This window comes from Lissotriton vulgaris, chromosome 6, assembly GCF_964263255.1.
Source record: "Lissotriton vulgaris chromosome 6, aLisVul1.2, whole genome shotgun sequence".
In the NCBI taxonomy this organism is placed as follows: Eukaryota; Metazoa; Chordata; class Amphibia; order Caudata; family Salamandridae; genus Lissotriton; species Lissotriton vulgaris.
This window is the reverse complement of record NC_141694.1, coordinates 154,497,729-154,569,817: the sequence shown is the minus strand read 5'-3', so window position 1 is coordinate 154,569,817 and position 72,089 is coordinate 154,497,729.

Here is a 72,089-nt window from a genome sequence, read left to right as displayed (position 1 = left end):
TGTGCGCCTCGTATTACTATTGTAATGGTGCTATGCACAAGCGTGTGTAATGCACTGTACCCCTGCATTCATGGCATGTGTGCGCCTCATATCACTAGTGTTGTGGTGCTATACGCGAGCGTGTGTAACGTACCGTACCCCGGCATTCATGGCGTGTGTGAGCCTCGTATCACGATTGTAATGGTGCAATACGCGAGCATGTGAAATGCACCGTACCCCTGCATTCATGGCATGTGTGCGCCTTGTATCACTATTGTAATGGTGCTATACACGAGCATGTGTAACACACCGAACCCATGCATTCATGGCGTGTGTGCGCCTCGTATCATATTGTAATGGTACTATACGCGAGCGTGTGAAACGAACCGTACCCCTGCATTCATGGCATGTGTGAGCCTCGTATCACTATTGTAATGGTGCTATACGCGAGCGTGTGTAACGCACCGAACCCCGGCATTCATGGCGTGTGTGCGCCTCATATCATATTGTAATGGTGCTATACGCAAGCGTGTGAAACGCACCGTACACGTGTGTGGATCTCAAAATTACATAGGGGACACATAGGGGATGAGTAGTAAGCCCTGAATGCATCCTGGGTGTCATGGATACGGAGTTTTGAGTTGCTATGTGCCCAACAGGTGTCCTGCAAAAGTCAGTTGGCCAAAAAAATACAATGTTGCAAAGTGATTGTTGACATGATGCTCAAAATTTAAACGATGCAAATGCGTGTCAGAGGCGTATGTTTAAAGGGATTGGAGGAAACGTATGATGCGAACGTATCTGGCCTATCACTCTGTACTCCTCGAACTGAATGCCACTCAGCAGCACTGATTTAAGGCAGTATGAACCCCTGAGAGGGCACTTGCCTGCACAACATTGGAGTGGACCACTGTGCTGCTGTCTCTGCATCCTCTGGCTACCGTGGCACATACTGTGGAGAGGGCCCATCCATTCATGGAGGAGGAGAACCAGGCCCTTCTGGACAGCCTCCTCCCACAGTACCCAAAGCTGTATGGGAGACTAGGGGAGCAGGTGAGTGCTGACTCCACTACCTTTGACTATGCACCTGTTGTGTGACTGTCACTACTGGCATTGTGTCCAGGTGGGACAGACATGCAATGTGGTTTGGAGTGAGTCCCAGGGGGTGTACATGCTTATGTCTCTCATGCAGACCATGATGTAGTTCCTGTGTGTTCACACCTCACTTGCATTGTGCTTACTGTGACATTCACTGCATGGTGAATGACACATTCAGCCTGGCCATGTGCAGAGTGAGGGTTGTATCCGCTGTTGTCAGTGACAGGCGAGTGATCTGTGCCAGGGTGTTTCTGTCTAGTCTGCTGAGGGTTCGTCAGTTCAGTGGGACATGTGAGTACTTGGCACGTGCTGTCCGACAGCCTGCTGTTGCATGTGCTGCCCAGTGTGTGCCATAATCAGTGAGTTTGTTGCACCCCTTACGCCATCTTTTGGCTTTCAATGCCATGTAGTGCATTGGGGCTTGCACACAGGCCAAAATCACATGAACAATGATGCTATTCCTGTCAGAATCCTATGCCCTGTTCACATTATCAAAGATGTTCAAGTGTGTGTCTCTGGGACATGGAGCATGGGAGGTGATGTTGTCTCACTGTGTCATCCTGACAGGTAACACCATACGAGAAGAGGGAAATCTGGTGGGACATCGTCAGGGCCAATAGGTTGGTGGGGGGCCGTCATCGGAGCCTGCGGAACATACAGAAGAGGTGGCAAGACATACGGTGCTGGACCCGGCGTATCGCCCGGGTACAGCTAAAGTTGTAACCTCCGTGCCAGCATGGTGGACGCCGTCACCTGACCCCCCCACATGCTCTGTGTTCTGGCGGTGGTATTTCCAGACCTCGATGGGCTGTTGCAGGAGATACAGCAAAAAGGAGGGGGTAGGTACATGGCTGTTTGTTGTGTTGTGTGTCACCTGCTTTTTGAAGGGCTCTGAAGCCTGGCTACACTCCCACAGTTGGGGTGTTTGCTCGGACAGGTTATATGTGCAGTGCCTTTTCAGTTCTCCAATGTCACCTGGTGCTCATTTTCATCCCTTCCCCTCGTTGACATGTGTCCCCTGGTCTGTGTGTAATCACATTTGCACAAGGTCATCTAGGGTGCAAGAAAATCAAACTGCACATTGATTTCCGCATCATGTGGGAGGGTGGTCTGTGACATATGTTGGGGCCTTGCCTGCGCCATGACCGGTGCACTGTGTTTTGAGTCCATATTTGTTGGCACTGATGATGAGTCTCAACATAGGAGTGTGAGGTTTCAACTGAACACCCTTGCAGCATGCATGACCAATGTTGTGGCCTCAGACATGATGTGCATAAGTGGGAGATATGCATAGTGCCATGACGGTTTCTCATGGTACAGTCAGCTCATTCCAACACCACGGAGCAGTGTGCCCACTACAGTCCCCTGAGACACCCTGGCCTCCTAATCATGTGTATCATCCAACACTGTGCCCATTCTATGTGGGTTCAGCATAGGTCTGCCTCTGTGGCATTGTTCCCTGGCATAGTTTGTATTTTTCCTGTATCCACTATCTGCTACACGTGTCCACTGGACAGGGATACAACATTTGACTTGTGCGTACTCACACTGGGCAGTGTCTGTGTGCCTATTCACAACAATCTGTTGATGGTTGATTGTCACAAATATGTGTTGCCAGCCCCACGAGGTGATGTAGGGTCACTTTTGGAATTGTTGCAGCACACTTTTTGTAACCCCGATTCAGAGTTGTCACTTCCTGAGCCGTATCAATCACATTGACTCAGATATGGGGGGGGGGGGGGTGTGCGGGAGAGGTCTAAATGGGCACCCCTGATTTTGCCTTGCCAGGTCTGACCTGTGGGTGGAGAATTGGCTAAACAATGATTCACCATGCACTGCCCCAGTGATGGTGGCCAGTGCTTACTGTTTGGGCTTGCAGCCTGTGTCATTTTGTTCCATACATGATTCATGCTCATACAGTTTTGTGTGTAGTTCAGATGCAACGTAGTTTTGACTTTGTGTGTAGACATCTGTGTCGACATTCTGCCTGGGGATAAGGGTGTGTCCACAATGCAGCAATGGTTTTGTCCATCACAATTGCAGGCCCATTAGCTTATGCATTGTCCTGAGTTGGGACATGTGTGCCACTCCACATGACAGGCAGTAGGTTTTATGTGCAGACAACTGTGCCCATGTGACGACTGACATAATTCAAGTTGTGACACTCAACTGATTGTACCTTGGCACTCACAACACTGGTTAAAAGTTCTTCATGTTTTGAATGTGGTAATTTGACGATTTGTGGAAAGAACACATATGTGCCTGCATGAAAGATGTCTCACAAGGAAGTGCATACAAAACTACATTTCCACTTTCATGGAAGAAGCTGGCACCTTTTCAAAGAAGCCAGTGTTAGAGATAAATGGTGTGGCAGAATATCCATATACATGTTCCCACAGTGGTCTTGATGTCTTGAAACTCCTTTGTTGTTGATGATACAAATTAAGGAGTGTCAAGACATCAAGACTTCCGTGGGCCCATGTATATGGGCATTCTGCAACACCATTTATTTCTAACAGTGGCTTCTTTCAAAAGGTGCCAGATTCTTCAATGAAAGTGGAAATGTAGTTTTGTGTGCACTTCCTTGTGAGACATCTTTCATGCAGGCACATACGTGTTCTTTTCACAAAATGGCGAATTACCACTTTCAATACATGAAGATTGTGTAAAGTATTGTGAGTCCCAAGGTACCAACATTTATTTTTCTTTCTTTGGGCCAAAAGTACTTACAGGGCTCTGAGTGTGGTGACACCTTGGGTAGTGACGTGGGTTAGTTTACCTTGAGGGGCACCACTACTGTTTCGTTCTTGGTGAACAAGAGGTGGCATCACTTCATTGTATTGATGTGCTCTCCTGTTCACAAACACTAGCTTCTCTGTGTATTTCTCGATCAGGTTGTGGCCTGGTGTGTCCTTTGGATCGTTGTGTCCAAGTAGCATTGTGTGTCAAACAACTGGGCAGTATAGGGCTCACACATGTGCAGAGTATCTTGCTGTTCCTCATGACGCATGGCATGAGGTGCCCTATTGATTTTGAGCTCATGTGTCTGATGTTTACAGGCGACTGAAGCATTTTTGTTTCTTCTCCCTGTCCACAGCATCATCATCCGAAACTGGAGGTGACAGCTGCACCGACCAGGAGGAGGGACCCAGCAACAGTGTCACCAGCGCTGAGGAGTCAGAAGGAGCCAGTGGCATGGAGGGTGAGGGGAGCCAGTCTGTGGACCTTTCAGGAGGCGACATGTCATCATACGCCGATGGGTCCGATTCTAACTTCCGTTAGGAGGCGGGTGTTCCAACACCAACTTGCAGCACCACTGAGTCTGTTCCCGCCTCCTCCAGCACCATCTCCACCCTCCCAGTTGCTCCCGTCCCTTCTCTCCGTGTGGCACCCCATGTCTCCTTCAGCCCAGGCACCGCACCCCCTGCCCCTGTCACCCCTGCTGCCCTCAGTGCCGAGTCTGTGGAATTCCTGCTACACTGGGCTATCTGACCCCATTCATCTCACCCAAACGAAAGTGACGTGTTTGACATTCATTAAAGAAAAGAATAATTTCAAATATCACTGTTTTTAAACTGGATTGAAGAACATACATTTACTAAGCGCTAAGAAGAGCTCACTCTATTTGCCCTGAAGAAGTCCGTGGAGGACGAAACGCGTTGGCTACTTGTGTGAAGCATCAAATAAAGATTGAACCTCTTAAAAACATCCAGAGATTATGCTACTGAATGATTTTTCATCTTTTGATTCATAAACTGTGATTATTATTGTACGGATTTTCAATATATTGATTTGTGTGCTGGATCAATTTTGCTAAAATTGCATGTCAGCAATGATGTCTGACCAACGTCCAATTATGCAGTACATGAACTCATCACTGATGGCAGCAGTTTCCCTCCTGCAGCAGTCCGTCCTCCCACCTCCTTCAGCCCCATCCACACTCCCCTCTCCCATACCTGTCACATGCACACACAGTAAGACACGGTCACACACCCCACCAGACACAGGCAGCACAACCCACATAAGGTGAAGCGCACACCTCCTGGCACGCACACTCGTATTTGAATCTAGATAGACCGGTCCCAACCCTCTCACTAAGTTGTTCCCATGTTAGCAGTGTACCAAATAAGATCAGGTCCCCCCAGACTGCCAGGCCCGCTTCCCTTAACGGGGCTGCCAAACTATCCCTCAGACATTCTGGACCCTTGGGTGAATACCACAACGGGGCCATACTAGAAAAGTAATCCAGAGAGACCGCCCTCCTTAAGTCTGCCCATGTTTTTGCAAAGCCCTGTAACATCTTAAGCCTAACTTTCTTGAAGAACTTAACATTCCCAAATTTAAACAAAAAGTCCCCCACCGGTAAATGTGCGCCCTGAAGCATTGCTAAAAAATCCCTCCTATCCCAGTATTAACCGGCATTTTTAAAAGCATACGGGTGTAAGAGAGTTGGAAGGCCCAAGCATAAAGTTGAATGTCAGGCAGATCCAGGCCCCCCTTCTCTCTACGGCGTCTCAGCTTTTTCCAGGCTAATCTTGCATATTTGTACCCCCAAGGTTTCCCTTTTTCGGTCTCACCTACGCAACGAGCATGCGTTGCATAGGAGGGGACCTCATGTAATCGACTTGCTTTTTGGGCCAAAAGCGTGCATGCGTTGCATTGCCATCAATGGCAACGCGTTCATGTAAGGCGATCTACTTGCGGGAGTGTGCGCCGACAAATGGCAGCAATTATCGCTCCCGCAAGTGCAGGCTCCCCCCTGCTGCCGCGCCTCCTCCTGCTGCCGCGTGAGCTTGTTAATCAATGCCAGTTGCAGTAACTTGACAGCGTGAGGAGAGAGACTGGGAGGGGTGCCTGGAGGCAGGCAATCAGTGGAAGAGTTGGCATCCTCGGTGCCAGCGTTGATGGCAGCTTGAAACTTCTAGGCCACTGATATTTTTTTCGTGGAGGTGCAATTTCTCCTGCTGTTTGCTTGCTTGCAGCAGCCGTTCTGTTTTTTCTGATTTAATGAAATCTTGCCTTTGTGTTGCTTGAAAACGGGGGTCTTAAAGCTGCAGCAAGCCTGTAAACAGCAGCACCTGGCCTTCAATCGCTCCATGACCTTAACAATTATTTTTGTTGCCTACATTTTCCCTCCTTCTTTCAGTCCCCATTTGTTTCTTCTTGATTACCTTCCTGCGTCACACGCACGTAGATGCCAGGTGCCCTAATGTAAACCTGCACTGGGGCCTATTCAGCAGTTTGTGTTGCCCAGCCAGGTTTGCTTAGGCACAGCAGTAGCCCAGGCTGCCTTCCCCTCCCAAATGCCCACCATCCAAGCCGAGCCAAGCCTCGTTACCTGCTTAACACCAGGCTGACCAGGGTCCCTGCCGGCCCCCTCTGTGCTCGGCCTCGGCTGGCCAGACACGGAGGTGTCTCTGGCTCCACGAGCCTATTCTCTTCTCTCAGTGCCGCTTGCAATCAGGCTGGCGCTGGCGGGTCCCCGGCGAGCTTTCTCTTCACTTCTCTGCACCGATTTGCTTTCTCCGGACATCGAGTCTCCACCCCTCTTCCCTCTCCAACCGCCATCTCATACTGTTTTGCTCAATCCACTGCCTTTACTCTCTGGTGATTTAAATATCCCTTTTCTTTCTCTGCTTCCTCCTTTCTCTCTCTTATCCCTATCCTCCCTCTATTTTATTTCCCTCTTTTACAATGTTTGCCCTGTTTCTCAAGCGCCTTCTTTTTATATCCCTTTGCCTTCCCTATTTTCATCGCACTTCCTTTCTTTGTCATCCATCCTTCTCCTCCATTAATTCCTTCATTTTCTCTCCTTCATCGTCATCCCCTGCCTCGCCCCTTATCCTGGTCTCTTTGCTCCCTCCAACCCCTTCCTGTTCCCTCCTCCCTTCTCCCTGCTTTTGTTATTCAGGCTTCTCAGTCACTCCTTCCTCCTTTGGTTAGGCCCCCTTGCAGATATTTGGTTAAACTGCTATGTTATTGTGCTGTTCTTGTTTTTAACAGGAAGAGACCTTCCCCATTAAAAATTCCTCTCTAGGTTCTCTATCCTATTTTAATTCACCACTTTTTGTTTTTCTGCACTGCACTAGATCCCATCAGATCAATATCACATGGTCCAACAGTGATTGCGGGTCGCAACCCTTATTCACCATAGGGTATGATCTTTTGTCTCAATGATCCAGAGACACACGACCCTAAGGATGACCATTTGATAACATTGATCATCACAAGTCTTTGATGGGAATCCTATAAAAGGTTCTGTTGATCTACAATCACTGGTGGCCCACGTGTATTAGGTTTTTTCTTGTCCTGTGAGAACTATTTAGTCTTAACTCCAACCAGATGTACTATGCTAGACGTCGGGTTAAATTAATAGGATTTTCTATGATACTTTCCTACAGAGACCCCTAGGTTTTCTTGTTGTTCATTTAACTTTACAAAGGGATACTACCTAGGCTGGTCTATAAATATCCCTTAGGCCCTCCACTCACGTTTTGTTATTTGTAGCCTCTCTCTGTGTCAAGGCTCAGTGGTAGTCCAGTTTTTAGGTGCAGGAGCACAGAAGCACCCAGTCGTAGCAGGGCATCCATGAGACATACATCATGGATGCACCAAGCATATGAAAGAGCAGTCCTTGAAGTGTGTGGGCCAGGTAGGATTCATCAACCTGCTGAGCTGTGGCTTAACACACATTGTTATGATTGTTGGCAAACCATGGTTGTTCATGGTTCTTCCATCGTGACCAATGGAGCCCCATTGTTTTAGCAGGTTTTCAGCAAATTCTCTGTATCCAGCAAGTAACACACTGGTCATCTATTTATGATATGTACTGAAGTCACTGATTTTGTAACCTTTAGCCAACTTTTTAATGATTTTGTAATAAAAATTAAGTTGTTATATTTTCTTACTCAGTTGATACTTTGAGGCATTCCCTTTATCAATACTTATATTAAGATCTGTTATTACTGTTTTTGACCTATATGTTGCCTAGTGATTTAGTTTTGCTATTTGCATTTTCCCTGTCATAGGAACATGTATTAGTTACAGGGGGTCCTTACTTTTGCATTATATATCTTTAGATCTACAGATGATGTGTCACCTCAAACTTGATTGTTCATCAAATCGTAAAAAAGTTCAAACAATTATATAAAGATAGCAGAACTTCATGTCGATCAAGTGCCCTTAGTTTAGCAGAATCTGATTCTAATCGCCATCTGCAGTAATCTAAATTCTACAGGGGTACACTTGCGTTTTCATGCAAGGCTTCCAAATGTTGGCTAGTTAGGATCTATAAATGATAAAAATTATATAATAATGTTTGTTTGTATGTTGTCACGTGTAGAATTATAATAGAAATGTGTAAACCAATATAACTTTAGCACCAATGCATACTACATTTCATTATTTATATAACTTTTCTAAAGTACTGGTTCACCAAAGTCCTAATCAGATATGTACAAAGTATTAAACGTTAAAATATAGAAACTTACTTTTTGAACTAATAAACCTTCCCTCCACAAAGAATGTTCTCTAGAAAATTGTTTTTGAAAGACTTTAACCATACTTGGTTGTTTAAATGTAAATATATGTAACATTTTCAACATTACTCGTTGATCAACTGGCTTTGGGGTGATGGATATTAACTTTTTGTTTTTTTAACTGGAAAACTACCCTGCTCAAAGTTTGGTTTACTTTCTATAATATGAAAATCTTTTTTTTTTCAAATTTAGCTTTCTACTATCTGTAGTCAATTACATCCTATAAAGATTTCATTCAATTATCTGGCCCCGATACAGAGAATAGGGGCTAGGTGTACGACCCGTTTTTGCACGCACAAACGGGTTTGCGAACCCATTTGCGCATGCAAAAACATCATGGGCCATATTCAAACCCTATTTAGCAAGTCGCAATGTATTTGTGACTCGCTAAATAGGTTTTGTGACTCGCTATTTGGGAGGGACATTCCCTTCCAAATAGCGAGTCTCAAAACCATGTACTAATGTTTTGCAACCGCAATTGCGGCCGCAAAACACTTGCAATTACCACCTACTTCAAGTAGGTGGTAATGCATTCGCAAATGGTAAGGGGACCCCAGGGGCCCCTTTCACCTTTATATTGCATGCAAAAATATTTTTTAAGGGCAGACAGTGGTCACAGGGACCACTACCTGCCCTTAAAAAATTAAACAAAAAAGTTTCATTTTCTTTTTTTTAAATGCATTCCATTTTCCTTTAAGGAAATCGGGCTGCATTTCAAAAAAGAAACTGCTTTATTTAAAAGCAATCCCAGACATGGTGGTCTGCTGAGTCCAGCAGGCCACCATCCCTGGGAGGGCCTGTCATTCCCAATGGTCTCGCAAATTGCGAGAGGGTTATTATTATTAATGAGCCTCGCAATTTCCGACCGCATTGGGAATCGCAAACAGTTTTAAACCCACTGTTGTACATTTTATTTTGTGGCTCGTAATGTGCGGCTTGTAATTAATCACAAATTGCAAGGCGCAAAATAAAATATAGAAACTTACTATTTGAACTAATAAACCTTCCCTCCACAAAGATTGTTCTCTAGAAAATTGTTTTTGAAAGACTTTAACCATACTTGGTTGTTTAAATGTAAATATATGTAACATTTTCTACATTACTCGTTGATCAACTGGCTTTATGGTGATGGATATTAACTTTTTGTTTTTTTAACTGGAAAACTACCCTGCTCAAAGTTTGGTTTACTTTCTATAAGATGAAATTATTTTTTTTTCTTCAACTTTAGCTTTCTACTATCTGTAGTCAATTACATCCTATAAAGATTTCATTCAATTCCTGTGTACATGGCTTTGAACGAAAAATTCAAAAAAGAAACAGACATGCACTAAAGGTAGAGAAAATATTTTATATTTTGCATGTATATATTTTTTCTCAGCATGTTTATGCGTTTTTATTTTATGTGAGTTGCCTGTATGCATGATATTGAGTTTCAATATGTGAACACTAACCAATATTTTATTCTATGGAATAAGTAGGCACATGATTCATTTGGACCAACTTGAATGCCATTTTATCTCACATGCACTGGCTCAGTGGACCATTGAAACATATTTATGCAACATCATCAAAATGTATTGTGATTATTAGCCCCTACCCATCCTAATATCCTCGATACAAACATACATACAACCCCCAAAACATCTTGCCTGTTGTGCACTTCACTAAAGAAGGCGGTCAGGCTTGTCTAACAAGCAAAGCCTATGTTCTTTTTATGTTAGAAAATTGGGCTGAAAAATGCAGCCTTTTATTCCTATTTTATTTAGTAAGATCTACACTGGAAATGGCAACTAACTTCCCAAATAAATGCCAGCCCAAACTGTCTCCTCCTGGTTTCAAGCCCAGCCGCACCAATCGCAAACCTCACCACCAGCCACTGGAACACATAAATCTATTAGCTGCTGTGTAACCATTTTTAGACAAAGGAAGGGCTCTGAGGTATTTCTGAAGGCTCAGGATAAGTAACAGTCCAAGGAGGGCCTCCCCTGATATTGAAGAGGTGTTTTAAGTGCTCAATGCAGGGTGGGGCTATTAGACGCACATTTTCTGGTGTTGAGCTAAAATACAGCAACTCTAGCCAGAGATTCTGCAATATTGCCTGCACACATTAGAGATTAGCACGCATCCATATCTCCGGATATCCACTTCTGCTTCTATATGAGGTAGATCATCCCCCTAGACCCTTTGTAACTTTTACCACATATCTGGATATTTCCAACGTGTACCTGCAAATAAGTTTCCGGCAAGGATATGACAGACTGAATTCACAGATTGATTTTCGTGGCTCCTGAGGAAGGCGTTTTTCGCTGAAACGTGCGTCGAGTACTTTACTGTCATTTTAGTCTTGGACACCTTTTCTGTATTACATGGTGTTTCCTTCTTTTTTATATGAAGTGTTGTATTTTGTGTTATTGTATGTAATAATTGTATATAATTGTATTTTGAATCGTCATATAGTCTGATTAGTTTCACTATTTATATGATTTTTACTATGTATATTAAAAACATGTTTATTTTATATAAATAATTTTCTTCTTTGTATGTTCCTTCTGTATTTGGGGTCCAGTTACTTGTTTTATCTACTGTTTAGACTGCCTAGGAATTTTTTACATACACATTAGAGATTGAACACCCAGTCAATGCTGAGCAGGGATTCTGGGTTAGTCAACCGACGACAATAGAGTATGGCTGTAGAAGAAATGTCTATTTGTAATCAACCTAATAGCAAGGTTGATAATGCTTCTAAATTGACAATCGGAAGTGATCCTTACCTTCCAACAATGGCAATTTAAAATGTTAAACATTAAGAGACTGAAATATAGCTATGCGCTTTGGTCTGGAAATTATGGAAATTATTTGGTGCGCTGGGGCAGGGTGACGAGAGGTTTTCTCTCTGTGAATTTCTTGGGGTAAAAAGTGCAATATCAGAATTAATTAATGTGATCACCAGGACAATGTGCAAAACTAGGTTTACTATTGGCTGTAATCTATCACACTTCTACTGAAAGTGGAATATGTATAGTGCGTATTGCTTTGATCTAAAGTTTAAGGTAATCTGAACTGATAGTTTGTATGAACTCTTTCAATAACAAATATTTACAAAAAAAGAAATTCACCAGTTATAGTTAGCAGACCTAAGTATAACTTGCACCCCAGGCATGCCCTGCTTATCACCTCACTTATTACATTACTCATGGCATATTCTATGACATCACTTATGACATAATTGATGGAACCATCCAAGATTCTTTTGTACACATTGCTCTAAGCACATAAGGAACGTGTTGCTACTTACGTTTTGATACTATTAACTTGAATAGTAATATCAATAACAGCCCTGATGAAGTCAGTTGGAAAATAACTCTCCAGAAACAAAACACGTGTTGGATAGCTTATGGCAAAGTATTACATCAAGGATAGGGTGATTGTGGTTTATGAGTCAAGTACACAAGAAGTCCTTTCTTACAAGATTGGGACTTTTTGTGAGACGAAGTGCTCGGGAATCAACTTTCTGTGTTTGGCCCCTGTCCTTTTTGAAGACTAAAAAGTGTTTCTTTTGCCGGAGGAGATTGGCATTTTAAACTGCAGATAGGCTTCAATGTTAAACCTGAGACATGTTCTTAAAAGGCTACTCAAGTGGGTGGCACAAAACATTCTACAGTTCCACTAGTAACATTTAAGTTACAGGCCCTGAGTATGTGTTGTAACACTTTGCTAGGGAATTATTTGTTAATTCATTGTGCTGAATGGGTGTAAGCCAATTGTACTATGCTTACAGTTGTGCGCATAAGCACTTTAGCACTTGTTAGCAGTAGTACAGTGCACAGAGTGTCACAGGCATCATTAGATCTAGTCACCATTTGTCGTATTACATTCACGGTAGGCATCATGCAAAACAATGAACACTGCCATTCATAACATGTACACCACTATGTTTTAACTGGCACGTATTGCATCTCATGCTAAGCATTAACATTTTACATGCATATGTGGCGTAATCATTACCATTGTATATGCGGCATAGTATGTAGTGCATTGTTGATTATGGCTAAACCCTGGTGATAGTGGTAGGTGTTAAATAAATTTTTAATGATTAAAGAAACATGTGGAATTCCCTGGTGGCAGTGGTAGGTACTGATCACTGCCATTGTCTAATAAATGCATGTGAACACGTACAAACTGCCTGCACATTCATACAACCTCAGGAAAAACACCTGGCAAACGTGCAGCACGTGTACCCTCTGGTACAGTGTTTGGTAAATGTGCACCAACCGCTGAGAAAGTGCATGTGTGGTCAGGGCCATTTTAAGGATTTTGGGGGCCCTGGGCCAAAAGCGTTTTGTGGGCCCCTGGTAAGGACAATTTGTAATTTATGATCTAATTTCAGCTTTTTCATGTCCTCCTTGTCCTGGTGACTCAGTGCTCAGGGACACTCCTCCAAATTCTAAATGTGTTTACATCCGACATACAGGGATAGTGATGTGTGTTTTCAATATTGTAACACAGCCACAGCTCCTTCATATTACTGGAAAGTATCTCTGTAATGCCCTCCCATTTCACATTTGTGAGGTCCTGCTTAGATCTAAAAGAATCTTTTTTATGTATAGTGCATGAAACAAACACATTTCTCTGCAAAATGTTTGTAATAGACTGCCCACATTAAAGGTAAATTAGAGAAAACAGCAGTTAAAACAACTTGTTTAAGAATTATTCAAGGCCATCAGGGAAAGCCTCTCTGCAAAACAGAGCTTGCTCTATCTGGGGCCCCCTGAATGGCTGGGGCCCTGGGCCAGAGCCCACTTTGCCCATGCCTTAGAATGTCCCTTAGTGTGGTTGACACCTCCAGTAGCAGGAATTTAAACTGCAGACTCTCAAGACTCGGAGCTTAGCCTCAGTTGGTACGTGATCCAACTTCCCAGACTCCAGGTCCGAGGCGGTTCTCCTCTGGATCGCTCCTCTCCTTGGGACGTCCTCCTTCGGCAGCTGCACTGGGATTCATGATGCTGCACTTCTCCTTCATGGAAACAAACCGCAGTACCTGTGGAAAGAGGGCAGGAAGTGGTATCTTCATTTCTGGTAGAGCGCAAATCTCACTTTCTGCACTGGACTCCTTGAAGCACCATAGCAAGGTAAAATGAACCTTTTTTAAAACAAACAAAACAAGCATTGGCATAGGCATTAGGTGTCGGCATTGGGACCTTATAAGTGTTTAGCGATGCAACGGTTGATATTGTTGCACCAAGGATATTGTGCTTCATAACAGTGAGACCTATTGGCTATGCCAATGCTTGTAAGTAAGTGGCCCTGGCAAGCGCTGGCCAATTAGAAGGCAGACAATAAGACTGACAATTAAACCAATGATGGTGCAAAATGGGTGGGTTCCAAGCCCCTTACAGTAAACAATACCCCTTACAGCAACAGTCCATCGGGCAGGTGAGACCTAAAAAATCTTCTATTGTAGATGGGCAGCCAATGAAGATCTCTAATCTGACAGGCAATGGATTGATATGTGACTTTGAGATTTACTCTGCCACGCCTTTCTGCCCAATCTGCAATGGTTGAACTGAATATATGGGAGTCCCAAGTATAGGGAGTCCATTTCCACATTAAGGTTATGTTCTATTGGCGGTCTCCTCTGAGTTTTGCCTCCCTCCAAAGAGCACTCCAATTGTTTGCTTTTCCTGTTTGTTGATTGAGATATGATAGGATTCACCAGATAAGGTTTGTGTGCTATCTGATCTGGGTGGGGGAATCAGTTCTTGTTTTATTCTGAGCTATTGTTTTTGCTATCATTTCTCACAGGGTATTGATTATGCAACTCGCTGTGTATCTTGCACTGTCCACACAATTGCATTTCTTTTGCTTAGATAACAGCACCATCCCTGGGATCTGATTTGCTAACATTCAGATGTATGACTTAGAAGGTAAGAGGGCTGACTAAACCCCGGAAGAGGCAGCAGGTGCTGCCCTACCTGTCGAGACATTTTATCCAGGTGGCTTTTTACAAGCTTTTTACAAGCAACCCACTGGGCTCCAAACTCCTCCAATAGGTGTGCATCACACTGGGGGGATACTCCTTTATTTGTGAATTTCAGCACATTTTTCAGGGGGGTATGCATCCTAGTTCACAGTGCGGTCTATTTCAGTGTGTATGAAACCATTGCTGACCCCAAGGGCCGCTACTTGCTAGTCACTGGAAATCTTGACACCACATCTCTCTTGCTGGTCAATGTCTATGCTCCTAATGTAGGCTTGCCTGAATTCTTTTGTAGCATTTCCACACATATCACCTGGTTGCATACAGACCTTATGCTAATTGGGGTGATTTTACCTTGCACTCTGCCCAACATTGGACTAGACTGGCATTGGACCAAACTGCGCTCCGTGCAAGCACTCTCGTCCCTCTTGCAGACCTTCCTCCTTGCTGATGCCTGGCGCTCTCGCCACTCTTCCACTAAAGGCTACACTTTCTACTCTGCTCCTCATGGGTCTTGCTCACGCTATGACCACTGGTATCTTACCCCTGGGCTGTTACTCTCAGCTGCCCTAATTGAGCATCTCCTCCAAACCTTATGAGACCAGTCTCCAGTGCTCCTGACCCTTCAATGTCCCAATATTGCGCCATTGCGCACGTCATGGCACTTCCCTGCAAATGCATTGCTAGACGAGGTTTTTGGAGTGGAAGTTAGGGACAACATAGTCGAATACTTTCAACTTAACTCTAGAACTGTATTGCATCAATCTATACTCTGGGAAGCTTTTAAAGCTTCCATTGAGAATGCACTAAGGGACCTTAACCCTCAAGCCCTGATGGATAACACCCCCCCCCCATTCGCTGCACCTTCATGCAACGCTGCTCTAGGACTTTCAAGACCTCGTGGCTCACGAGGTGAATTATCTGGCCAAATCACATGTGAGCAAGGTTACGTCGAGGTCAAGAGACCTGGCTGAATGCTGGCTCGACTGCTTCACCCCCATATCAAGCTTTCTTTATCACACATCTCCAGCTGGATGATGGGTCCACGGTAATACACAATGAGGATGTTTCTGCTGCTTTCCTTGCCTACTATACATGCTTGTACTCATCCGCACTACGGCCGACAATGCACTTGCTGATTATCTGGTGTAGGTGGTCATAGTCTGGCTGGAAGAGGGACAGCAGCAGTTTGTTACCTCGCCTATTTGCAGTGATGAAGTCTCGCAGGCCATCGATAACATGAGGGCATCCCCACCTTCGGCCTAGATGGTTTTACCTGCATTTTTTATAAAACTTATAAACCCTTATTGATCCCCGTGAGAGACTGGATTAGTATATGGTGCTCACTTATGTAAGTGTAGCACCCTGCACTAAAACAGACAACCCTTATGGTAATGTTTGTGATCTTAGATAACCTTAGAAAGCTCTCTAAGTGATAGCTGTGGAGAGCAGCCTTCAGGCTTAGTCCAGAAGGAGTGTAAAATAGATTGTTTTACTAGTATTTAACCTTATGGTATGGGTTAAATGAAATAATCACATAGTTTGGTTATAAAAATAAACACAATGTATTATCCCCTAGAGAGATTATAAACACAATATACACAATACTTAGGATATGGAGCACATAAGTAACACAAATACACAGTGGTCGACAGGGTGAGATTAAACCATATACTAAAATAGTGGAATGAGAACCTCAACTCAAAACAAGAGTGGACCCAGAAGACATAGAAGAGATGGGGACCCCAGGACCCATCCAAGATGAATACCCCGCGGAGGTCATGTGCAGAGTGGGAACACAACCATATGCTCAATGTTAGTCAATAGATAAGTGGTGGTGCAGTTTTTAAGAAGGAACCTTCTCAGTGGACCCTGAAGAGACCCCATGGAAGATGGAATTTATGAGAGTCACCCAACCCATGGATACCCCAGGAACCAGGATACCTACTCCAGGGAAGCCGGATGCATAGGTGTCAAGTGACGTCAGAAGCCGCTATAGACCACAATGGAGGACTTCAGGAAATATGACACTGGAGAAGAAGACAAAGGAGTCCGGTGGAACCCAAAGGTGGTTTAAAGGTGAGAAGAACATGCAAGCAGAGGGGACGGAGTGTATGACAGTCAGGAGTGACCAGGAGGCATGGAAGACGAATGCCCACCGATGTCAAGGATGCAGTAGAGTTTGACGGTGCCCTAGAAGTGGCAGCTCTGTGGACCAGGTGATGCAGTGGAAGACCAGGAGCCAGTTACGAGCTGCCTATATTGGATGTTGAAAGCCAGGACGGTCAGTGTCCATCAGGGGTACCAACAAGCCTTGGCAGCAACAAACGTAGTCGATGGAAAAAGTGCACTGTCGGGATGAGCAAGGTCCAAGTAACTCATCACAATCAGGTAAGCCAGTGCATGCCCCTAGCAAGCAGGGAAGTCTACTGGAGCCAAAGAAGACCCTTGAAAGGACCCACGGACCGGCAGCACAGAAGTCACAAGAGGACCTTGAACAGCTCGTCAAAAGATAAAGGCGCAACGTCAAGGAATGTGATACAGGCGAAGATCTTGGCTGCGAGAGATGCTTGAGGTAGGTGCTGCTTGGGACCTTAAGATCTCTGGAAGAGAGAGTCAACAAGACACAGGAATGGGGTTCTGTTCCAGTGGTTCTGACAAGGGATACTGGTCTCAAACTCGGTGAGAAGATCGAGCAGGCCTCAAGGAAGTTGCAAACCACTACCTGTGTTGCTGAGCCTTTCGGAGTTCGTGGGAGCCCAGGATCAGCAGACCTGTCTGCTGCATTGCGTTGCCTGCAGATGTAGGGGAGTGACTCCTTCACTCCAAGAGAGATTCCTCCACGTGTCTTTGAACATCCACAGGCCTGGTGAAGAACCTGTATGGGGCATGGACCCAGATGTTGCAGAAGACCCACAGCACGATAAGAGCAGGAGCAGAAGGAAACTTTCCCGGTGCAGTCTTGGTTCCCAAAGTGAAGTCCAGAGGGTCCAGTCAGACGAAGTTGAAGTGGTATGTGATCTGAATCTTGTATCACAACAAATCTTGGAACCCACCCACAGGTAAGCCCTCAAGCACCCTTAGGAAATGGTAGAGACGATTCCAGAGGAGGGGCTGGACAGTGGGGAGGATACTCCCATGTCCTATGTCCAGTTTCCTGCCAGAGAGAGAGCCAACGGCTCCCTGAACTGGTGTGAACTGGATTATGCAATGAGGGCAACAAATATGCCCTTTAAGCAGTCTCTGTGGTGCTAGCAAGCACCCCTACCCTGCTCCAATACACTAAACCCTGTGTTGCAGGTGGTCACACCTCCCTGTGTCAGGATATCTATTGTTCTGCTTTCCCTTGCTCGAGCTTGGCTCAGCAGCAGAAGGGCAGAAACATGTCCCTGGTCTGCAGCAGCCCAACGTTGCTGTCCGGTTCTTGAGGACTGGTACCGGGGAGCACTGAGGGCCTCCCGGAGGAGCCTTACAGTGCATCGAATCATACCTCCCACCTATCTCTCACACAGGTTACATGACAGGGGTTGTTACAGCCAGTTTAGAGATGGTCATCACGTAATGATGCATGGCCACTCTATATGTGGGGAGAGGAGCTGGCCTAATGGCTAGGGCATCGACCTCAAATCTGGGGAACTGGTTTCAAGTCTCCGCAATGACGCTGAACATCCTGTGATTCTAGGCAAATCACGTAATCTTCCCGTGCCAAACAAAAATGAATATGTCCTCATGTAATGCAACTGATGCTATGTAAAGCACTCCGATACCCAATTCGGGTCAAGTTTGCGCTATATAAATCTGTTAAATATATATATTTTAAATATGTCATAATGTCTGATGCACTTACAACCTGAAAGAATGAATTCCAAAGGTTGTAGTGGTGCCCTGCTCATGCAGGGTCACCCTCCCACTTGGAAGCCAGCATCCTGCCTTCAGGATTGAAAGGCCTGCCTTAGGGGTGATGTAAAGGATTTAAGTGGAGTGACATCAGACATATGGAAACCTATATCTTTCATAAGTGATGCTACCAACAGCTTATACAGGCTGCAATGGGAGACCTGGAGTCACAATTTGAGTGGTCTCTCATAGGTGGCATAATACCTGATTCAGCCTATGGGAGACCTCTGGTGTACCTCTGCCCTGGTTACCTCAGTGCCATATACTAGGGACTTACGAGGGTACACCACTAGCCAATCTGAAGTGTACCTAACTACTCACCATGTTCAATTTATGGAAGAAGCACAGAGACTGAGGTCCTGGATCCCAATCAGACTAGTCAGAAAAATATACTGAAACCAGCAAAAAGTAGGGGGTGATCATGAAAGCATAGCCTACTTTCCTATACAACTTCCCCCAAATGCAGGGAGATGAGACTAACCTTGCCCAGTTGAGTCTTCATTATCTATATATATATGGAAATATCTGGAGAGTCCATTAGCGTTGGCATGGTTACTCCCAGGCTTATGTTCCACTGAATAGTACATCCCCTTTTTTTGGCATTCTCTTGGAGGTGAGATCATTAAAGGGAGTCACAATGGACCCATATCTCTTAACAAACCTCCTGTAGTACTCAGTCAGGCCAAAGAAAGCTCAGAACTGAGTCTGGGTAGTGGAAGCAACCCAGTCATGATGGATTGGACTTTGCTCTCCAATGGCTGAACTGGGCCTCCACCTACCATGTGACCCAAGTATACAATTTTGCTCTTCCCTATCTGGTACTTAGTGGTTTTGATAGTGAGGCCTGTCTTTTGCAAGACCTCCAGAACATTAGTGATGTGAACCAGGTGATCATCCCTGGTGGAGCTAAAGAAAGTAATATCATCTAGATATGCTGCACTATGGGATTCCAGAACTGTGAGAACTTTGTTCACCATCCTCTGAAATATGTCAGGCGCATTTTTCAGACCAAAGGGCATCACAATAACTTGATCATTCTCACTGGGGGTTGAAAAGGCTGTTTTTAGCTTGGCATCCTCAGCTAAGTCAGGTAAAATGTACTCAGAAACGTGGGTGAGGCCAAACTATATATTACTTACTCTGCTATTCGAATATGATGGGCATCAGTCCTAGTGACTGCATTGGGGCCTCTGTAGTCCAAACAAAACCTCATCTCTCTTCTCCCACCCTTGGTGTGAGGTTTTGGTACCAGGAATACTGGACTAGCCCTGGGGCTATCTGAAGGCTCAATGACCCCTGATTTCAGCATATTATGGACTTCTGTCCTGATGCAGTCTCTGGCATGCTCTTACTGGCAGACTGTCACCTGTGTCCACTTCATCGGTACACCAGGTGGTTTGACTGGGTGTCAGAGAAAACATATGCGTGTACTGATTGAAAACCTGCCTGCAATCAGCTTGCTGCTGGTCAGTGAGGCTCCCTGCCAAGCCTACTCCATCCACTGACCCATCGACAGGGTTCTGAGAGAGGGGATCACGGGGATGGCCACTCTCTTCCTCCTGTCCCTCATCAGTTGCCATGAGCAATCTCATGCCACCCCTGCCCACAAGAGGTTGTAGGCGTTCAGATTAAGTACCCTGTTCGGACTTCTGGGAGTGCCTAGGTCCAGCAAGTTGGTGAGAGCAGCTGGAGCCACAGGCTTCAACACCCACACTTGGAGGCCTGGCTGGTAAACATTCAGGACAGCCGTTTGGTCATGCCAGGCTTTTTAAAAGCTGTTGACCCGCCTCAAGGTTTTTACTTGCCTTTTTCAAGTACTCATCCATAGGTGAACACAGGTCAAGGACATAGGCTGCAATATCCTGTTTACAAGGTTTGAGACGTGCAACCCATCTCTCCTTAACTAGACACAATGGACCCATAACTGGATGCCCAAAAAGAAGTTAAAATGGGCTGTAGCCAATCCCCTTTTGAGGAACCTCTCTGTAGGCAAAGAAAAGCCAGGGTAGTAAGACATCTCATTTTCCCCTGAGTTTTTCTGGGAGTCTCATGATAATACCCTTTAGTCTTGTTTAAGCTTTCAACATGCCCATTGCACTGTAGATTGTAGAGTGTGGTACATTTTACTTTACTCCACACTCCTTCTGTTAAGCGTTCACTCACGAGGTTCCTGTTGTTTCCTTCTTGGCAATGCAAACTCTCAACTCCCTCATGAACCAATCAGATAGCAAGAAAGGTACACTTGACTATGCTGATTCATCCACAAGGGAAAGGGGAAGTGGACAGAAAAACAAACAAAACACTGGTTCTTGGAGTTCCAAATGCTGTTTCTCTGGATGAAGTGTTCTGGGCCTCTTTGTATGGATTCGCCAGCCGACAAACTCTTTCTTTTAACAACAACAGTTATATCTGGTAAATTACTATGAATATAGTCGTAGCGAATTTTTCTTAAACCTTCTCAAATCACATCAGACTGCACATACCAAGTAACTTTTGGCCCATGCCCACACTTCTACATTTGTCAAGGGGACTCCTGTAAATGAACTTCCTTTCTTGAGCGCCTTAAGAAACATTAAGACAAAAACATGTTAACCAGAATCTGCAAACAGTTGCCCAGTTGAGTAGTAAGTTAGTTGGTTAGTAATTAGTTTTGATTACTTGATTTGTTCTGCAAAGAAGTCCTACCTGACAGTTGTATAGATGATAGCCAAACTTAGGGGTTCTGGAAGAGATATATAAAAGAAAGAAAAAACAACCGCAAAAAAACCTCTACTAATGTCAAGAGGAGGGTAACACCTTATTACAACTGGTGAGTACCTTCCGATCCTCTGTCTTTAACTCAAGAGTTTTCCGCCTTTACAATGACAGTCTCTTAGCTTTCACAATTGCATTTGACAATGCTTTTTGTTGATCTGCAAACAATTACCAAGTACTGAATGAACATAAACATAAATTAAACTCAAGGTATTGCCAAGTGTTCTTTATTGTCTTTAACAATGCTTGATTGTCTTTTTTGGCAATGCTTGATTAGGTTTTTCTCAACAATTGTCTTTGCCAAGGTTTACTTTTTTCTTCTGTCGGCTTAACAAATGTTTGTAGCGATGTCTCTAGCACTCGATTCTTAAATGATCATTATCCTCAGCTTTACAATGATTTATAAATAATTTTAAAACGTTCTTACTTTGTTTTCTCGGAAGCGGAAGCGGAAATCCAAGGTGACCTGAGAAGCGGAAATTCAAGCTGACCTGAGTCGGAGAACACGAAGGAGGAATTGTCCAAGGGCCTCAGGAGATCACGATGAAGGAAAGTGGAGATGTGGAGGAAGGAAGGAGGGGAAGAGAGGGAGCGAAGCTTCTCTGATGTTCAGGATGTAGGGCAGCGCTGATAAAAGCTCACAGAACCGGATCAGGGCTGAGGTACACTCGCGGTGACGCTCTGCAACGAAGCGAAGCGTCGCCGTGTGTCAGGACTGAGCTTTTATAGCTTTGGGTGCGCAAGGAAATAGGACGTATGCTTCTCTCACGGGAGAGCCAGAAACCGTTTGTGCAGCATGTACATGTGAGAAAGGCTGAAGGAATACAGCACAAGCGCTGGGCACAAGAATCAACATGCACAGCTAGCTGCAAGTAGTATAAGCATTACAGCAATACATCATAGTTTCAATCAACAAGCACAGCTAGCTGCAAGGTATCAGCAATACAATTACATTGTCCTAATAACAATAAGGATGTTTATTACAGGTTATTGATACTATTAGAGCGTATTACCACTAATACATAAGTCAAAAGACAGCAGCATGTGACCCCTTGACACCTTCCACATTGCAGTTATATAACTACACATGAAGTTGATACCTCTGTCTGTTAAGACCTCCTTGGGGAAGCCCACCCTGGAAAACATTCCCAGGAGGGCCCTGGCCCACAGGAGCTGTAGTGGGTCTAAGGGGACTTGCTTCTGCATACCTAGTGGCATGGTTCACCACCAACAGGATAAAACTGTGTCCAGATGCAGTCAGAGGGTTCAAGGGGCCAACAATGTCAATCCCTACCCTTTCAAAAGGAACCCCAACCATGGAAGTGGAATTAAGGGGGTCTTTGTATTTTCATCTGACTTATCACTGGCTAGGAGAGTGACACAGAAGCACCAAAACTCCTTGGTGTCTTCTGACATATTGGGCCAGTGATAATGAGGGACAGTCCTGTCCCAAGTCTGCCTTTGCCCCAGGTGTCCTGCAAGGGGAATGCCATGTGCCAGTGAGAGAACAAAACCCCTGAACTTCTCTTTTTTTAAATGGTATTTATTAATGTATTCCATAAACATACCCACCATCCCACCCACCCATCCCTTCACCTCCATGGCTGGTGACATACCTAAATAAATACAAAACAAAATCCCAAGATAGCATTTCATCTATACTACTATTATAAAGAGAGAACTGTGTCCTTTGAGCCAGGTAAACTCGAAAAGTACACCACCAATCCAAAGACCAAAGACATATATGAAAACCTCAGGGCAAGCAGAAGGACATAGGCTATTAAAAATAAAAAAAATATGTTGTTTAAAAAATTTAGAAATAAAAATAAAGTAGTCCCATGCAAGTAGCGCCGGCAGCGACGTCTGCGTGATGACATCATTTGCGCTCCCTGGCAACACTTCATGAAATGGCGGCGAATCGTGCTGCCCAGGGTGTCCGAGGCTGTGCAGCTCTGCGGATCGTGCCCATGTGCGTGCTGACATCATTTGCGCTCCCTGGCAGCACTTCCTGAAATGGCGGTGAATCGTGCTGCCCGGGGTGTCCAAGGCTGTGCAGCTCTGCGGATCGTGCCCATTGACAGAAGATCGCGACCTGCTGGGTGGACTGCCGCAGCCCTGCTTGCTGCTGGGGGCGAAGTGGCGGCCTGTGCGGGCGGGGTGCCTGGAGCGGGACTGGACAATCCCTTAGAGCGCGGACGGGGGTGAGTCCTGGAGTGACTGGCGCTGCTTCATGCGCGGGGAGGGGGAGGTAGCAAACAGTGAATTACAGGAGGAAAAGCAGGTGGAGCGGGACCGGCGGCTGAGGTAAGGCTCAGGCTCTCTGGGACACAGGCGGGAGGGGGCTGGGGCGGGAGAGGGAGAAGGGCGGGAGGTTGGCCCTGAACAATGGCGGCTGAGGTAAGGCTCAAGCTCTGGGACACAGACAATGTCGTGGCGGGCGGGGGCCAGGGCGGGAGTGCACGCAAGCCTGAAATGCTGCCCGCAGCCACCTTCTGCCCCGGGCAACGCTGGGGCGGGCTGCTAGTGTACATATAAATAGACATCTCAAGAATAATTAATCAAATAATTCATTCATTTATGTTTCTGTGATAGGTCCCTAATAAATCAAGCTGTCCACCCCCTAACAGTGGTTAACACATCCCCCACCACCTAAAGTGTCAAGTTCAAGCTTACATTCTAAGACACTACAACCACTAAAACCGTACAGCCTTCATGTCTACCATGGTCTACTGTGATTATATACTCACTCGGCTATGGGAGCCCATATTCTTATTCCTTTCTGTTGTGTACGTCTCCCTTTTCCCATGTATATTGCTTTTTCTAGATTGTAGACTGCTAACAGTCTAGTCAGCCATTGTTACAATCCCAGAGGTCTGGGATCTAGCCAGGTGGAAGCAACACAAAGCCTTAAAGTTGCCATTGTAACAAAAACCAAATCCGCTTCTTTTCCCAACTGATTCGACTCAGGTATCCCTAGTAAGATTACATCTGGGGATAAAATGACCCCTGTTTTTAATACCTCTGAAAGAAATTTAGATATATCTTCTTTTATAATTCTTAATTCATCATAAACTACAAAGACATGTGCTTCAATTAAAGCACTCTAAGAACAAAAGGGGATAGGTCCATAAACACGTGGTGGGGGCTAGACCCTTTATAGAATATATAACACAAATTGCCTGAACCACAAAATCTCTACAAGCTTATTAGGAGGGAAAAGATCAATTTATTGTGATCCCCCTTGACATCCTACTTAGTGTCAATGTTTGTTATCTTTTTCAAGTTATGACAAGCTATATGACAGAAAACAACAATACATTAAATATTTACACACCTATATAAACTTTGTACATACATGAAAAACAGATTATTTACACAGTACAAAAAGAACATTTCTTGCATTAAACATTAGAAAAAACTAAGAATACATCACAGACAACATTAGAACTAACATTACAATCAAAAAATGAGAAAAATAGGAAAAAAACAATCAAGGGGCAATTATAAGCAAATGAATGGCTCTTAAACAAATCAATACTGGACCAGCCGGTCCTAGTATCGTAGAGATGACATTTTTTATTCTTTGTATCTGTAAGATGCAAAGAAAATATTTACTTTACGCCTTAATGCCCTGCTCTACTTACAACCAAGTTTGGTATGTAGCAATTTCCTTTCTCAGCCCATTGCCTTAAAAAAAGTTCGGTTTTGAGAGTGATGAGTAAAATATTTTCTTTGCATCTTACAGATACAAAGAATAAAACAGCCCTGATGAGAGATCAGCGACACTGTGCCTGATCTCGAAAAGCGTCGGCACTTTCATAGGATGGTCGATCGTAGCTGGCGGGTGGGTGTGTAGAAAGTGAGGCGGCTGTTGAGGTACTTTGGGCCCATGTCATGGAGAGCCTTGTGTGCGTGGGTGAGGAGTCTGAACGTGATCCTCTTGTTGACAGGGAGCCGGTGCAGGTCTCTCAGGTGGGTCGAGATGTGGCTGTGGCGAGGGATGTCCAGGATGAGTCGTGCAGAGGCGTTCTGTATGTGCTGGAGTCTTTTCTGTAGTTTGGCAGTGGTTCCCGCGTAGAGGGTGTTCCCGTAGTCCAGTCGGCTGGTGACGAGGGCTTGGGTGACTGTCTTCCTGGTTTCAGTGGAGATCCATCGGAAGATCTTGCGGAGCATGCGCAGGGTGTTGAAGCACCATGATGATACGGCGGTGACTTGTCTGGTCATCGAGAGGGAGGAGTCCAAGATGAAGCCCAGGTTTCATGCGTGGTCCGTTGGCTTGGGGGTGGTGCCCAGGGCAGGGGGCCACCAGGAGTCGTCCCAGCCGGTGGGGGATGATCCCAGGATGAGGACTTCTGTCTTGTCTGAGTTCAGTTTCAGGCGGCTGTTCTTCATCCACTCGGCGATGTCTTTCATCCCTTCATGAAGGCTGGCTCTGGCGGTGGAGGGGTGGTTGGTGAGGGAGAGGATCAGCTGGGGGTCGTCGGTGTAGGAGATGATGTTGAGGTTGTGTTGGCGTGCGATGGCTGCGAGGGGGCTCTTGTAGACGTTGAAGAGGGTGGGGCTGAGTGAGGATCCTTGTGGTACGCCGCAGATGACTTCGGTGGCCTCGGATCTGAACGGGGGGAGGCGGACTCTCTGGGTTCTTCCGGCGAGGAACAAGATGATCCACTCCAGAGCCTTCCCTTGGATTCTGAAGTTGCTGAGGGGCTGAACTAGGGTGCGGTGGCAGACAGTGTCGAACTCTGCAGATAGGTCCAGGAGGATGAGGGCCGCTGTTTCCCCGTTGTCGAGCAGGGATCTGATGTCATCGGTGGCTGCGATGAGGGCAGTCTCTGTGCTGTGGTTGGCTCCGAAGCCGAACTGCGAAGGGTCGAGGGATCCGTTTGTCTCGAGGAAGGTGGCAAGCTGTCTGTTGACGATCTTCTTGAGGACTTTGGCAGGAAAAGGGAGGAGCGAGATGGGGCGGAAGTTCTTGAGGTCGGTGGGGTCCGCTGTTGGTTTCTTCAGGAGGGTGCTGAGCTCGGCGTGCTTCCAGCTCTACGGGGCGGTGGCGGTGTTGAAGGAGATGTTGATGATGTCCCGGAGTTGGGGTGCGATGATGGAGTCGGCTTTATTGAAGACATGGTGGGGGCAGGGGTGGTTTGGTGATCCGGAGTGGATGGTGTTCATCGTGCGAGTGGTGGCTTCGGTGCTGACTGGGGTCCAGTTGCAGTCGGTGGTGGTGGGGGGCGTTGGTTCGGTGGTTGGGTGCATGGTCTGTGCGCCGAAGCTGTTGTGTATGTTGGCGATCTTGCGGTGGAAGAAGGTGGGGAGTGAGTCGCAGAGGTCTTGCGAGGTTGTGATGTCGTTGTTTCCGGCGTTGGGGTTCGAGAACTCTTTGACGATGCTGAAGAGTTCCTTGCTGTTGTGGGTGTTGTTGTCCAGTCGTTCTTTGAATGTTGTCCTTTTGGTGGTGTGGATCAGCTGGTGGTGTTTGCGGGTGGCGTTCTTGAGGGCAGTCATGTTTTCTGTGGTCTGGTCGTGGCGCCAGGCTTTCTCGAGGGTGCAGCAGTTTTTCTTGGATGTTTTGAGGGTTCTTCAGTGTTGCAAGGTCGCCGGCGCAGTTGGTGAGCCACTGTGTGAAGGTGCGGCCTGCTTCGTTGGGGTCCGTTGCGCTGGTGGGAGGGTTCAGGCTGAGGGAGGTGGTGAGCTGGTCGGCGGTGATCTTGCTCCAGCTCCTGTGAGGAACCTGTTGCAGGTGGTGGTGGGTCGTGGTTCTTTTGAAGCTGAAGTGGAAGCAGCTGTGATCCGTCCAATGAAGTCCGGTGGAGTGGCTGAAGGAGATGTGCCTGCTGGAGGAGAGGACGGGGTCAAGCGTGTGGCCGGCGTAGAGGATCGGAGTGTTCACCAGTTGCTAGAGTGAGAAGGTTGGCGAGTGTTAGACTTGGCTGTCTCTAGTTGGCAGAGGTATACACTTCTGACAAACAGGGACTCACCTCCTCTAGTCAGGGCAAGGGGATCACACACTTAGATAACCCCTGCTCACCCCCTCGGTAGCTTTGCAAAGCAGACAGGCTTATCTCAGAGGCAGTGCGTTAAGCATTTATGACCACATACAGTAATAAAGAGAATACACTACAGATGGACACGACACAGTAGTATTATAAAAATACAAATGTTTATATAAGGCTTAGCACAAGACCAAATAACGACAAAAATATACCACAATCTTAATAAATACTCTTGGAAGGAAAAATAATAGTTCAAGCGTAGTTTCTTCTTAGCACATAGTCTTTAGTAACAAAAGCAACTCTTCTTCTTTAGATCACAGTTCTTGGCAACAATGTAACCCACAAGGGAGTCACACAACGTCGAGGCAAAGTTAATCCACAGGTTCAGCGTCGACCGCGAGGAGCGCTATGTCGAGCCCGGAGTCACACGGACCCCCCACAACACAGTACCTTGGAAAAGCGAGGCACACGATGATCAGCTGCGTCGAGCAGGCCTCGGAGTCGGGGCGATCTGCAGCGGGGTCGACAGATGTCATGCAGGAGCAGCGCTCACGAGGTGAAGCAGGATACGGCATCTTCGTCGATGATGATGTTTCAAGAGTGAGCAGCGCTCACGGCGTCGAGAGGGCTCGGGGTCGAGGCGTCGGCAGCGGCTTTGCTACTAGCGTCGATCGGGCCCAGGGGCTGGCATCGAAGATGTGGGACACGGGAGCTACACTCACGATGTCGAGCTGGATTCGGCGACGTCCGTCGGCGTCGGGATTGCTGGATTTCTTCAGAGGTGCTGGACTTTCAGGTTCCAGCAACAAGCACTTTCAGCAAATGGTGAAGTCCTTTAACCCTGTGACTTCAACATGAGGCTGGCACTCTTCCAGCCCTTGGAGATTTCCTTGGCAAAGTTCGAGAGTACACACTCAGTTCCTGTCTCCTGGTTCCTTGGCAAAAATAAAGAAGTGACTGCAGGATACCCTCCAGCAAACAGCACTCTGGCAGAAGGGTTAGGCAAGTCCTTGGATCAGCAGGCTTCTTGTCCTTGGTTCAGGGTTCCTTGTCAGAATTGATCTAAAGTCTTGGTTCAGGGGTCCTTCTCTTATACCCCTTTTTGGCTTTGATCCCTTTGTCCATGCAGGGGAACTCCCCCTCATCCCGGGTTTGTTGTGGGTGTAGCCAGGCAGAGGCACCTGGCCTATTCACGGTGCAGGGCTGGGTCCTCAGACGCCCAGCAGGAGGTGGAGCCAGTATTGTCACTGCAGGAGCAGAGCTATCCGTCGCTCGGCACGAGGTGGAGCCAGCATTGTATCGGGCAGGGCTGGCTATCAGGAGCTACTCTTCCCCTACTCTCAATGCAAATGCCCCACTCAACCCACACTGACTCATTCAGAACTCTGGAGCCAACCAGCCCCTGTCACACACACACCAAACCAGCAGAAACCAGAAATAGTTATACAAGAAAATAGCCACTTTTTAAAAGTGCTATTTTCAAACCCAGAGTCCAAAAACCATCCACCCAAACGGATGCGTTATTAAACCCTGAGTTCAGGAAACCAAACTTGACATTGTGCCATGCTCCCCGAGCCCGCTAGGATTATACCATTAATAATCCCGGCAGCCCATTCTTACTTATGGAGAGCAGGCAACCTTACAATAGTAAAGAACGAATATGGCTGTAATTCACTATTAGGACATGCCAACTTCGCCAGGATTGTCCTACCTTACGATTACAATGCACCCTGCCCTCGGGCCTAACATAGGGGTGACTAACATGAAGTTAAGGGAAGGTTTGGGGACTGGCAAGTAGGTGTACTCGCGCAGTCCGCGTGACAGTATCAGACTGCACGTAGGTCTAGCACTGGCAGACCTTTAGAGATACTTTTACTAGGCCGCTCTTGTGGGTGGCACAACATGTGCTGCAAGCCCACTAGCAGCATTTGTATTTACAAGCCCTGGTACTCCTCGTGCACTAGACTAGGGACTGACAGTAAACCAAATAAGCCGAACATGGAATTCAATCAATACGGTAATTTAACATAGGGAGCACTTGCACTGTGGCACGGTTCAGCAGTGGCACAGTGCCCAAAGCGATATACCACCAAAAACATTGTAAACAGAGGAGGCAAACAAAAAAAATGGAGGAGAGACTCATGCCAATGATGTCAGGTCTAATAGCGAGGTTGTCCAGTAGGGCGGTGGTGTTGCAGTCCTTGTTGTTCTCCAGGTGGAAGTTGGGGTCCCCTAGGAGGATGTAGTCAGCGGAGGGGAGGGCGTGCGGGCGAATGAAGTCCGCAATGTCTTCGCTGAATTGGGTGCGTGGTCCCGGGGGTCTGTAGATGAGGGTGCCTCTGAGGGTGGTCTTGGGGTCGGTGTGTATCTGGAAGTGGAGGTGCTCGGCGGCAGTGAGGGTATCGTCCGAGTTGGTCGTGATGCGGATGGTGTTCCTGTGGACGATGGCGATGCCTCCTACGGTCTGGTTGACGCGATCCCTCCGGGTGATCTTGTATCCGTCCGGGATGGCTATGGCGATGTCGGGGGCTAAGGAGGCGTTCATCCAGGTTTCCGTGAGGAAGGCGACGTCAGGTGATGTTGTGTCGAGCAGGTTCAAGAGTTCGACGGCGTGTCTGTGGACGGAGCGGGTGTTGAGGAGGATGCACTTGAGGTGGTTGTTGCTAGTGCTTGGCTTTGCGGGTGCGGTGCAGGACCAAAGGCAGGTGAACTTGCAGGCGTGGCAGCTGAGGGGTCCGTGGGTGCGTTTCGGGGTGGCTCGGTAGCAGGCGGGATTCCGGTCGGGTTTGAGTGCGTGGAGGGTGGCGGCATCGTAGGTCTATCGAGTTGGCTGGTTTCGTCAGGGGCCAGGGGTCCTGGTGCTGGGCGTGGGCCAGGCGCAGATGGGCTTGCCTTTGGCGCGCCTTCGGCGCACAATCGGCACTTGACCACTGCGCGTGACCACTGCGCGTGACCGCTGCGCATACGCGCGTGCTCCATATGTGGCGAAGTGGGAGGGAGGAGCAGCTGGGAGGTGGGAGTGGGGCGGCCAATGGGGTAACAGAAGAAAAAAGGGGGCGGGGCAACGGCGGGAAGCGAGGAGCGGGGAGGGGGCACACCAGGGGTAGCAGTATTCACGAGGCAAAAAAGACAATTGCAGAGTCAAGAAGACACAAAAAGACAGTTACAGAATTAAAGAATTAAAATGGCACAGAAAAAAGACAGTTACAGTAAAATGGCACAAAAAAAGACAGTTACAGAATCACGAAGTGCAGCTAGGAAATGCACACAATGAGGGCAACAGCGGGGCAGAAAGAGAACAAGCAGCAGCAGGGGCACCGAGGCCAGGGACGAACCTGTAGCGCTGGGCGGAGAAGCGCCGCAGCTGGCAAGCCGCGCGGCGTGGGGTGTCCCCTGGAACAGAGTAGCGTAGAGTGCGTTTTGGTAGTTCAGTCTACCGCTGACGAGGGCCTGGGTGACCGGCCTTCTTGTTTCGGTGAGGATCCACTTGAAGATCCTGCGAAGCATTAGTAGGGTGTTGAAGCAGGAGGAGGAGGCGGTGTTGACCTGCTTCATCATGGAGAGGGTGGAGTCAAGGATGACCCCAAGGTTTTGTGCATGGTCGGAGGGTGTAGGGGGTGTTCCTAGCGCGGCCGGCCACCAGGAGTCGTCCCAGGCCGAGGGGTTGGAAATGAGGATGAGGCCCTCTGTCTTGTCCGAATAATAATGCACTGCACAAGGCAGGAGACACACACTTGATGAATATCCCTATGCAGAGTGTTGGTGCAGGAGATGATGTGATCCATTTCCACTGAACCCAAAGGTGTGGGCCCGCCGTCCTAAACCCAAAGAGACCTTCTGTAGTATATAATATACTAACTAGGGAGGGTAAACCGAGGTTCTATTTAGACCTGTTTCCTTTAGCATTTTAACATGCTTTCACCCTTTGTATTTTATGGAATAGTAACCATGCTGTTAACCTTGTTCCTTATAATATGTGTGCTTGTACTAGCTAAGATACTGCGTTTGAGAACACTGCATTAGAAATAAACATTTCAAACTTGCACGTGTCCTCATTGACTCCTCGTTCTGGATTGATATGTTAGTATACTGAAAGAGTGTTCATGTGTTCCACGTTACCTGAGTTGTTCTAAGTCCATGTTCTGGGTTGTCTAAATCATTGGGGTTTTGTAAGTACCAATGAGACACTGATAGATAGTCTGGTAGGGGATTTTGGATGCTGAGGTGAGTTTTGGCACACCCTTATTCACTGAGGTTCTAAGTCTCTATGCACAGTTCTGTATATGAGCAGAAATTCCTGCTACATGGCGCCCGATCGTTGGTGGTCTTATTACATGACACTTGAGTAGTACTTATATCGGTCCTTAATACCCTTCACTGTTGTTTCCGGAAAAGAGTGGTGTCAGACAAACCTGCTTATATTAATATAGGTCTTTTCAAGCTTGATTCTGTCAAAACGTTTTCCTTGAATTACTACCCAGTTGTGCTATGTACTTTTCATTTTACCTTTTTCTTTCTGTGTCACTATGGCCGCGGTGGACATTCCTCAACATAGTCGCATTGCGGTGCGCAATCACTTGCAGACTTATCATGTCCCCGTGGATGGCATGGCCGTGATCATGGTGGTGAGTGCGGAAGTGGCTTACCCTTAGAAAATATTTTATTCGTGGGTGACCTTCCCAAGTGTGAACGCAAATACTACTGTGTTCAATACGTACACTGCCACGGATGTTTCAAACGAATATGCTCCGTATAGGACACAGGAAGTTCCGATTAACGCTTGGTAGCACCAAGTTTGGTTTAATGGGGTCCTACTCCACTCTTTAACAGCTCTGAGGTTAGGTCCCTTGTCCATTCCAGGCGAGACTTGGTCTGTTTTGGCTTGATTTATACCTCATCCTCAGCACGGAGCGTGTTCCGTTGCTGAATTAAGACGACTACAGGTAGTCGCAATTAGCGTGATTAGGTCGTAAGTGCAATACATTACTCGCAATCTCCCAGGCGGGGCCCCATGAGGGGCGCCGCTTCCTGCTGGACAGGGCGGAATGAAACTAAATTCTGTAATGGTCAACGCTGTGATGGGCAAGCACCCCCAGGATAAGGATGAATTTCCTTTCTGGCTTGCTGAGAAGTTTGACCAGCTGGAAGCGGTATTTCCTACCACGACTCCTGGTGAAAAACACAGGATTCTGACAATTAGCATGCCAAAGGACTTAACCCCAGAAATTGGTGATTGTGAATCTTGGGGAAAGATCTTTGCGGCAGTTTATGTGAGGTGCTTCGGCACTCCGTCCCTGACTGTCCTTCCTACGCTCAAGATGAGCATGGACCTGAGGCGGCGGTTGAATTGGGTATGCGCATATGCGGCTCCTTTGATGTAGTTTACGATCTCATATTTGCGAATGCCAAGGGAGATGCGTGAGCTTTCAGGTGTCCAATGCATTGCAGGTGGTTCCCGATGCCGACAAACCCGGACAGTTACAGAGGATTATTGTAGCGGCTTATAAGACCGTGGGCCGCAGTTGCATCGGGGTCCAGCTATTTTCCACTAAGGAGAAAAAGCAACCCCAAGGGCCGAAGTCAGACAATAACAAACAGCCCAAGACCAAAAAACAAAATTGGCCTAAAAACAAAAACAGGGTAAACAACAACAGCTGAAACAGGAGTCTCGTCCTGCATCACCAGGGCCTGCGCCTACAGAACGTATTTATGACTTGCGCGTCCGCGCAACGATAAAATTACCTAATCGTTTTCCGGTTTCTGTACAACGCTCTCCTCGTTCTTTTCAGGACTCATCGGCCTCATCAACCGGTAGTGGAGGTGCCGGCAGAGGTCAGGTGGCCAGCAGGGACGCGACCAGCCATGCCCGAAATACGGTAAAGGCAAGCAGGACGATTCAACACCAAAGAGACCCCAGTTTCAGAAAAAGAAAGTTGCCGCTTTAACAGCGAGATATGCCACAGATAATGAGAATGCAGCTTCGGAATCAGACATGGGCTCTGACCTTGCTGGACAGCGCGGCGGAGATTACAATAGTGCGAGAGGCCCTGCGTCTGCTACTGAAGGTGACCGCGACTGATCAATATGTTGTTGTGGAGACTGCTGATACTAGAGTTGTTCCCCCTGATAGACTTCATGAAATAGTCGTTTTAATTGAGGGTGACATACATCGTACAATCAAGGGGGTATTTTGGGAAAATCTTACGACTACATATGACGTTTGGTTAGCGGAGGCTGACTGGCCCCCACCTTTTGTTCTCGCAGCTCCAAGAGGGAAGGAGGTGATCCTCCCTAGTTTCGCGCACATGGTCTCGAAAGAGCATGCGCTGAATTTTGCAGAAGAGTGGGCTAAGGCTCTTGCGCCGGCTTTGTACCGTACACAGTGTGGTTGGGATAAATTTTCTCCGCACCACGAGATTCCTTTACGGTCTATGCCACAGCCTCAACCTCAACCTCAATATCCCATCCGACGAGAAGCTAAAGCTTTCGTCGTGGAAATCCCTAAACAATTGGAATATCAAGGTGTCATTGATGAATAACCCTCTTTTTACTGTGACCAAGCCTGACGGCTCGTACTGGTTGGTATTGGATTGCCGGCATTTGAACTCGCATTGCCGTACCTGTGCAGTACAGAATACGCACTGCTCTGCTCTTGTGGATGGTCTTTTGCGTAAACGGTTTAAAACCACGCTAGACATATCCAACGTTTTTTTGCCCACAATTTGGACGGACTGAGTTCCCAGTGGACCAGTTTTACCTGTGGCGGAAAACAGCGCCACCATACTCGTTTTCCTATGGGCTATAAGACTAGTCCGGGCGTGTTTGCTGCCCGTATAGTCTCTCCTTTAGAGAGGATAGACACTGATGCGTGTTCGTATGTGGATGACATATATCTCACAGACGACGAGCTTTGGGCGCATCTGTGTCGCGTTGAAAGCATAATTTGTAACTTTGCGGACTTCGGTTACAAATTCAACTTTACAAAGTCCCACATTGCAGAGTATACAGTGTTGTTCCTGGGTTTGAGTAAAAATCAAGTCGCTTTTATCTGAGTAAAAATCAAGTCGCTTTTATCTGGATCAAGATCACGTTGGGTAAATCATTTAGAGCAAATCAATAGTCACAGTAGTAATAACTCATTAAAGGCAGTTCATCAGGGGAGCAAAGGGAGCAATTCACTGATCACCATAGCATGCATCAATAACCATTGCATCAGGGGAATAAAGGCTTTTTTACCCAGCAGTAAACATTTCATCATATACTTGTGGGTGTTCAGGGATCACTGCATTAGACAGGGTTAAAACATTTCATCAGACCAAAATGAACATGTCATCAAACATCGTGCACCATATTACTATGCAGGAGAGATAACATCCTATTTAGGTAAGCCAATATTTTATTAGGCTAGAATATACATTTCCTTGAATCAAGAAGAACATGTCAAGAATCTCTTCCAGTAGGATTGAGCATTTCATTGATCAGGGCTAAACATTCCATTAAATGGGAACACCCAGCTCATTGAGCGGCATGAACATCTCGTCTAAAATCCAATGCCGGACCTGACCTGGAAGCACAGGTTCCTATAATGGTCCTGGCCCAGCTCAGGGGCCTGGCAGTCTTGTAGCCGCTTCTCACAGACGCTCAGGGCCAACAGGGCCCAACTACAACTTTTCCCGGGGGAGGGGTGGACACGGGGCTCCCTTACCGCTCCTAGGGACCCGCTCGTCCACATAGTCTTCTGCCCTCCTCCCCAGGGCATTACCTCGTGTTCTTCAGCTCCTCGGGGAGCCCTTGCGGAGATATTCGGCGGGGGTGGCACCCGAGGGGCGCGCGCTCACTACAGCGCCCTCCGGCGATGTCTGTACCTCTTGGGGGTCTGGCGCCCCTCCGGGACTGGTGACGGCTAGTGGGGGGGCTCTCGGGCTCCTCCTGACCCCCCGCACAGGTTTCTCCTCAGATCCCAGGCCTCTGGGCTCTTTCCGGACCCAGGGCCAATCAGCGGCAAGGGTGGGGGCGCGGCCGATGACGCGGCCGGGCACCCCCGTCACGTGGTGATGGTGGGGGTGGCTTTGGGCCCAGCGCGGCCTACTCTGTGTTCGCGGCGGTCTCCTCAGGGGTCCTTCCTCACAGGGCTGGGCCGCGGTGGTGACTGGAGTTTCTAGGCGCACTGGCTGGCAGCGCCTCTCCCGATCCCCTTCCCGGGCCGGGCACGGCCCACAACATCACAGCGGCGGCTACTCTTGGCACCGGGGGCAGATGACGGCGGGGCGGGAAGGCGCCGGGGACTCCCGCGTTGGAGAGGTAAGTTATGTTATGTTATGTTATGTTAAAAGGGACTTTTATAGCGCAACGGCTACTCCAAAGGAGTGTCCCGGCGCTTTGTGCTCCAGATCTTAAGAAAGAACTGGACAACATAACAATAAACAGATAGAAACCAAAGAAGAGAAACGCTCTAACCAGAAAACAGCCAAGATTTCAAGCCTTTCCTGAAGGCAAGCAGATTTGATGTGGTCCGCAAGGATAACGGCAGGGAGTTCCAAAGCTGGGGGGCAAGGAATCTAAAGGACCGACCGCCCAGTCGAGCCCTTTTTATACGTGGCACCACTGCCAGAGCTAATGATTCCGATCTTAGGGATCGTGTAGGCCGGTAGAAATCCAGTCTCTTCTGGAGATATTTTGCACCATTGGCATGCCGGGCTTTGTGGGCTAGGGTCATGGCTTTAAACATTATCCTCTTCCGTACAGGAAGCCAATGGAGGGATAAAAGAAGGTTTGAGGCACTAGAGCGGCGATGCAGGCCAAAAATCGCTCGAGCTGCAGCGTTCTGGGTCACCTGCATGCACTGTAAAAGATATTCTGGCAAACCCAGATATAGAACATTTGCATAATCCAATCTGGATCCTATAAGTGCCTGGACGGTTATCCTCTGATGTTCCTCGGATAGAAGAGGAAAGAACTTACGCAACATCCTGAGGATCCCGAAGCACGTTCCCGTAAGAGTGGACACCTGGGATTTGAGCGAAAGTTCATTGTCAATTTTGACTCCCAGGTTCTTAGCCCATTTAGATGACTGAGCTGGGGGGAACATGTCAGCGGGCCACCAGCCAAGCCAATCTGGTTCCGATGGGCATCAGAAGAATAGTATCTCGGATTTGTCCGAGTTGCACTTGAGGCTGTTAAGTTGGAACCAATTAAAAACAGCCCCAAGGCACTCACGGATACTTTCTCCATCGAAATCTTCGCTCTTGCGGCAGGTGAACAGAAGCTGGGTGTCGTCAGCATAAGAGACGATCCGGGCCCCATAGGACTCCGCCAATGTCGCCAGAGGGGTCATGAGGATGTTAAATAGAGTGGGGCTCAGTACGGAGCCCTGAGGGACTCCGACTCCCAATGGTGGCATTTCGGCAGAACCCGGTGGGACCCAGACCGTCTGTCGGTGGTTGGCTAAGAAGGAACAAAACCAGTTGAGCACCGTCCCCCTTAGACCGATGTCATGTAGCCTAGTGAGGAGATCCTCATGGGGGACGGTGTCGAACGCCGCCGACAGGTCTAGCATAACTAACATCACCCTGCCTCCGGTATCCAGCACCTCCTTCACAATCTCGGTGACTTCCAAGAGCGCCGTCTCGCTCGGGCAGCCGCTTGCAGGACCGAACAGCGCGGGACAATGATAGTGCCTTGAGGCCACACAGTTCACGGGGCACAGCGCTCACAGGGCAGGATGAGAGCCCAGGAGCTTCGTGGAGCTTCGGGGGCAGTTTTCAGTTCGGGCACAGTGCAGCCTAGCACCCAGCAGGGGGAGGGACACGGTCCCAACAGATCTTTGGCAGGACAGGCCACACGCCCGTGGCAGAACAGCTGAGGGGGGTAGGCAGGACAGGGCAGGGGTCCAGGTTAAGGCAAAAGGGGCACAGGGATGGCACAGCCCAGTACCTGGTTGATCCCCAGTAGTCTTGTGTGCAGGAGGGTTTCTTCTTGGCACTTGGTGGTTCTTGCACCCTTGGTTGGTGGTTCCTTGAAAGGGGGGGGGTGACTAGAAGGCTGCTGACAGGATTCCTCAGCAGGTCACTGTAGGTGGTCCCTGGGTTCCCCTCCTGCCGGGCCAGATCAGTGGGCTAGTTCAGTGTACCTCACACAGCTTGGTGGGCAGCACCTTAACCCTGTCACCCCCAGTGGTATGGGTTCCTGACTAGGCCCTACCGCCTAAGTCTCCTGCGTAGGTTCCTCCAGGTCAGTGATGCCCCAACTGACTAAAAACGTTCCCTCCTTTCTTTATATATGCCCAGGTCAGGTGACCACACTCTAAGGCGGCAAAAGCAGACCCCGCTCCTATTCTAGAAGGTGCCAGGAGCTTCCCTACTCTAACTATGGGCAGGCAAGGCAGGCTGGTATTGCAACAATGTTTAAGGGTTCCAGCCAGCTCCTGGCAACTAGGGTGCTACTAAAAAGACCACTTCGCAGTAGCAGGGACCTGTGGCAGCCATGTTCGAAGTAGAGAGCACCTGCACCTTAGCATTGGTTAGCAATGGGAAGGTGCTCGGAGACCTAGGGCCAACAAAAAAGAAGGTGGGAAAAATGAGGCAAGGGCGGAAAAAATTGGGAAAGACCACCCTAGGGCTGACAGGTCTAACATACTTATATTCCCAAATATGCCCAGCGTATCAAGTCTTTGTATGCTTTGATACAACCAACTTTAACCAAATCTTGCTGGCTGCCGGAACATTCATCTATTTTGCAATCTTTGCAGACTGATCTTCTAGAATCTAAAATCTTACTGACCCGTGATAACCACACCAGCTGCCCTGACCCCCCCATTGCCTTCCTCAACAGCTCCCTGGCACAGGGCGTAGTGCCCTCTGCGCTAAAGGCCGCTACCATAGTGCCCATGCTGAAAAAACCTGGCGCTGACCCTTCCATCTCGGCCAACTACCGCCCCATCTCCCTGCTACCCTTTCTGGGCAAGGTGATGGAACGCCACGTCACCGCGGCACTTAGCGCCCATGTTGAGGCAAATGGCGGACTGGCATCCCGCCAAGCCGGGTTCCGTCCCAGGCATTCGACCGAATCAGTCGTGGTCTCAGTCTTAGACAAACTCAGAAAGGGCATGGATGAGAACAAACACCAGGCACTGGTCCTCCTTGATCTCTCCGCCGCCTTTGACACGGTGGGCCATACCATCTTACTTACCCATGTCAAGGCGGCCGGCATCGGGGGATCAGCTCTGGTCTGGCTCTCCTCCTTTCTGAGGGACCGCACTCAGGCGGTCCGGCTAGGCGACTTCACGGCCACTCCTCTCCCTGTCACCTGCGGTGTTCCCCAGGGATCCTCTCTCTCCCCCTTACTTTTCATTCTTTATATCTTTCCTCTCATTTTCGCTCTCCAGCAGCTGGAGGTCACCGTTTATAATTACGCGGATGACCTCCAGCTAATCTTCGATCTGTCCCTTTCTCCTCTCTCTGTCTCTAACTTCCAGTCAACTATGACATTCATCAGGGACTGGATGAACCACAACCACCTTAAGCTGAACCCGGATAAAACCGAGCTGGTTCTCACTGGTGGTTCATCCAGCCCCTGGAACTCTCTCTTCTGGCCCCCCTCTCTTGGCCCCGCACCGACCCCCTCCACCACGGTCAAAACACTCGGCGTCAAAATAAACAACCAGCTCACCCTCCATTCACAAATTAGTTCCGTGGTATCCTCCTGCTTCCTCACCCTCCGCACTATCCGCACTGTTTCCCGCTTCTTTTCCCCCCAGGCACTCAAGATCATCATGGCCGCACTAGTGATATCGCGACTGGACTACGCAAACGCTCTTTACCATGGCATCCCTGCGTATAGCTTGCGTAGACTCCAGACTATCCAGAAACAGGCAGCCCGGCTGGTATACGGCCTCCCTCGTTATCACCATTCCATCCCCCTTCTCAGGGAGCTCCACTGGCTCCCTGTAAAAGAACGTGCCCTCTTTAAGATCGGCTGCATGGTCTTCCAGGCCCGCCAGGGCACTGCCCCCGCTTTCATCTCTTCATTAATCAATCCTTATGTACCTGCAAGAGAACTTCGGTCCTCCTCCAAGTCCCTTCTTCAGATCCCTCGCTTCACACGTAAAAAGTGGGGCGGGGCCAACTTCTCCACCCTGGCTCCAACATTCTGGAACTCACTCCCTGACCACCTCCGCTCTGCCACTCAGTATCTCCCCTTTCGCAGAGATCTGAAAACGTTCCTCTTCAGCCAGGCCTTCCCCACTTAAACTCTCTTAATATTTCCTCTCACCTCTTTTTCTGGTCTTTTCCCTCAGGTGCCGAACCCCCTAGCGCCAAGAAACCGCAAGGTGCACGCTGCGCTCTAGAAATATTTTAAATTAGAAATTAGAAATTAGAAATTAGTGATACGAATCATTCCTGGGGCGGTGGGTTTCACGTACCTTACTTTTAACGAAGGAGACACAGTACTTATTGCTTACAAGTCACACTTGTACACTTCGGCTGAAATGCGGTTTTCCTCTGTGGAGAAAGTTTTGACAGCAGTGCAAATGGCGATTCTTAAGGAACATGCGCTGTCGCAGGGAAAACGCATGCTGGTTGTAACCCCGTTTCCTGCATTAGAGGCAGTGACGAAAGCCAGTGTGCGAAATTCTAAAGCTTTGCACCCTCCGTGGATACAATGGGCAGCATCATTGACGTCTCCGGATGTCACGTTTGTTTTTGATGCCTCCTTACAGTCACAGGAGTTTTTGCAGTACGAATTTGTTCATCCTGCCCCTTTGGCTATGCGGCCATTGGTGGACTTCCATTGCATCATATGCACTGATGGTTCAGCGCAGGTTGCGCATGGGTCTAAACACGCATACGTTTCTACTTGCGCTATTGTGGTAGGTGCCATGGTGAATGATGAGTTCAAGTCCAGAGTCGTGCACACGCAGACTCTAGGGGACTGCACCGCACAATTGGCTGAGCTTCGTGCTTTGATGCTTGCGTTAGAGTACGCTGATCCTGGTGTGACAACTCTTATTGTGAGTGATTCTTACTACTGTGTCCAGTCTTACAATGAAAACTTGTTCTTTTGGATTCAGAATGATTTTCATGATTCCAAGGGTAGCACAATAAAATATAAAATGATCTGGGTCTGAGTGGCTGAGCTTAAAGAGTAGTTGCCACTCGTGTTTGTGATTCATACTCTCGGTCATCAGCGAATGGGAGTCCACGCTGTTGGCAATTCGCTAGCCGATGAGGCAGCAAAATCAGCGGTATCGACATATTTGGTTGCAGCGGTTACACGTTCCAAAAGTAAGATTGATGATGATATCTTGGCAGCCGTTGCTGCAACTGAGAAGGGAAGTAAATATCCAAAAGGGTTCCCTTCGAAGTATTCATACCACTTAAGTCCTGATAAAGTTCCTTATGTGAAAATTCCTGACGTTGGTGAGAGGTTACTTCCCAACGCGGACCGCAGGCCTACCCTGCTTACCGCAGCCTAACCCTGGGCGGGCAACTACGCTACGCCCACGTTGTGTTGCCTACTTTGCCCTTTGCAAAGTAGGCTAAGCAGGCAACACTACGCCCACTCCTTGGGCGTAGCGAAGTTGCCCGCCACCCGCCTCCCTCCTGCCCTCACTAAATGCTTAAATTAGCTTAAAAATGAATTATAAAACCACTTACCTTGTCCGCTGCTTCCCCGGGGCTCCCTCTCGTCATCTCGCCGCCGGGGCAGCCGTCTTAGATACTAATGCGCATGCGCGGCCGCCCGCACATGCGCATTTCTCTATGTTACTGCAAGCGGAACGGTAGTCCTTTGACTGGTTCAGATCCTCCTTGCTGAAATATAAAAATTTGGACAGACAGACAGGAACAACACAACATATAGAAACAATATTAAGGCTCAAGAACACAAATGTAGTGAGAGCATGGTGAAGGTATATAGACTTCATATCCTTCTCAATCTACTATGATTTAAATTCCCATGTTGGGTAACCCCGGCTTACCTTTGGGGTAGAAGGTACAACTCTGCGCCTCACCTGGCTACGGATCAGATAGGTGGAGCCCCGCGCTAGAGGGATAAAAAGACATATACACACACAAAAAGAGAATGTCAATGGTACCACACGTAGTGTAGGTTTTTGAAGATTAGCAAATACTTGCGTAAATTTATCCGGTTGTACGTGTTTACATGAGAGAGAAGGGACTGATAAAGAAAAACCCTTCCTCTATATAAGTTCATGTTGCCTAAATGTAATTTACTTAAAGGTGACTCATAGCTCGTATTTCTGAACAGTGGTATATAGAAAAACATATATATCTCTCTGTTTTAGAAACGCTTGTCTTATCACTGTTCTCACATTATCCACATTCTGAGAAAGTGGGCAAGTACCGTTTTGTTCTATCTACCAGACGGACCATCTGCGTGACAAGTGGAGCCTCTGCTAGGATTTGATGTTGTCACTCATTGATTCAAAGTGAGTTTAATCGCTCGCACCAATACAACTAACCACTCGTAAAGGAATCATACAGACTGTGATGTAAAGATATTCTCACCGGCTTATCGTTGGATGAGCAGACCAACTCAGGCCATTGCGGCTCGAAAAATTAGACTGTTCTATTCTTACAAAAACCCCGCCTTACTATTTACTGTAGGGGATGCAAAGATGTCAGTAAAATATAACAGGGTCTAAAAGATGCCCACTGGTCAGTAACATCTCACGTCCTCAAGAGTAAGCTAACTAATTGTTTGCAATGGAAGTGCAAAGAATTTGAATGGCCCGTGAAAGGTAACAACCCGTATCCTTAAGCCTCATGTAGAGTTGCTTACCTCTCTGTCGGTACTCCAGGTGTCCTCTGTGCCGTTTGGGGAGGTACCGCGGTAGAGGTAAGCACCATCTTTGTATCTTCTCACATCTTGCTCGGTATCGCGAGAATCACATGTTAATGAATACCTCTTGGAAAACGTAGTTTGGTCGCCCGCGACCCCGTGTTCACATATTTTTGCATGTTTTATTCTTGTGCGCAGAGTTGCTTATTGCAGATTTGTAGATCTAATATTGCTGGAAGGGAAATTTTATGAACAGCGTCATCTTTGTGTCTTCTGTCAATCGCGACGTCACCTCGCTCGGCGTAGCAGGGGTCATGTGTGTGTAATGCCTACTAAGAGAAATAGTTTCATCACCTTCCGGCATAATTTAATCGCCTAACGATCTAACAATGCTAAATATATTATTAGAACCATATACGAGGAGTTCTCCATATTGCTAAATTAGTTAGTAATGGGGCAAAACAATAATATAAATAGTTGGCCACTGAACGTCACAAAACTTCTGTCAATTTGCCCAGTTGCGAGAATCTTGATGAGATCAACATATAACTCTCCCATATTGATATTTCATGTATATGGAGCCTTAGTGTCGTGGTCTTATGACGGAGTGTCGTGTATATATTGTGATACACATGCATTATATCTCAACATTGCTACATCGAGGTTAAGAGGCCAGAAGCGTCTGATCCAGAATACATGTGACTTCATGTGTGAGGACCCACTCTTTGTACAACAGTGTAGGATCTATCGTACATAGAATAAGGAACCAGGTTCTCCTACGGTGAATTAGGTGCATATTCATAGTGTTCACCACAGACACAACAGTCCATTTTGTGTATTAATAATAGCAGGAGATCTCTCAAACCGCCCCTTCTCATATATGTATGGAAAATCATCTTTTATCAAGAGAAGCATGCGCTTCGAGGGTGTAACGGTCCCCGCTAAATAGACATTTATTCATCACAACGACATACAAGGGATGTCTTCGTTTAGACCAGCCTTGTCGGTGTTGAGTTTGTAGACCCATTTCTGTTCTTTGTTAAAAAGATATCTACTGGTGTCTACAACATGGGCTGGTAATGACGGTTCTTCCAAGACTGTCCATGTAAAATCAGTGGGGCCATGGCCCACTTCTAAGAAGTGGTTAGTCAACCGGCTCGCTTGTTTGCTGCACCTGATGGTGCTTTAATGCTCAGATATGCGAACCCTGATTTTCCTAGTGGTCATGCCCACATACTGCAGCTGACACGGGCAAGTAAGTAAGTAAATTACATTGTGGCTGTTACAGTTGGTGAATCGTCGCTGCTGCCAGGGACGACTACTGCCGATGTCAACGCTGGTGTACTTGGAGGTTTGGGGACATGCTGCACAGTTTCCGCAGGGATGATGTCCCTCAACTGCTGGCATATTCCACAAGGTACCTACAGCTTGTATGGGCGTTGTCTTGGGTCTCTATGCACCAGTCTGTCTCTTAAATTCATGCCCCGTTTAAAGCAAAAAGGGGTGGTGGAAGCTGCTCCGACCCTGTGTTTAAAATTGACCAGTGTTTTGTTACGATTTTCTGGATACTGTTCGATTGTGTGCTAAAAGTGTTCACGCATGTGATCCTCTGCATTTTCTCTTTAGGGGTGGATGGTTCTAATAGTGCTTCCCTGTTGTTGTTTGCTGCTCTCTTCTTAGCGCGACGTACCAGCTTATTTGGTTATTTTCTAATGTACAGTTGATTTTCCAGAGTTTTTGCATGTTCTTGAAAATCTGCTTTGGTAGAGCAAATCCGTTGGATATGCAAAAACTGTTCATACAGGAGATTATCCTGAAGCGCCTTAGGATGACAACTGTCGTAGCTCACCTGAGAATTTCTCGCCATAGGCTTTCTAAACAGTTCAGACTTCAGACCTTCCCCTGTGGTTGTTATTAGGAGGTCCAGGAACACCAGTTCTATCTTACTGTGTTCAATGGTGAACCGTAAGAAGTTATTACTATTTCATCAGTGGCTGAACTTGAGGATCAACTCATCGGTATTGCCCCTCCAAACCACCAAGATATCGTCTATATATCTGCGCCATACCCGCAGAGATGCATGGTATAGGTTGTCTGTTGTTAAGACATGGTCCTGCTCGAATTTGTGGACATATAGATTAGCTAAACTAGGAGCAAAGACACTGCCCATGCTGGTCCCAGATGTTTGTAGGAAGACAGTGTCCTCAAACCGAAATAAATTTTCTTTCATAGCGATAGTGGCGAGATTCATAATCAGGTGTATAGGGGTGATAGAATCCCACTCTCTTTCTAACAGGAGGTTTTCAATCACATGTAGTGTGTCATCCTGAGGGAGTCGAAACGTCAAAATCAATCTTGGGGAGGATCCGGAGGACATCCTTCGTTTCTTAGAGAAAGGTCGACATCTCTTTGACCAACCGTCGTAAGAACACATCTACAAAGGTTGACAATGGCTCTAGAAGTGGCCCAGTCCCTGATGTTATGGGACGGCCTGGGGGTGGTCTCTGTGTTTTGTGTACCTTTGGCTGTACATAGAAATAAGGCATGAAGGGATTGGTGACCCTTAAGAACTGTGCTTCAGTGGCAGTTACCCATCCCTCTTTTGTCATATTTCTGATGATAGGCAGGCTCAATCTAACATTCTTTCTTAGATCCACAATCACATTGTCATGTATGTTTTTTCCCTTTGTTAAATTGGATGGCTGCTCTATTTTCGGATGATAATAGTGACTTCCTGTTGGAGGCTGTTGCTGCATATTTTGCATATTCATTATTAGGATGAGCTGTGTTTGCAGTCTCGGTTTTTTGACTTACACATTTCGTTTGAATATTGAATTTATTTTTGGGACCCTCAGAGTTTTTAAAACGCTTGCCTATTGACTTTAACAATGTCCAAAACTGAGATTTTTTCACAACAATTATATATATTTTTTCTTCTTGGTTTTTAAAGTGCCAAATTAGAGACTTGTGTTTGAACTATCGAACTTGAACTCTGTGTTCCTTTATTTGTCCCTTCATACTTGTCCTATCAGTGCTCGGATCAAAGGGAGGGTGTCTTGTGTATTGGTTTCACCTTTGCACTGTGCTAAGTTAGCATGTGCTGGTTAGAAGTTAAACACCATTTTTCCTTTCCTGCTGCCTCTGCACAGGACACATTTTGTTATTAATGCTTTTTTGCCTAGTTAGGCATTTTGCTTTACACAAGAATAACATGTTTGCTTATAATATCAGTCTTGCTTGGTAAGCTATGTCTGTACAGTGAGTGCCGAGGCCTTCAAGGGTATTTCAACACAGCGCTTATTGTTTGGATTGATCAGCGCACAGAGTAGACATAATATGGATGCAGCTGTGGCCAACGTTGGGTTTAGGCTTGAATAATAATGCACTGCACAAGGCAGGAGACACACACTTGATGAATATCCGTATGTAGAGTTTTGGTGCAGGAGATGATGTGATCCATTTCCACTGAACCCAAAGGTATGGGCCCACCGTTCTAAACCCAAAGAGACCTTCTGTAGATATAGTATAATATACTAGCTAGGGAGGGTAAACAGAGGTTCTATTTTGACCTGCTTCCTTTAGCATTTTAACATGCTTTCACCCTTTGTATTTTATGGAATAGTAACCATGCTGTTAACCTTGTTCCGTATAATATATTTGCTTTTACTAGCTAAGATACTACGTTTGAGAACACTGCATTAGAATTAAACATTTCAAACTCGCACGTGTCCTCATTGACTCCTCATTCTGGATTGATATGTTAGTATACCGAAGGAGTGTTCATGTGTTCCACGTTACCTGAGGTGTTCTAAGTCCATGTTCTGGGTTGTCTAAATCATTGGGGTTTTGTAAGTACCAATGAGACACTGATAACAAGTCAGGTAGGGGATTTTGGATGCTGAGGTGAGTTTTGGTGCATTCTAATTCACTGAGGTTCAAAGTCTCTATGCACAGTTCTGTATAATCAAAAACACAGTTGATGGACAGAATGTAGAACAATGTCATACATTCACCCCAGTACAAGGATCTGGGCCTAAATCCATCGTTTTTTTGCACTCCACACCACCCTGGGTTAGACACTGGCTATATGCAAATCAGCTCTGACCCTGTGCCTCATGGGAACAGTCCAGTCCGAACTACCAAGCCATGTCTTTCCCAGACCGGAATCAAGCATCCAAGGACCGGTTTCTGGCTATCAGCCTTCATTCAGCCTGGATAGCTTGACTCCAGAGGTATGGAGAGCCTGGGACTCACGTCTGAGCATACCCAGCCCACTCGGGGTGAAAATTGCAAAAACACAGTTGATGGACAGAATGTAGAACAATGTCATACATTCAGCCCAGTACAAGGATCTGGGCCTAAATCCATTGTTTTTTTGCACTCCACACCACCCTGGGTTAGACACTGGCTATATGCAAATCAGCTCTGACCCTGTGCCTCATGGGAACAGTCCAGTCCGAACTACCAAGCCATGTCTTTCACAGACCGGAATCAAGCATCCAAGGACCGGTTTCTGGCTATCAGCCTTCATTCAGCCTGGATAGCTTGACTCCAGTGGTGTGGAGAGCCTGGGACTCACGTCTGAGCATACCCAGCCCACTCGGGGTGAAAATTGCAAAAACACAGTTGATGGAAAAAATGTAAAACAATGTCATACATTCACCCCAGTACAAGGATCTGGGCCTAAATCCATTGTTTTTTTGCACTCCACACCACCCTGGGTTAGACACTGGCTATATGCAAATCAGCTCTGACCCTTGCCTCATGGGAACAGTCCAGTCCGACCTACCAAGCCATGTCTTTCCCAGACCGGAATCAAGCATCCAAGGACCGGTTTCTGGCTATCAGCCTTCATTCAGCCTGGATAGCTTGACTCCAGTGGTGTGGAGAGCCTGGGACTCACATCTGAGCATACCCAGTCCACTCGGGGTGAAAATTGCAAAAACACAGTTGATGGACAGAATGTAGAACAATGTCATACATTCACCCCAGTACAAGGATCTGGGCCTAAATCCATCATTTTTTTGGCACTCCACACCACCCTGGGTTAGAGACTGGCTATATGCAAATCAGCTCTGACCCTGTGCCTCATGGGAACAGTCCAGTCCGAACTACCAAGCCATGTCTTTCCCAGACCGAAATCAAGCATCCAAGGACCGGTTTCTGGCTATCAGCCTTCATTCAGCCTGGATAGCTTGACTCCAGTGGTGTGGAGAGCCTGGGACTCACGTCTGAGCATACCCAGCCCACTCGGGGTGAAAATTGCAAAAACACAGTTGATGGACAGAATGTAGAACAATGTCATACATTCACCCCAGTACAAGGATCTGGGCCTAAATCCATTGTTTTTTTGCACTCCACACCACCCTGGGTTAGACACTGGCTGTATGCAAATCAGCTCTGACCCTGTGCCTCATGGGAACAGTCCAGTCCGAACTACCAAGCCATGTCTTTCCCAGACCGAAATCAAGCATCCAAGGACCGGTTTCTGGCTATCAGACTTCATTCAGCCTGGATAGCTTGACTCCAGTGGTGTGGAGAGCCTGGGGCTCACGTCTGAGCATACCCAGCCCACTCGGGGTGAAAATTGCAAAAACACAGTTGATGGACAGAATGTAGAACAATGTCATATTCACCCCAGTACAAGGATCTGGGCCTAAATCCATCGTTTTTTTGCACTCCACACCACCCTGGGTTAGACACTGGCTATATACAAATCAGCTCTGACCCTGTGCCTCATGGGAACAGTCCAGTCCGCACTACCAAGCCATGTCTTTCCCAGACCGGAATCAAGCATCCAAGGACCGGTTTCTGGCTATCAGCCTTCATTCAGCCTGGATAGCTTGACTCCAGTGGTGTGGAGAGCCTGGGACTCACGTCTGAGCATACCCAGCCCACTCGGGGTGAAAATTGCAAAAACACAGTTGATGGACAGAATGTAGAACAATGTCATACATTCACCCCAGTACAAGGATCTGGGCCTAAATCCATCGTTTTTTTGCACTCCACACCACCCTGGGTTAGATACTGGCTATATGCAAATCAGCTCTGACCCTGTGCCTCATGGGAACAGTCCAGTCCGAACTACCAAACCATGTCTTTCCCAGACCGGAATCAAGCATCCAAGGACTGGTTTCTGGCTATCAGCCTTCATTCAACCTGGATAGCTTGACTCCAGTGGTGTGGAGAGCCTGGGACTCACGTCTGAGCATACCCAGCCCACTCGGGGTGAAAATTGCAAAAACACAGTTGATGGACTGAATGTAGAACAATGTCATACATTCACCCCAGTACAAGGATCTGGGCCTAAATTCATCGTTTTTTTGCACTCCACACCACCCTGGGTTAGACACTGGCTATATGCAAATCAGATCTGACCCTGTGCCTCATGGGAACAGTCCAGTCCGAACTACCAAGCCATGTCTTTCCCAGACAGGAATCAAGCATCCAAGGACCGGTTTCTGGCTATCAGCCTTCATTCAGCCTGGATAGCTTGACTCCAGTGGTGTGGAGAGCCTGGGACTCACGTCTGAGCATACCCAGCCCACTCGGGGTGAAAATTGCAAAAACACCAGTTGATGGACAGAATGTAGAACAATATCATACATTCACCCCAGTACAAGGATCTGGGCCTAAATCCATCGTTTTTTGCACTCCACACCACCCTGGGTTAGACACTGGCTATATGCAAATCAGCTCTGACCCTGTGCCTCATGGGAACAGTCCAGTCCGAACTACCAAGCCATGTCTTTCCCAGACCGGAATCAAGCATCCAAGGACCGGTTTCTGGCTATCAGCCTTCATTCAGCCTGGATAGCTTGACTCCAGTGGTGTGGAGAGCCTGGGACTCACGTCTGAGCATACCCAGCCCACTCGGGGTGAAAATTGCAAAAACACAGTTGATGGACAGAATGTAGACCAATGTCATACATTCACCCCAGTACAAGGATCTGGGCCTAAATCCATCGTTTTTTTGCACTCCACACCACCCTGGGTTAGACACTGGCTATATGCAAATCAGCTCTGACCCTGTGCCTCATGGGAACAGTCCAGTCCGAACTACCAAGGCATGTCTTTCCCAGACTGGAATCAAGCATCCAAGGACCGGTTTCTGGCTATCAGCCTTCATTCAGCCTGGATAGCTTGACTCCAGTGGTGTGGAGAGCCTGGGACTCACGTCTGAGCATACCCAGCCCACTCGGGGTGAAAATTGCAAAAACACAGTTGATGGACAGAATGTAGAACAATGTCATACATTCACCCCAGTACAAGGATCTGGGCCTAAATCCATTGTTTTATTGCACTCCACACCACCCTGGGTTAGACACTGGCTATATGCAAATCAGCTCTGACCCTGTGCCTCATGGGAACAGTCCAGTCCGAACTACCAAACCATGTCTTTCTCAGACCGGAATCAAGCATCCAAGGACTGGTTTCTGGCTATCAGCCTTCATTCAGCCTGGATAGCTTGACTCCAGTGGTGTGGAGAGCCTGGGACTCACGTCTGAGCATACCCAGCCCACTCGGGGTGAAAATTGCAAAAACACAGTTGATGGACTGAATGTAGAACAATGTCATACATTCACCCCAGTTCAAGGATCTGGGCCTAAATTCATCGTTTTTTTGCACTCCACACCACCCTGGGTTAGACACTGGCTATATGCAAATCAGCTCTGACCCTGTGCCTCATGGGAACAGTCCAGTCCGAACTACCAAGCCATGTCTTTCCCAGACAGGAATCAAGCATCCAAGGACCGGTTTCTGGCTATCAGCCTTCATTCAGCCTGGATAGCTTGACTCCAGTGGTGTGGAGAGCCTGGGACTCACGTCTGAGCATACCCAGCCCACTCGGGGTAAAAATTGCAAAAACACAGTTGATGGACAGAATGTAGAACAATATCATACATTCACCCCAGTACAAGGATCTGGGCCTAAATCCATTGTTTTTTGCACTCCACACCACCCTGGGTTAGACACTGGCTATATGCAAATCAGCTCTGACCCTGTGCCTCATGGGAACAGTCCAGTCCGTACTACCAAGCCATGTCTTTCCCAGACCGGAATCAAGCATCCAAGGACAGGTTTCTGGCTATCAGCCTTCATTCAGCCTGGATAGCTTGAATCCAGTGGTGTGGAGAGCCTGGGACTCACATCTGAGCATACCCAGCCCACTCAGGGTGAACATTGCAAAAACACAGTTGATGGACAGAATGTAGAACAATGTCATACATTCACCCCAGTACAAGGATCTGGGCCTAAATCCATCGTTTTTTTGTACTCCACACCCCCCTGGGTTAGACACTGGCTATATGCAAATCAGCTCTGACCCTGTGCCTCATGGGAACAGTCCAGTCCGAACTACCAAGCCATGTCTTTCCCAGACGGAAATCAAGCATCCAAGGACGGGTTTCTGGCTATCAGCCTTCATTCAGCCTGGATAGCTTGACTCCAGTGGTGTGGAGAGTCTGGGACTCACGTCTGAGCATACCCAGCCCACTCGGGGTGAAAATTGCAAAAACACAATTGATGGACAGAATGTAGAACAATGTCATACATTCACCCCAGTACAAGGATCTGGCCTAAATCCATCGTTTCTTTGCACTCCACACCACCCTGGGTTAGACACTGGCTATATGCAAATCAGCTCTGACCCTGTGCCTCATGGGAACAGTCCAGTCCGAACTACCAAGTCATGTCTTTCCCAGACCGAAATCAAGCATCCAAGGACCGGTTTCTGGCTATTAGCCTTCATTTAGCCTGGATAGCTTGACTCCAGTGGTGTGGAGAGCCTGGGACTCACGTCCGAGCATACCCAGCCCACTCGGGGTGAAAATTGCAAAAACACAATTGATGGACAGAATGTAGAACAATATCATACATTCACCCCAGTACAAGGATCTGGGCCTAAATCCATCGTTTTTTTGTACTCCACACCACCCTGGGTTAGACACTGGCTACATGCAAATCAGCTCTGACCCTGTGCCTCAAGGGAACAGTCCAGTCCGAACTACCAAGCCATGTCTTTCCCAGACCGGAATCAAGCATCCAAGGACCGGTTTCTGGCTATCAGCCTTCATTCAGCCTGTATAGCTTGACTCCAGTGGTGTGGAGAGCCTGGGACTCACGTCTGAGCATACCCAGCCCACTCGGGTTAATAATTGCAAAAACACAGTTGATGGACAGAATGTAGAACAATGTCATACATTCACCCCAGTACAAGGATCTGGGCCTAAATCCATCGTTTTTTTGCACTCCACACCACCCTGGGTTAGACACTGGCTATATGCAAATCAGCTCTGACCCTGTGCCTTATGGGAACAGTCCAGTCCGAACTACCAAGCCATGTCTTTCCCAGACCGAAATCAAGCATCCAAGGACCGGTTTCTGGCTATCAGCCTTCATTCAGCCAGGATAGCTTGACTCCAGTGGTGTGGAGAGTCTGGGGCTCACGTCTGAGCATACCCAGCCCACTCGGGGTGAAAATTGCAAAAACACAATTGATGGACAGAATGTAGAACAATGTCATACATTCACCCCAGTTCAAGGATCTGGGCCTAAATCCATCGTTTTTTTGCACTCCACACCACCCTGGGTTAGACACTGGCTATATGCAAATCAGCTCTGACCCTGTGCCTCATGGGAACAGTCCAGTCCGAACTATCAAGCCATGTCTTTCCCAGACCGAAATCAAGGATCCAAGGACCGGTTTCTGGCTATCAGCCTTCATTCAGCCTGGATAGCTTGACTCCAGTGGGGTGGAGAGCCTGGGACTCACGTCTGAGCATACCCAGCCCACTCGGGTGAAAATTGCAAAAACACAGTTGATGGACAGAATGTAGAACAATGTCATACATTCACCCCAGTACAAGGATCTGGGCCTAAATCCATCGTTTTTTTGCACTTGAGGAAATATAAATTTTATGGTCAAGAAATGTTCCCTAACGTGTACCCCACCGTCTCCATGTACCAGCTTAAAGTGCATGTAACTTCCCTCCTGTGCCAGCTATGAAGACGCAAATACATTTGCGTCCAACGTTAACATGTCCTCTTTCAGACCCACCCTGAATGGGTTGAATATTCCGTTTCCAAGTATGCTATGCCAACGTCTTTTTATAGTGTACTTTACACGTTTTTCAGCTCTGGCGAAGTAGGCCCTGAATTCTGCCATCGAGCCTTTTTCCTGCCTTCTGACTCTGGAAGCCTCAGCCCAGGCTGTCTCTGTACCCGTGACCTCTGCCTTACTCCCTGTGCGGCTAACGGCGCTTAGCTCAGCCTGCTGCCTGCCAAGACTGTATTCAACCTTCGAATTATCTGTTCCGCTCCTCGAAAATGCATTCCTGCCTACTAGTTTAAGTAAACATCCCCCCAGCTGCAGAGCAAAGGGCCTGGCCTCACTGTCTCCATGCAAGTAATTCATAGCCTCCGTTACCATGGAAGGCCCATGCCCCTCACGTCTCATGCAAACACTTAGGCGCTTATACACGCACTCACAGTCAGTATAGAATAGCTTGTGCCCCAGAGACCTTTCCCTCTAGATAGTATGGTTCCCAAACATCAGATATCAGATATGATAGAAGTACGAGTTGATCTGACATGCCAGACTTCTGTCTCTTTCCGCCAGTGTAAATGTCAAGTCCCCTGCACCCTCCAGTTTCACGTCAATCATACGTCATGCAGCTGCGCGCGCATCCATGCCTCAGATTTCTGCTGACATTACAAAATTCTGCTTTGTTGCCATCTACTCGTGACACCTACCTGTGACGTTTCTAGCACACACCTCTGTGTTCACGCCCAGTTCACGCCTTCTAATTACGTATTACTAACACGTGGATGCTGTTATCTTGTTTCTCTCAGCTGTTACGCCTACTGTATTGGTTTCTATAATGTGACTTAAGTATATAAGCTATGTATTGTCAATAAAATATTGCTCTATCCCTTCCTACACCCCAGTAGTGGTAGGAACATGATATCCGGTCTGACCATTCCTTTTTAAGGAATAAAACCCCTAAGAACTCTAACACCACGGACTCTGCCTCTTTCTTTCCGATTGAGTTATTATTGATTAAGTACTTACCTGCATAGAAATTAGGACGGTAAATCAAATATTTACCACATTATTCTGGCGCCCGAATAGGGACCCCTCCCCCACCCCACGCGCCGGTTGGTGCGTTGCAAGCTCTGTCCCCTGCCATCAGTTAGACGGAACTACGCGTACTGGCAGGATTTCCTGTATCTCCCTCTGGCCCACGGAGGTGACGAAGACTGCGATCAGCACCCAGACGAGGCGGTGAGGAGTGCGGAGGATCCCGACCAGAGCCTAGCCGAAAGAAGCAAGGTCCGAGGTGTCAAGAGGCCCACCAGTTTCCGAAGTATCCACGTGTCGAGTCGAGTCCGGTCCAGTCCAGTCGAGTTTTCCGAGGCCTTCTGTTTCCGTGCTTCCCGGTGAGTACCATTGCTGGGACGTATCTAGACGGGTGCATTATTATGTATCCGGTAAAGACGGGTTTGGGTACACAAATTCGGTCTGCACTGTTTTAGACAGTGTATCTGTACTGTTCAGCAGTATATCCGTTATTCCAGTTCTTGCACTGTTCTTAGCAGTGTATCTGTGCTGTTTAGCAGTACATCCAGTGTAGGGGGGTAGTCATATATGTCTCAAAGGTCTTTCATGTGATAAATGTCGTGTATGAGTGACTGTTTTAATGTGCATTATTGTGTTTTTGTGTAACTAGCTGTGTTCAGAATTAAGTAGCAAGGATTGAGCATTCAGTACTGTACTAAACAAGATGCCGTTTTTCAATAAGTTAAAGCAGATAGGAACTAGGAAAGGGATACTAGAGGAAGAAATTCCGATCCCCCCTAGGGACACTCCTGGAAATTTCATGTACCATAAGCATGGCTTAGATGCCATATTGTATCTAGATTTATGGGCCGATTATACTAAGCATCTAGACGAGAGACACAGATGGCCTGTTACCGGAACATGGGATGCCGAGTGCATCATGAAGGTAGAAGAAGCACTATGGAAAAAGAAAGCCAGACAATCTCAGAAAGACGCCATAGAATTTTGGCGTAAAGAATTACATAAACGTGCTGAAAAAGCACTCCGTAGAGAAGACAGACATAGAGAAGAGTCAGATAAAGCCCGAGAAAACGAATTAGTTACTGAAGGGATTCGAGTAAAATCAGAACAAGTAGACCGCGCACGAAACAATCTTGTAAATGGCATGTACGTAGTGGCCGAGGGTTCGCCTGAAGCCACTTCAGAGATACCGAAAGATCTGCCGCCACCATTGGTTCCAACTAAAGTAAATCACAGGACTACTAAGGACATATTTCTGAATTCCTATCTAAACGATGTAGCACCAGCTTACACCAATCCACGTGCCCACGTCCCGCCTACTGACGGGGACGGAGATGGCAACCCGCCTCCAGGCCATATCCCGCCATTACCGCAACAAGGTTCCCCCATCCGACAGCCTGTCGTTCCTCCTCTAGCTCCACCACTTCTCACACCTAAGGTTAAGATACCAAATCCGTTTCTGCCTGATCCTACTAAGAGACAGGTTCAAGTACATATACAGACTCCACAGAGGGATAATGCCCAAGCCTCCGTCTCAGGAGGTGCGACCGGGGGTTTCCAGACCCCACCAGCAACACACAGATTACACCTTAGAGACATGCAGAACCACCCTACGCTCCAATCACCCCGTCTCGACATACTCAAAGAACAGCTTCCAGTTTGCAGATACGATCCAGTACCCGGCAAAGACGATAGAATGTTGATAGCATCAATACGCCTGCGACAAGCTACAGATTACCTAGTATTATTCTCAGGAATGAAAGAGCACCTAGATAGAATATATCATTTTGTCCAGACTGGGGAAGATCCTGAAAGTATTAAGGAGGCCCTGGCACATCAGAAAGTTGACACTCAAGCATATATATTACGTTTTTTCATAAATTGCTTAATAAGAGAACGAGACAGGCCTGAGACAGAACAGGATGAAATGGAAGCACTAAACAAGTGGGGCCAAAATATATCCGAGGGAAAACATGATAAAGTGAATTGTATATCAAGCATGTACAAGAAAATCAGAAAAGCAGTAATAGAGATACACGAAAAAGAAAAAGAGAATGACTCCTCCGAAGAGGAGGAAGCACCGGAAGAACCAGGAAAGACTACAGATACGATAGCGTATGTAGGTAAGGGAACTTACCTTAGGAAAGGCATTCGTTCAGAAAGCAAGAGAGTTTTTCTCTCTGGCATATCAAAACTGAATTCTCCTGAACATCAGTTCCAAGAGACTGATAAAATGCTTCGAGAACGAATGGGGTACCATGTACTCAATTCTATGGATGAACAAGAACTAGCCCGGTCAGCAGTACTATGGGCTGACAATCCTAACATATATAATGATGACACAGTAGCGCAGACGTTTCTGAACCTATCCCCAGACGAGCAGAAATTAGCAGGTACATATATGATTCAGCACCTCCTCACGTTATTCAGAAATCAACATTCTGATCCAGGTCCCTTACACGATACATTAGAAGCACTACTCATGGATAGATGGAGAGGTCTAAGTACCAAGTTAATACAAATAATTCTAGAACAACGGCATAGATTCAACACTTTCTTAGGCCCACAATATGTTTCCGCTCCGCCCCCAGAAAGAAAAATGTATCATATGGAGCGCCTGCATGGCATTGAAAGACAGAACCCTTTACGAGAAGTACATCCAGTTATGGGTACTGATAATAACCTGAAACGTGTGTATGTACACACACCTCTGACCAAGTTAGAACTATTGGAAATGAAGAAACTAGTACCTTGTCACGACAAAGACCCTGCAGGTTTTCACAGAGAACTTAAAGACATGTTACTAATGGGAGATTACACATATGCAGATATCATGAAAATGTTAAAGGTATTGCTGCCCACCGGCATCTACGAGAAACTTAAGGAACGAGAATGGGAGGTGGGAGACAAAAAGATTATATGGGCAGAGATAGAAGACGAGGAGAAACTTCGTACTCCAGGGTTAGGCCTTGGGGAGAAAACTAAAGCATTACCAGGTTTAATAGTACAGGTTCTGCCAAGATTACTGACAACTAGAAAGGAAGACTGGGATGCAATCTCAGCCTGTAAACAGAAACACGATGAAGATACTAGTGACTTCTATTCCAGATTCGAGAAATGTTTCATTATTAATAGTGGTCTTAAACCAAGTAGCGAGTCGTACCCGCATCTTTTTGTATCAAAGTTAGTAGAGAATTCCCTGATAGCAGTTAAGAACCGTGTATATAAAGTTGAAAGTACATGGCAAGCAAATACGCCATCCCAGATGTTACAGATGTTACAATACCATCAAAACAGAATCAGAGAGGAACAGGATCATGAACAGAAACGCATGAAAGACACGAAAATGAAAATGCTAGTGGCCCAGTCGGTTCCAGCCGACGGCCAGAGAAAGGGTACGGCCCAGACAGGAAATGCAGCAGCTCCCGTTAAAGGGACATGCAACTATTGCAAGCAGCCAGGTCACTACGTACATGAATGCCCAGTCCTGAAACATAATATAGCAACAGGTAAAACTAAGGAAAGACCGCATCCGCCTAGACAAGACCAGACCCAGCAACAGACTTCACAGAATATACAGCCCATGCAGAATACACAGCCTATGCATGCTCCACCACATACGAGACAAAACGCAGCGGTATCACAGGCACAGTCACAGCCACAGCCCATTGCCGCGACTCAGCAAGTTTCACAACAGATGTACCAGTATGCCCAATCTGATTACCCCGATTACCCACGATACACATGAAACAGCCTAGAGAGGGAGGTTGGCTTGCCTCTTATTGAGATTCCTGTAGATCAAGAGGGTCCTTATGTACACAGTCAAGTATTGGGAAAAGACAGAAAGTTTTTAATTGACACAGGGGCAGGTCGCACAACAATCAGCCATGATGAAGTTCCAGGGGCCCCCCTCTCAGGCTCACAGAATGTTTCCCTTGGTTTTTCAGGACAACCTATCGTAAATGAGGTATCGAAACCAGTTCCCCTGGCTGTGGGTCCATTATCACGTGTTACAGACCTGTTACTCACGAAATCATGTCCAGAAAACTTGTTAGGAATAAAGACACTGAAGGCTCTAGGAGCAGTGACATGTTGTTCTCCGGAAGGAGTTAGACTCTTTTTGCGAGATTTCAAGGGTCACTATGTATTACGAGAGTTTGATGTCAGATTGAAAAATGTACCGGATCACTTGTGGGCACAAGGCCCAACCGATGTAGGCTGCATGCACATTACACCATACCGTGTTACACTGAAGCCAGGTGTTGTTTTGCCACGAATCAGACAATACAAGTTACCACCCGATGCTGTAGTGGCTTTACTGGAAATCATTGAAGAGCTCATTGCCCAAGGAGTGGTCGTAGAGACCGACTCCAATATCTGTAATTCCCCTATCATTCCGATTCTTAAACGTACTGATTTCAATGCACCGCCAGTATATCGGCTGGTGATTGATTTACGAGAACTGAATAAATGCATCGTTCCACAGTACCCTGTGGTTCCCGACATCTCATCTCTATTGACTGCCATTGATTCAGAAGCAACGTTCTTTACTGTAATTGACCTCAAGAACGCCTTCTTTAGTGTGCCTATTGATCCAGAGAGCCAATATCTCTTCGGATTCAGTTTAAATGGACGAAGTTTCAAATTTTCACGCGCACCTCAAGGATTCACAGAAAGCCCCAGCATCTATAGCCAAGCACTGAAAAGACAACTTGATTGTATTCAAATGCCAGTTAACACCGCCTTACTGCAATACGTCGATGATCTGTTGATCACCGCACGAAGTGAACCCGAATGTGAACAAGCATCACTGACAGTTTAACATTTTCTGGCCGACAAGGGACACAAGGTGTCTCCTTCGAAGCTACAATTCTGTGTTCAGCAAGTTGTGTACTTGGGTCACTTGCTGTCCAAAGTGGGGAGACAGCTCACTCCTGACCGTATCCAGTTAATTGTAAATATGCCACAACCCCAGACACAAAAGGAAGTGCGGGCCTTTATAGGCCTCACCTCGTACTGCAGACAATGGATTCCTCAGTATGCATTTCTAGCTAAACCACTCATTCAGTTGACAACACAGGAGGCAGCGACTTCGACTGCCCTTCCTTGGACTCAGGAACATACACAGGCCTTTGAGGAATTAAAGAAAGCTTTATGTCAAGCACCAGTTTTAGCGACACCATGTTACAGCAAACCTTTTACACTTTTTGTTACAGAACGTGATGGTACAGCGTTGTCTGTCCTCACTCAAGACCAAGCAGGTTCACATAAGCCTTGCGCTTATTTTTCGAGTACATTGGATTCAGTAGCCCAGGCACTCCCTGCGTGCTTGAAGTCAGTAGCAGCAACAGCACTAGCAATCAGACAGAGCGACTCAATTGTTTTAGGACATCCATTAACAGTTCAAGTTCCACATTCTGTAGAGGTTCTTTTAAACAGAACTCAGACTCAACACTTGACTATAGCACGACTAACAGGTTATGAATTGACACTATTCCAGCCACACATAGAAATCAGACGCTGCAGCATTCTGAACCCCGCAACATTGTTACCTTCGATAATGACAGATCCAGCCCCGCATGATTGTATAGAGATCATTAATGCAGTAACAAAGCCCCGACGAGACCTAACAAATGTTCCATTGACAAATCCAGACCTGACACTTTACGTGGATGGTTCATGTATGAGAACAAGTACAGGAGAATTAGTGGCCGCGTATGCAGTGACCACTGAAACCGAAGTGAAAGAAACATATCGTATTGATACACTGTCTGCTCAAGCGGCAGAGCTCATCGCTCTGACCCGAGCCTGTATACTAGCCAAGAACAGAAATGTTAACATATACACTGATTCCCGTTACGCGTTCGGAGTCGTACACGACTTCGGAATGTTATGGCAAGAACGAGGTTTCTTGACCTCTCACGGTGCCAAGATCCAGCACGGTCCCCTCATTCAAGCACTATTAGAAGCAATACATCTGCCTTCAGGCATATCCGTCATGAAGTGTAAAGCACATACTAAAGTTACAGACTCCGTTTCCCAGGGTAACGACCTGGCAGACCAGACAGCCAAACATACAGCATTGACTCACACCCAGACAACTGATATGACAAAGACAATAGTACCGACACATTGTATGACAGTTAGGGATCCCACACTAGATGTAATCGATATTCAGACACATGCTACTCCAGATGAAATAAAGAAATGGACTGAACTAGGAGGGATCCAGACAGATCAAGGATGGATGACGAAGGGAAAATCTACATGGTTTCTCCCCGACTCTATGGTTCAAGTCATAATAAATACAGCACATAGTCCAGCACATCTAGGAGAAAAAGCTATGTTAGACAGTTTACAGAATCTCTGGTACAACAAACACTTACGAGCAGCAGCAAAACAGAAAGTGCGTACTTGCATGATCTGTTGTCAGTTCAATCCAGGTAAAAGCGTCCCTGTAGAGCAAGGTGGATTTCATCCTCCCGATCACCCTTTTGAAGTACTCCAGATGGATTATATCCAGATGGACCGTTGTCGAGGATTCAAATACGTCCTCGTAATTGTTTGTGCACTTTCCCGTTGGACCGAAGCATATCCAGTCCCAGATTACACTGCTCCGACCACTGCCAGGCAGCTGGTTCGAGAATTCTTCCCACGATACGGCTTGCCTCGTGTCGTGTACTCAGATAACGGACAGCCATTCTCATCCGAACTCATGAAACAAGTTTCCCTGCTGCTAGGATATCAGTGGAGATTCCATTGTGTCCGACATCCCGAAGCCGCTGGCCTTGTAGAAAGGCATAACCAGACACTAAAGACCCGCCTTGCTAAAGTTTGTAAAGAGAAAGGGGTCGACTGGATAGTCATCCTGCCCGTTGCACTGTTCTACATGAGAATGGTCGCCCATTCGAGATCAGGACTATCCCCATATGAAGTGGTCTTTGGCAGACCACCGAATATGTGGGGGACGCCCATGCCTAAGAAAATTACCGATGTTGATTGTAATATGCTGACAGATTACCTTGCCTCCTTGATGTCTGCACTCCAATCATGTCGTTCACAGGTTGCCGCAGCCTTTCCTGACAACACTGATGTAAAGCCGCATGATGTCCGTCCCGGCGATACGGTGCTAATTAGGAACTTCGACAGGAAAAGTCCGCTGGAGCCCCGCTGGAAAGAACCGAAGACTGTCCTTCTTACAACGCGGACCGCTATCAAGGTGGAAGGCCGAAAGGGGTGGATCCATACGAGTCATATAAAAAAATGTAACGAACTGCTGCCAGAAACAGACTCGTCCACCCCCTCCAAAGACTTTCTCGATACCAAAGACTTTAAAGTTACGAAACAAGAGAAAACTCCCCAAGAGGAGTACCGCATGAAACTCCGATCTAGCAAGTCAGACAGTTTAATTGTTTAAGTCCTCCCCTAGGTGAATCGGTTAAATAGTCTCTGACATGTATCCCCTAGATCGAGATAGAGAGAGAGAGAGACAACTCAAGAAACGTACATATTGCAAATCACTCCGTAGTCACTGAATAGTGACATTATTGATTATGTTTTTTCTAAGTCTTCTGATTATTGTAGCAAGTATATTGCTTCCCATATATTACCCTATCTTCAAGCGTGAACAATCTGCTTACAATGTCACTGCCGAACATTCTTTTAGTGAATTACCTCCCCACGAACTATCTTACAGACTCGCGCTGCGCAACAACACATTCATTAGTATGTTACATCACTCCCATCAGACTAACAATGCTACAAACTGCTGGATATGTGGCCGACTCCCTCCCTATCAGAAATACAAGGGAGTTCTGCCTCTCTTTCCGTACCCGTTCACTCACAATGGCTCCTGTGGTGCATGGTTCAGAATAATTAATTCCCTAGATTCTGATATTGCTGTTTTTAAAGGGAGCTGGGTTTGGGGAAACTTGAACTTAGTTCTGCTTAATGCCTGTTACCCTGACAAGAAAGGACTTCCCATTAGAATAGGAACTGATCTAGAAAATGAAGTTTATGGATTAGGTAATTATACAATTAACCTTATGATTCTTACTGTCGAATCCGAAGCTGCACCAGTTCTCCCTGCTATGTCAGTATTACCAGTCACTGGTGAATTATGTGTCAGTAAGAAGGGTTCAGTACACTTAGGTCATAGTAAATGTACTACTGTGGTCGAATTCAGTGACCAAGGCAAATCTTCCTTTAGAGCTACCCGTCATTCCTACTTTGTTTGTGGCCATACCGCATACATACGCTTGCCTCCAGATTGGGATGGTACCTGTTACATTGCATTCCTTCTGCCACCTGTTTTTCTAGCTCCTCCTGATTATCACAGAAATACAAATCTAGTAAAGAATAGACTCAGAAGAGATCTCCCGATTGTCGACTATACTGAAACGGCATGGGAGCAATACACAGATTTCAATAAAGGATTCTTTTTCTTCACAGGCCCCGTCCAAAATAGTAAACTAATCCGCAGATTAACTAGAACACTTGAAGCTGTAGTGAATGAAACTGCCTCCGCCCTAGGTAACTTAACAGAGGAGCAGTCCGCCATGCGAGTTGTTGTCCTTCAGAATCGTCTTGTTATTGACGTCATCTTGGCAGACAGAGGCGGAGCTTGTAAGGTCATCGGGTCAAGTTGCTGTGTTTTCATCCCAGAAAACGCGCCAACAGTATACCAAGCTATTACACGTCTTCATAAAATTGCAAATCTGATACATCCGAATCCAGGCACCTGGACTTGGTCCGGTTGGTTCTGGACAACGTTGACCGCTTGGGGATGGAAGATCCTATCCTTCCTAGGCATTGCCCTTGTCATAGTATTCAGTTGCTGCCTGTGCCTACAGTGTGGGCCAGCGATTTGTGGACTGTGTGCCACATCGTGCATTGAACATTCCAGTTTTCACTTAAAACGCGAAAGGAAGAAAGAAGAGCAAATGATGTTACAAGAACAAACTGATCGGTTCATGAGGATCGATATATCATGAAGGGTCCGTAGGGAACAAGGAGGGAATGAGGAAATATAAATTTTATGGTCAAGAAATGTTCCGTAACGTGTACCCCACCGTCTCCATGTACCAGCTTAAAGTGCATGTAACTTCCCTCCTGTGCCAGCTATGAAGACGCAAATACATTTGCGTCCAACGTTAACATGTCCTCTTTCAGACCCACCCTGAATGGGTTGAATATTCCGTTTCCAAGTATGCTATGCCAACGTCTTTTTATAGTGTACTTTACACGTTTTTCAGCTCTGGCGAAGTAGGCCCTGAATTCTGCCATCGAGCCTTTTTCCTGCCTTCTGACTCTGGAAGCCTCAGCCCAGGCTGTCTCTGTACCCGTGACCTCTGCCTTACTCCCTGTGCGGCTAACGGCGCTTAGCTCAGCCTGCTGCCTGCCAAGACTGTATTCAACCTTCGAATTATCTGTTCCGCTCCTCGAAAATGCATTCCTGCCTACTAGTTTAAGTAAACATCCCCCCAGCTGCAGAGCAAAGGGCCCGGCCTCACTGTCTCCGTGCAAGTAATTCATAGCCTCCGTTACCATGGAAGGCCCATGCCCCTCACGTCTCATGCAGACACTTAGGCGCTTATACACGCACTCACAGTCAGTATAGAATAGCTTCTGCCCCAGAGACCTTTCCCTCTAGATAGTATGGTTCCCAAACATCAGATATCAGATATGATAGAAGTACGAGTTGATCTGACATGCCAGACTTCTGTCTCTTTCCGCCAGTGTAAATGTCAAGTCCCCTGCACCCTCCAGTTTCACGTCAATCATACGTCATCCAGCTGCGCGCGCATCCATGCCTCAGATTTCTGCTGACATTACAAAATTCTGCTTTGTTGCCATCTACTCGTGACACCTACCTGTGACGTTTCTAGCACACACCTCTGTGTTCACGCCCAGTTCACGCCTTCTAATTACGTATTACTAACACGTGGATGCTGTTATCTTGTTTCTCTCAGCTGTTACGCCTACTGTATTGGTTTCTATAATGTGACTTAAGTATATAAGCTATGTATTGTCAATAAAATATTGCTCTATCCCTTCCTACACCCCAGTGGTGGTAGGAACATGATATCCGGTCTGACCATTCCTTTTTAAGGAATAAAACCCCTAAGAACTCTAACACCACGGACTCTGCCTCTTTCTTTCCGATTGAGTTATTATTGATTAAGTACTTACCTGCATAGAAATTAGGACGGTAAATCAAATATTTACCACAGCTCTGACCCTGTGCCTCATGGGAACAGTCCAGTCCGAACTACCAAGTCATGTCTTTCCCAGACCGAAATCAAGCATCCAAGGACCGGTTTCTGGCTATTAGCCTTCATTCAGCCTGGATAGCTTGACTCCAGTGGTGTGGAGAGCCTGGGACTCACGTCCGAGCATACCCAGCCCACTCGGGGTGAAAATTGCAAAAACAAAATTGATGGACAGAATGTAGAACAATATCATACATTCACCCCAGTACAAGGATCTGGGCCTAAATCCATCGTTTTTTTGTACTCCACACCACCCTGGGTTAGATACTGGCTATATGCAAATCAGCTCTGACCCTGTGCCTCAAGGGAACAGTCCAGTCCGAACTACCAAGCCATGTCTTTCCCAGACAGGAATCAAGCATCCAAGGACCAGTTTCTGGCTATCAGCCTTCATTCAGCCTGTATAGCTTGACTCCAGTGGTGTGGAGAGCCTGGGACTCACGTCTGAGCATACCCAGCCCACTCGGGTTAATAATTGCAGAAACACAGTTGATGGACAGAATGTAGAACAATGTCATACATTCACCTCAGTACAAGGATCTGGGCCTAAATCCATCGTTTTTTTGCACTCCACACCACCCTGGGTTAGACACTGGCTATATGCAAATCAGCTCTGACCCTGTGCCTTATGGGAACAGTCCAGTCCGAACTACCAAGCCATGTCTTTCCCAGACCGAAATCAAGCATCCAAGGACCGGTTTCTGGCTATCAGCCTTCATTCAGCCAGGATAGCTTGACTCCAGTGGTGTGGAGAGTCTGGGGCTCACGTCTGAGCATACCCAGCCCACTCGGGGTGAAAATTGCAAAAACACAATTGATGGACAGAATGTAGAACAATGTCATACATTCACCCCAGTACAAGGATCTGGGCCTAAATCCATCGTTTTTTTGCACTCCACACCACCCTGGGTTAGACACTGGCTATATGCAAATCAGCTCTGACCCTGTGCCTCATGGGAACAGTCCAGTCCGAACTATCAAGCCATGTCTTTCCCAGACCGAAATCAAGGATCCAAGGACCGGTTTCTGGCTATCAGCCTTCATTCAGCCTGGATAGCTTGATTCCAGTGGTGTGGAGAGCCTGGGACTCACGTCTGAGCATACCCAGCCCACTCGGGTGAAAATTGCAAAAACACAGTTGATGGACAGAATGTAGAACAATGTCATACATTCACCCCAGTACAAGGATCTGGGCCTAAATCCATCGTTTTTTTGCACTCCACACCACCCTGGGTTAGACACTGGCTATATGCAAATCAGCTCTGACCCTGTGCCTCATGGGAACAGTCCAGTCCGAACTACCAAGCCATGTCTTTCCCAGACCGGAATCAAGCATGCAAGGACCGGTTTCTGGCTATCAGCCTTCATTCAGCCTGGATAGCTTGACTCCAGTGGTGTGGAGAGCCTTGGACTCACGTCTGAGCATACCCAGCCCACTCGGGGTGAAAATTGAAAAAAAAAACACAGTTGATGGACAGAATGTAGAACAATGTCATACATTCACCCCAGTACAAGGATCTGGGCCTAAATCCATTGTTTTTGCACTCCACATCACCCTCGGTTAGACACTGGCTATATGCAAATCAGCTCTGACCCTGTGCCTCATGGGAACAGTCCAGTCCGAACTACCAAGCCATGTCTTTCCCAGACCGAAATCAAGCATCCAAGGACCGGTTTCTGGCTATCAGCCTTCATTCAGTCTGGATAGCTTTACCCCAGGGGTGTGGAGCGCCAGGGACTCACATCTGAGCATACCCAGCCCTCTCGGGGTGAACATTGCAAAAACACAGTTGATGGACAGAATGTAGAACAATGTCATACATTCACACCAGTACAAGGATCTGGGCCTAAATCCATCGTTTTTTTGCACTCCACACCACCCTGGGTTAGACACTGGCTATATGCAAATCAGCTCTGACCCTGTGCCTCATGGGAACAGTCCAGTCCGAACTACCAAGTCATGTCTTTCCCAGACCGAAATCAAGCATCCAAGGACCGGTTTCTGGCTATTAGCCTTCATTCAGCCTGGATAGCTTGACTCCAGTGGTGTGGAGAGCCTAGGACTCACGTCCGAGCATACCCAGCCCACTCGGGGTGAAAATTGCAAAAACACAATTGATGGACAGAATGTAGAACAATATCATACATTCACCCCAGTACAAGGATCTGGGCCTAAATCCATCATTTTTGTACTCCACACCACCCTGGGTTAGACACTGGCTATATGCAAATCAGCTCTGACCCTGTGCCTCAAGGGAACAGTCCAGTCCGAACTACCAAGCCATGTCTTTCCCAGACCGGAATCAAGCATCCAAGGACCGGTTTCTGGCTATCAGCTTTCATTCAGCCTGTATAGCTTGACTCCAGTGGTGTGGAGAGCCTGGGACTCACGTCTGAGCATACCCAGCCCACTCGGGTTAATAATTGCAAAAACACAGTTGATGGACAGAATGTAGAACAATGTCATACATTCACCCCAGTACAAGGATCTGGGCCTAAATCCATCGTTTTTTTGCACTCCACACCACCCTGGGTTAGACACTGGCTATATGCAAATCAGCTCTGACCCTGTGCCTCATGGGAACAGTCCAGTCCGAACTACCAAGCCATGTCTTTCCCAGACCGAAATCAAGCATCCAAGGACCGGTTTCTGGCTATCAGCCTTCATTCAGCCAGGATAGCTTGACTCCAGTGGTGTGGAGAGTCTGGGGCTCACGTCTGAGCATACCCAGCCCACTCGGGGTGAAAATTGCAAAAACACAATTGATGGACAGAATGTAGAACAATGTCATACATTCACCCCAGTACAAGGATCTGGGCCTAAATCCATTGTTTTTTTGCACTCCACACCACCCTGGGTTAGACACTGGCTATATGCAAATCAGCTCTGACCCTGTGCCTCATGGGAACAGTCCAGTCCGAACTATCAAGCCATGTCTTTCCCAGACCGAAATCAAGGATCCAAGGACCGGTTTCTGGCTATCAGCCTTCATTCAGCCTGGATAGCTTGACTCCAGTGGTGTGGAGAGCCTGGGACTCACGTCTGAGCATACCCAGCCCACTCGGGTGAAAATTGCAAAAACACAGTTGATGGACAGAATGTAGAACAATGTCATACATTCACCCCAGTACAAGGATCTGGGCCTAAATCCATCGTTTTTTTGCACTCCACACCACCCTGGGTTAGACACTGGCTATATGCAAATCAGCTCTGACCCTGTGCCTCATGGGAACAGTCCAGTCCGAACTACCAAGCCATGTCTTTCCCAGACCGGAATCAAGCATGCAAGGACCGGTTTCTGGCTATCAGCCTTCATTCAGCCTGGATAGCTTGACTCCAGTGGTGTGGAGAGCCTGGGACTCACGTCTGAGCATACCCAGCCCACTCGGGGTGAAAATTGAAAAAAAAAACACAGTTGATGGACAGAATGTAGAACAATGTCATACATTCACCCCAGTACAAGGATCTGGGCCTAAATCCATTGTTTTTGCACTCCACACCACCCTCGGTTAGACACTGGCTATATGCAAATCAGCTCTGACCCTGTGCCTCATGGGAACAGTCCAGTCCGAACTACCAAGCCATGTCTTTCCCAGACCGGAATCAAGCATCCAAGGACCGGTTTCTGGCTATCAGCCTTCATTCAGCCTGGATAGCTTTACTCCAGTGGTGTGGAGAGCCAGGGACTCACATCTGAGCATACCCAGCCCTCTCGGGGTGAACATTGCAAAAACACAGTTGATGGACAGAATGTAGAACAATGTCATACATTCACCCCAGTACAAGGATCTGGGCCTAAATCCATCGTTTTTTTGCACTCCACACCACCCTGGGTTAGACACTGGCTATATGCAAATCAGCTCTGACCCTGTGCCTCATGGGAACAGTCCAGTCCAAACTACCAAGCCATGTCTTTCCCAGACCGGAATCAAGCATCCAAGGACCGGTTTCTGGCTATCAGCCTTCATTCAGCCTGGATAGCTTGACTCCAGTAGTGTGGAGAGCCTGGGACTCACGTCTGAGCATACCCAGCCCACTCGGGGTGAAAATTGCAAAAACACAGTTGATGGACAGAATGTAGAACAATGTCATACATTCACCCCAGTACAAGGATCTGGGCCTAAATCCATAGTTTTTTTGCACTCCACACCACCCTGGGTTAGACACTGGCTATATGCAAATCAGCTCTGACCCTGTGCCTCATGGGAACAGTCCAGTCCGAACTACCAAGCCATGTCTTTCCCAGACCGGAATCAAGCATCCAAGGACCGGTTTCTGGCTATCAGCCTTTATTCAGCCTGGATAGCTTGACTCCAGTAGTGTGGAGAGCCTGGGACTCACGTCTGAGCATACCCAGCCCACTCTGGGTGAAAATTGCAAAAACACAGTTGATGGGCAGAATGTAGAACAATGTCATACATTTACCCCAGTACAAGGATCTGGGCCTAAATCCATCGTTTTTTTGCACTCCACACCACCCTGGGTTAGACACTGGCTGTATGCAAATCAGCTCTGTCCCTGTGCCTCATGGGAACAGTCCAGTCCGAACTACCAAGCCATGTCTTTCCCAGACCGGAATCAAGCATCCAAGGACCGGTTTCTGGCTATCAGCTTTCATTCAGCCTGGATAGCTTGACTCCAGTGGTGTGGAGAGCCTGGGACTCACGTCTGAGCATACCCAGCCCACTCGGGGTGAAAATTGCAAAAACACAGTTGATGGACAGAATGTAGAACAATGTCATATTCACCCCAGTACAAGGATCTGGGCCTACATCCATCGTTTTTTTGCACTCCACACCACCCTGGGTTAGACACTGGCTATATGCAAATCAGCTCTGACCCTGTGCCTCATGGGAACAGTCCAGTCCGAACTACCAAGCCATGTCTTTCACAGACTGGAATCAAGCATCCAAGGACCGGTTTCTGGCTATCAGCCTTCATTCAGCCTGGATAGCTTGACTCCAGTGGTGTGGAGAGCCTGGGACTCACGTCTGAGCATACCCAGCCCACTCGGGGTGAAAATTGCAAAAACACAGTTGATGGACAGAATGTAGAACAATGTCATACATTCACCCCAGTACAAGGATCTGGGCCTATATCCATTGTTTTTTTGCACTCCACACCACCCTGGGTTAGACACTGGCTGTATGCAAATCAGCTCTGACCCTGTGCCTCATGGGAACAGTCCAGTCCGAACTACCAAGCCATGTCTTTCCCAGACCGGAATCAAGCATCCAAGGACGGGTTTCTGGCTATCAGCCTTCATTCAGCCTGGATAGCTTGACTCCAGTGGTGTGGAGAGCCTGGGACTCACGTCTGAGCATACCCAGCCCACTCGGGGTGACAATTGCAAAAACACAGTTGATGGACAGAATGTAGAACAATGTCATATTCACCCCAGTACAAGGATCTGGGCCTACATCCATCGTTTTTTTGCACTCCACACCACCCTGGGTTAGACACTGGCTATATGCAAATCAGGTCTGACCCTGTGCCTCATGGGAACAGTCTAGTCCGAACTACCAAGCCATGTCTTTCCCAGACCGGAATCAAGCATCCAAGGACCGGTTTCTGGCTATCAGCCTTCATTCAGCCTGGATAGCTTGACTCCAGTGGTGTGGAGAGCCTGGGACTCACATCTGAGCATACCCAGCCCACTCGGGGTGAAAATTGCAAAAACACAGTTGATGGACAGAATGTAGAACAATGTCATACATTCACCCCAGTACAAGGATCTGGGCCTAAATCCATCATTTTTTTGCACTCCACACCACCCTGGGTTAGAGACTGGCTATATGCAAATCAGCTCTGACCCTGTGCCTCATGGGAACAGTCCAGTCCGAACTACCAAGCCATGTCTTTCCCAGACCGAAATCAAGCATCCAAGGACCGGTTTCTGGCTATCAGCCTTCATTCAGCCTGGATAGCTTGACTCCAGTGGTGTGGAGAGCCTGGTACTCACGTCTGAGCATACCCAGCCCACTCGGGGTGAAAATTGAAAAAAAAAACACAGTTGATGGACAGAATGTAGAACAATGTCATACATTCACCCCAGTACAAGGATCTGGGCCTAAATCCATCGTTTTTGCACTCCACACCACCCTCGGTTAGACACTGGCTATATGAAAATCAGCTCTGACCCTGTGCCTCATGGGAACAGTCCAGTCCGAACTACCAAGCCATGTCTTTCCCAGACCGGAATCAAGCATCCAAGGACCGGTTTCTGGCTATCAGCCTTCATTCAGCCTGGATAGCTTGAATCCAGTGGTGTGGAGAGCCTGGGACTCACGTCTGAGCATACCCAGCCCACTCGGGGTGAAAATTGCAAAAACACAGTTGATGGACAGAATGTAGAACAATGTCATATTCACCCCAGTACAAGGATCTGGGCCTACATCCATCGTTTTTTTGCACTCCACACCACCCTGGGTTAGACACTGGCTACATGCAAATCAGCTCTGACCCTGTGCCTCATGGGAACAGTCTAGTCCGAACTACCAAGCCATGTCTTTACCAGACCGGAATCAAGCATCCAAGGACCGGTTTCTGGCTATCAGCCTTCATTCAGCCTGGATAGCTTGACTCCAGTGGTGTGGAGAGCCTGGGACTCACATCTGAGCATACCCAGCCCACTCGGGGTGAAAATTGCAAAAACACAGTTGATGGACAGAATGTAGAACAATGTCATACATTCACCCCAGTACAAGAATCTGGGCCTAAATCCATCGTTTTTTTGCACTCCACACCACCCTGGGTTAGACACTGGCTATATGCAAATCAGCTCTGACCCTGTGCCTCATGGGAACAGTCCAGTCCGAACTACCAAGCCATGTCTTTCCCAGACCGGAATCAAGCATGCAAGGACCGGTTTCTGGCTATCAGCCTTCATTCAGCCTGGATAGCTTGACTCCAGTGGTGTGGAGAGCCTGGGACTCACGTCTGAGCATACCCAGCCCACTCGGGGTGAAAATTGAAAAAAAAACACAGTTGATGGACAGAATGTAGAACAATGTCATGCATTCACCCCAGTACAAGGATCTGGGCCTAAATCCATCGTTTTTGCACTCCACACCACCCTCGGTTAGACACTGGCTATATGAAAATCAGCTCTGACCCTGTGCCTCATGGGAACAGTCCAGTCCGAACTACCAAGCCATGTCTTTCCCAGACCGGAATCAAGCATCCAAGGACCGGTTTCTGGCTATCAGACTTCATTCAGCCTGGATAGCTTGAATCCAGTGGTGTGGAGAGCCTGGGACTCACATCTGAGCATACCCAGCCCTCTCGGGGTGAGCATTGCAAAAACACAGTTGATGGACAGAATGTAAAACAATGTCATACATTCACCCCAGTACAAGGATCTGGGCCTAAATCCATAATTTTTTTGCACTCCACACCACCCTGGGTTAGACACTGGCTATATGCAAATCAGCTCTGACCCTGTGCCTCATGGGAACAGTCCAGTCCGAACTACCAAGCCATGTCTTTCCCAGACCGGAATCAAGCATCCAAGGACCGGTTTCTGGCTATCAGCCTTCATTCAGCCTGGATAGCTTGACTCCAGTGGTGTGGAGGTCCTGGGACTCACGTCTGAGCATACCCAGCCCACTCGGGGTGAAAATTGCAAAAACACAGTTGATGGACAGAATGTAGAACAATGTCATATTCACCCCAGTACAAGGATCTGGGCCTACATCCATCGTTTTTTTGCACTCCACACCACCCTGGGTTAGACACTGGCTATATGCAAATCAGCTCTGACCCTGTGCCTCATGGGAACAGTCCAGTCCGAACTACCAAGCCATGTCTTTCACAGACCGGAATCAAGCATCCAAGGACCGGTTTCTGGCTATCAGCCTTCATTCAGCCTGGATAGCTTGACTCCAGTGGTGTGGAGAGCCTGGGACTCACATCTGAGCATACCCAGCCCACTCGGGGTGAAAATTGCAAAAACACAGTTGATGGACAGAATGTAGAACAATGTCATACATTCACCCCAGTACAAGGATCTGGGCCTAAATCCATTGTTTTTTTGCACTCCACACCACCCTGGGTTAGAGACTGGCTATATGCAAATCAGTTCTGACCCTGTGCCTCATGGGAACAGTCCAGTCCGAACTACCAAGCCATGTCTTTCCCAGACCGAAATCAAGCATCCAAGGACCGGTTTCTGGCTATCAGCCTTCATTCAGCCTGGATAGCTTGACTCCAGTGGTGTTGAGAGCCTGGGACTCACGTCTGAGCATACCCAGCCCACTCGGGGTGAAAATTGCAAAAACACAGTTGATGGACAGAATGTAGAACAATGTCATACATTCACCCCAGTACAAGGATCTGGGCCTAAATCCATTGTTTTTTTGCACTCCACACCACCCTGGGTTAGACACTGGCTGTATGCAAATCAGCTCTGACCCTGTGCCTCATGGGAACAGTCCAGTCCGAACTACCAAGCCATGTCTTTCCCAGACCGGAATCAAGCATCCAAGGACCGGTTTCTGGCTATCAGCCTTCATTCAGCCTGGATAGCTTGACTCCAGTAGTGTGGAGAGCCTGGGACTCACATCTGAGCATACCCAGCCCACTCGGGGTGAAAATTGCAAAAACACAGTTGATGGACAGAATGTAGAACAATGTCATATATTCACCCCAGTACAAGGATCTGGGCCTAAATCCATAGTTTTTTTGCACTCCACACCACC